At 42.3% G+C, this 72,089-nt stretch overlaps 1 protein-coding gene across 2 annotated transcripts; it reads left to right on the top strand.

Annotated features, from left to right (window-relative positions):
* The first annotated feature begins 17,399 nt into the window (after positions 1-17,399).
* ube2e3 (ubiquitin-conjugating enzyme E2E 3 (UBC4/5 homolog, yeast)) lies at positions 17,400-68,967 on the top strand. Of its 2 annotated transcripts, none has more exons than XM_020461846.2 (6): positions 17,400-17,533; positions 18,731-18,950; positions 20,181-20,231; positions 58,070-58,202; positions 66,877-67,024; positions 68,100-68,967. In XM_020461846.2, the coding sequence occupies exons 2-6, from the start codon at positions 18,742-18,744 to the stop codon at positions 68,195-68,197; spliced, it is 639 nt and encodes a 212-aa protein (XP_020317435.1). In that variant the 5' UTR covers positions 17,400-17,533; positions 18,731-18,741; the 3' UTR covers positions 68,198-68,967. The 2 variants fall into 2 exon arrangements, with proteins under 2 accessions (XP_020317435.1, XP_020317437.1); XM_020461848.2 differs by having other exon boundaries at positions 17,407-17,727.
* Positions 68,968-72,089: the final 3,122 nt, after the last annotated feature.

The raw sequence follows: 72,089 nt of genomic DNA, 5'->3' as shown, positions 1-72,089 counted from the left end.
ACTCATGAGAGAGAGGGGTTGAGAGAGAGGTGGTAATGTTTTACTCATGACGCCGAGAGGGAGGGGTTGAGAGAGAGTGTGTAATGTTTACTCATGAGAGAGAGGTTGAGAGAGAGTGTGTAATGTTTATCATGAGGAGAGGGGTTGAGAGAAGTGTGTAATGTTTACTCATGAGAGAGAGGGGTTGAGAGAGAGTGTGTAATGTTTACTCATGAGAGAGAGGGTGTTGAGAGAGAGTGTGTAATGTTTACTCATGAGAGAGAGGGGTGAGAGAGAGTGTGTAAGTTTACTCATGGAGAGAGAGGGGTTGAGAGAGAGTGTGTAATGTTTACTCATGAGAGAGAGGGGTTGAGAGAGAGTGTGTAATGTTTACTCATGAGAGAGAGGGGTTGAGAGAGAGTGTGTAATGTTTACTCATGAGAGAGAGGGGTTGAGCGAGAGTGTGTAATGTTTACTCATGAGAGAGAGGGGTTGAGAGAGAGTGTGTGTAATGTTTACTCATGAGAGAGAGGGGTTGAGAGAGAGTGTGTAATGTTTACTCATGAGAGAGAGGGGTTGAGAGAGAGTGTTGTAATGTTTACTCTGAGAGAGAGGGGTTGAGAGAGAGTGTGTAATGTTTACTCATGAGAGAGAGGGGTTGAGAGAGAGTGTGTAATGTTTACTCATGAGAGAGAGGGGTTTGAGAGAGAGTGTGTAATGTTACTCATGAGAGAGAGGGGTTGAGAGAGAGTGTGTAATGTTTACTCATGAGAGAGAGGGGTTGAGAGAGAGTGTTGTAATGTTTACTCATGAGAGAGAGGGGTTGAGAGAGAGTGTGTAATGTTTACTCATGAGAGAGAGGGGTTGAGAGAGAGTGTGTAATGTTTACTCATGAGAGAGCGGGGTTGATTTTGAGAGAGAGTTGTGTAATGTTTATCATGAGAGAGAGGGTTGAGAGAGAGTGTGTAATGTTACTCATGAGAGAGGGGGTTGAGAGAGATTGTGTAATGTTTACTCATGAGAGAAGAGGGTGAGTTTGAGAGAGAGTGTGTAATGTTTACTCATGAGAGAGAGGGGTTGAGAGAGAGTGTGTAATGTTTACTCATGAGAGAGGAGGGGTGAGACGAGAGTGTGTAATGTTTACTCATGAGAGAGAGGGGTTGAGAGAGAGTGTGTAATGTTTACTCATGAGAGAGAGGGGTGGTTGAGAGAGAGTGTGTAATGTTTACTCATGAGAGAGAGGGGTTGAGAGGAGAAGTGTGTAATGTTTACTCATGAGAGAGAGGGGGTGAGAGAGAGTGTGTAATGTTTTATCTGAGAGAGAGGGGTTGAGAGAGAGTGTGTAATGTTTACTCATGAGAGAGAGGGGTTGAGAGAGAGTGTGTAATGTTTACTCATGAGAGAGAGGAGGTTGAGAGAGAGTGTGTAATGTTTACTCATGAGAGAGAGGGTTGAGAGAGAGTGTGTAATGTTTACTCATGAGAGAGAGGGGTTGAGAGAGAGTGTGTAATGTTTACTCATGAGAGAGAGGGGTTGAGAGAGAGTGTGTAATGTTTACTCATGAGAGAGAGGGGTTGAGAGAGAGTGTGTAATGTTTACTCATGAGAGAGAGGGGTTGAGAGAGAGTGTGTAATGTTTACTCATGAGAGAGGGTTGAGAGAGAGTGTGTAATGTTTACTCAGAGAGAGAGGGGTTGAGAGAGAGTGTGTAATGTTTACTCATGAGAGAGAGGGGTTGAGAGAGAGTGTGTAATGTTTACTCATGAGAGAGAGGGGTTGAGAGAGAGTGTGTAATGTTTACTCATGAGAGAGAGGGGTGAGAGAGAGTGTGTAATGTTTTACTCATGAGGAGGAGAGGGGTTGAGAGAGAGTGTGTAATGTGTACTCATGAGAGAGAGGGGGTTGAGAGAGGAGTGTGTAATGTTTCCTCATGAGAGAGAGGGGTTGAGAGAGAGGGTTATGTTACGCGATGAGGGTGAGAGGAGGGTTAGAGAAGAGAGTGTGTAAGTGTTACTCATGAGAGAGAGGGTGTGAGTGAGAGAGGTGTGTAATGGTTACTCATGAGAGAGAGGGGTGAGAGAGCGAGTGTGTACTTGTTACTCAGAGAGAGAGGGGTTGAGAGAGAGTGTGTAATGTTTTACTCATGAGAGGAGAGGGGTTGGGCAGAGAGTGTGTGTAATGTTTACTCATGAGAGAGAGAGGGGTTGAGAGAGAGTGTGTAATGTTTACTCACTGAGAGAGAGGGTTGGAGGAGCGCGTGTGTAATGTTTACTCATGAGAGAGAGGGGTTGAGACGAGAGTGTTCTAATGTTTACTCATGAGAGAGGGGGTTGAGAGAGAGTGTGTAATGTTTACTCATGAGAGAGAGTGTGAGAGAGAGTGTGTAATGTTTACTCATGAGAGAGAGGGGTTTGAAGAGAGAGTGTGTAATGTTTACTCATGAGAGAGAGGGGTTTGAGAGAGAGTGTGTAATGTTTACTCATGAGAGAGAGGGGTTGAGAGAGAGTGTGTAATGTTTACTCATGAGAGAGAGGGTTGAGATGAGAGTGTGTAATGTTTACTCATGAGAGAGAGGGGTTGAGAGAGAGTGTGTAATGTTTACTCATGAGAGAGAGGGGTTGAGAGAGAGTGTGTAATGTTTACTCATGAGAGAGAGGGGTTGAGAGAGAGTGTGTAATGTTTACTCATGAGAGAGAGGGGTTGAGAGAGAGTGTGTAATGTTTACTCATGAGAGAGAGGGGTTGAGAGAGAGTGTGTAATGTTTACTCATGAGAGAGAGGGGTTGAGAGAGAGTGTGTAATGTTTACTCATGAGAGAGAGGGGTTGAGAGAGAGTGTGTAATGTTTACTCATGAGAGAGAGGGGTGAGAGAGAGTGTGTAATGTTTACTCATGAGAGAGAGGGGTGAGAGAGAGTGTGTAATGTTTACTCATGAGAGAGAGGGGTTGAGAGAGAGTGTGTCAATGTTTACTCATGAGAGAGAGGGTTGAGAGAGAGTGGTGTAATGTTTACTCATGAGAGAGAGGGGTTGAGAGAGAGTGTGTAATGTTTACTCATGAGAGAGAGGGTTGACGAGAGAGTTGTAATGTTTACTCATGAGAGAGAGGGTGTGAGAGAGAGTTGTGTAATGTTTACTCATGAGAGAGAGGGGTTTTTGAGGAGAGAGTGTGTAATGTTTACTCATGAGGAGAGAGGGGTTGAGAGAGAGTGTGTAATGTTTACTCATGAGAGAGAGGGAGTTGAGAGAGAGTGTGTAATGTTTACTCATGAGAGAGAGGGGTTGAGAGGAGAGAGTGTTGTAATGTTTACTCATGAGAGAGAGGGGTTGAGAGAGAGTGTGTAATGTTTACTCATGAGAGAGAGGGGTTGAGAGAGAGTGTGTAATGTTTACTCATGAGGAGAGAGGGGTTGAGAGAGAGTGTGTAATGTTTACTCATGAGAGAGAGGGGTTGAGAGAGAGTGTGTAATGTTTACTCATGAGAGAGAGGGGTTGAGAGAGAGTGTGTAATGTTTACTCATGAGAGAGAGGGGTTGAGAGAGAGTGTGTAATGTTTACTCATGAGAGAGAGGGGTTTGAGAGAGAGTGTGTAATGTTTACTCATGAGAGAGAGGGGTTGAGAGAGAGTGTGTAATGTTTACTCATGAGAGAGAGGGGTTGAGAGAGAGTGTGTAATGTTTACTCATGAGAGAGAGGGGTTGAGAGAGAGTGTGTAATGTTTACTCATGAGAGAGAGGGGTTGAGAGAGAGTGTGTAATGTTTACTCATGAGAGAGAGTGGTTGAGAGAGAGTGTGTAATGTTACTCATGAGAGAGAGGGTTGAGAGAGAGTGTGTAATGTTTACTCATGAGAGAGAGTGGTTGAGAGAGAGTGTGTAATGTGAATATAATGTTTGCTGTTAATGTTTTATTGTTTATTTCGCTTTTATTTATTATCTATTTCACTTTCTTTGGCAATGTAAACATATGTTCCCCAAGCCAATAAAGCCCCTTAAATGGAATTGAATTGAAATTGAATGGAGAGAGAGAGAGAGAGAGATGGGAAAGAGAGGGAGATGGGAGTGAGTGAAGGTGAAAGGGAGAAAGATGGGGGAGAGAGAAAGAGGGTAAGTCTTGAAAGGAGGTCTTTGTACCGTATATCAGCTTTATACTGTATATTAATCTAGGTCAACAGAGAGCAGATTGGAGCTAAAACACAATCCTGTTTAATAAATCAACAGCGATTAAGACCAGAGTTGTGTTCGCTCGGCTCCAGACTGAAACAGGGAGGGTTTAGATGGCTTTATCCAAAAAAAAAACATATTTTTGTTTTCTAAATAACCCTAATGTGCCCTAATGAACATAATCCTGCCCATAAATGCTGTTTGTTGAACCACCTTCCCCTTGGCACTGTCTCATTCAGTTCCAGAGTCTTTTGGTCTGACTTTGTTTCATGTTTCCTTACCTGCAAGTTGTAATACACCTCAGGTTTCATGAATGAATGAATGATATTAATTGACAGATTCAGTTTGTCCCCCTCCGAGCAGCACTTCTAATCATCACACTGTTGTAACGGAGCACTATCATGTATCTGTAGCCCAGTGTCGTCAAGATCATACTTTACATAGTGGTCCATGGATAGAAAAACACACATACACACGCAGGCACACACACTTACACACACACGATGCGTCAGACAAGCTGTATAGTGCATTACATAGGGAATAGAGTGTCATCTGGAATTGAACCATTGTGATCAAAGAGGGCGTATATCCGCTCTGAGCCCTCCCTTTGGCACGTCTCCAGATATGTTAAATCTACAAACCAATCAGTGAACATACACAGTCAGGAGTTATTCACACAATAACCTCCCCCACAAAAGACAGCATAACTATGAACTTATGACCACTTCTTTTAGACCACCTTTGTGCTATTGGATTACAACAAAGTCAATATTTGTTGTCTTTTGACAAAATCCATTGCAGAGAACAATCTATAAGAAATGTCACGGTGAGCTGTTTGTACACTGCTCAAAAAAATAAAGGGAACACTTAAACAACACAATGTAACTCCAAGTCAATCACACTTCTGTGAAATCAAACTGTCCACTTAGGAAGCAACACTGATTGACAATACATTTCACATGCTGTTGTGCAAATGGAATAGACAGGTGGAAATTATAGGCAATTAGCAAGACACCCCCAATAAAGGAGTGGTTCTGCAGGTGGTGACCACAGACCACTTCTCAGTTCCTATGCTTCCTGGCTGATGTTTTGGTCACTTTTGAATGCTGGCGGTGCGTTCACTCTAGTGGTAGCATGAGACAGAGTCTACAACCCACACAAGTGGCTCAGGTAGTGCAGCTCATCCAGGATGGCACATCAATGCGAGCTGTGGCAAGAAGGTTTGCTGTGTCTGTTAGCGTAGTATCCAGAGCATGGAGGCGCTACAAGGAGACAGGCCAGTACATCAGGAGACGTGGAGGAGGCCGTAGGAGGGCAACAACCCAGCAGCAGGACCGCTACCTCCGCCTTTGTGCAAGGAGGAGCAGGAGGAGCACTGCCAGAGCCCTGCAAATTGACCTCCAGCAGGCCACAAATGTTTATGTGTCTGCTCAAACGGTCAGAAACAGACTCCATGAGGGTGGTATGAGGGCCCAACGTCCACAGGTGGGGTTGTGCTTACAGCCCAACACCGTGCAGGACGTTTGGCATTTGCCAGTGAACACCAAGATTGGCAAATTCGCCACTGGCGCCCTGTGCTCTTCACAGATGAAAGCAGGTTCACACTGAGCACATGTGACAGACGTGACAGAGTCTGGAGACGCCGTGGAGAACTTTCTGCTGCCTGCAACATCCTCCAGCATGACCGGTTTGGCGGTGGGTCAGTCATGGTGTGGGGTGGCATTTCTTTGGGGGGCCGCACAGCCCTCCATGTGCTCACCAGAGGTAGCCTGACTGCCATTAGGTACCGAGATGAGATCCCTAGACCCCTTGTGAGACCATATGCTGGTGCGGTTGACCCTGGGTTCCTCCTAATGCAAGACAATGCTAGACCACATGTGGCTGGAGTGTGTCAGCAGTTCCTGCAAGAGGAAGGCATTGATGCTATGGACTGACCCGCCCGTTCCCCAGACCTGAATCCAATTGAGCACATCTGGGACATCATGTCTCGCTCCATCCACCAATGCCACGGTGCACCACAGACTGTCCAGGAGTTGGCAGATGCTTTAGTCCAGGTCTGGGAGGAGATCCCTCAGGAGACCATCTGCCACCTCATCAGGAGCATGCCCAGGCGTTGTAGGGAGGTCATACAGGCACACTACTGAGCCTCATTTTGACTTGTTTTAAGGACATTACATCAAAGTTGTATCAGCCTGTAGTATGGTTTTCCACTTTAATTTTGAGTGTGACTCCAAATCCAGACCTCCATGGGTTGATACATTTAATTTCCATTGATCATTTTTGTGTGATTTTGTTGTCAGCACATTTAACTATGACAAGAAAAAAGTATTTCATAAGAATATTTCATTCATTCAGATCTAGGATGTGTTATTTTAGTGTTCCCTTTATTTTTTTGAGCAGTGTATATAATTGTGTGAGGCAGGTAGAATTTCAGAAGCCATTCAAACAAAACTAGATGCATGTTATAACTTGTCAATGAGCAAAGAAATGAAGACTACAAAATCTGAATAAAGGAATCAGATCAGTTATCTAACAGCCAGATGCAGCAAAAACACACCAAGCCTTTTCTTTCAAAATACTGCATTTAACTTGATAAGAACCATATGGGAAACATCCACAAAGACATCAGGGGTAACACCTTATAATGAAATAACTGGACCATACTCTTAAGGAAATACTATAATCTTGTCTACCAACTGTTCTTTTCCCACAGAGTAAACCTGATTAAATCTCAGCTACAGTGAAAACAAATAGCTCTACTGCTCTAGCCAGTATGAGAACATTGGGTGGCAGTCCTCTACAATACTGCATTTAATGTCTTTCCCAAATGGCACCCTAGTCCCTATATAGTGCACTACTTTGACCAGAGTGTGGTCAAAAGTAGTGCACTATATAGGGATAGAGTGCCATTTTGGTTGCAACTTTGTCTCTGGATAAGTTACAGCCCATAACTTGGTTAGCGAGGTGCCTGCCTTCCATGTCTCACCGGGAGTTAAATATCAGTGTGAGGAAAATATTACTTCCTCTACAACCACACCAGAGAGAGAAAACAACATCAGATTACACAATGTTCTTCTGCGGGTGTTATCTTTGGCTGCATGGAGCCTCTGACCAATGTGGTGTTTCAGCCTCTAGATCCAGGAGAAGCAGGAGCACTTCCTTGAGGAATGGAGGCTTCTCTCTTCTTTAAAAAATGGACATCAGATTTATAATGCCCTTTCGCTTTTTAATTATTCTTTGAAGTTACATACAGGGAGATAAACAACAGAGAAGCTTAGACAGAGTAGCCAAAATAGGGTCTCAAACTCTGCTGCACCTTCTTCACCACGCTGTCTGTGTGGGTGGACCATTTCAGTTTGTCCTTGATGGGTAGGCCGAGGAACTTGAAGCTTTCCACCCTCTCCACTACTGTCCTGTCGATGTGGATAGGGGGCTGCTCGCTCTGCTGTTTCCTGAAGTCCACGATCATCTCCTTTGTTTTGTTTACATTGAGTGTGAGGTTGTTTTCCTGACACCACACTCCGAGGGCCCTCACCTCCTCCCTGTAGGCCTACCACTGTAGTGTCATCTGAAAACTTGATGATTAGTTGGAGGCGTGCATGGCCACGCAATCGTGGGTGAACATGGAGTACAGGAGAGGGCTCAGAACGCACCCTTGTGGGGCCCCAGTGTTGAGGATCAGCAGGGTGGAGATGTTGTTGCCTACCCTCACCACCTGGGGGCGGCCCGTCAGGAAGTCCAGGACCCAGTTGCACAGGGCGGGGTCGAGACCCATGGTGTTAAATGCTGAGCTGTAGTCGATGAACAGCATTCTTACATAGGTATTTCTCTTGTCGAGATGGGTTAGGGAAGTGTGCAGTGTGATTGCGATTGCGTCGTCTGTGGACCTATTGGGCCGGTAAGCAAATTGGAGTGGGTCTAGGGTGTCAGGTAGGGTGGAGGTGATATGGTCCTTGACTAGTGTCTCAAAGCATTTCATGATGACTGAAGTGAGTGCTACAGGGCGATAGTCATTTAGCTCAGTTACATTAGCTTTCTTGGGAACAGCAACAATGGTGGCCCTCTTGAAGCATGTGGGAACAGCAGACTGGGATAAGGATTGATTGAATATGTCAGTAAACACACCAGGCAGCTGGTCTGCGCATGCTCTGAGGACCAGAGTTGAACAGACCTGAGCGTGGGTGCTTCCTGTTCTAGTTTCTGTCTATAGGCTGGGAGCAACAAAATGGAGTTGTGGTTAGCTTTTCCGAAAGGAGGGCGGGGGAGAGCCTTACATGCGTCGCGGAGGTTAGAATAACAATGATCTAGGGTTTTACCAGCCCGGGTCGCGCAATCGTTATGCTGATAGAATCTGGGAGCCTTGTTTTCAGATTAGCCTTGTTAAAATCCCCAGCTACAATAAATGCAGCCTCAGGATATGTGCTTTCCAGTTTACATAGAGTCGAATAAAGTTCTTTCAGGGCCGTCAATGTGTCTGCTTGGGGGGGAATATACATGACTGTGATTATGATCGAAGAAAATTCTCTTGGTAGATAATGCTGTCGGCATTTGATTGTGAGGAATTCTAAATCAGGTGAACAAAAGGACCTGAGTTCATGTATGTTGTTATGATCACACCACGTCTCATTGATCATAATGTATACACCCCCGGCCTTCTTCTTACCAGAGAGATGCTTGTTTCTGTCGGCGCGATGTCTGAAGAAACCAGGTGTCTGTATCGACTCCGATAGCGTGTCTCGAGTGAGCCATGTTTCCATGAAACAAAGAACGTTACAATCTCTGATGTCTCTCTGGAAGGCAACTCTTGCTCGGATTTCGTCTACCTTGTTGTCAAGAGACTGGATATTGGCGAGTAGTATGCTCGGGAGCGGTGAGCGATGTGCCCGTCAACGGAGCCTGACCAGAAGACCGCTCCGTCTGCCCCTTCTGTGGCGCCGTTGTTTTGGGTCGCCGGCTGGGATCTGATCCATTGTCCTGGGTGGTGGCCAAACAGAGGATCCGCTTCAGGGAAGTCATATTCCTGGTCGTAATGTTGGTGAGTTGACATTGCTCTTATATCCAATAGTTCCTCCCAACTGTATGTAATAAAACCTAAGATTTCCTCGGGTAACAATGTAAGAAATAACACATAAAAAAACGAAATACTGCATAGTTTCCTAGGAACGCGAAGCGAGGCGGCCATCTCTGCCGGCGCCGGAAGTCTGCAGCACTTCCACTATACCAGACTAATGCTCATGGCTCTATCTACACTCGGTACTCGACAGAGGGCACCTTCAAAAAGATGGAAGATACACTTCCTGCTCTCTGAGTGTCTGACTCATATTCTTTATACAAACAGAGGCAGCTCATGCTTGGTTTTCCCTTCCATAACAAAGTTAAAAGAGAGGGGAAAGCTTAAGTGGCTCAATAAACTAAATTCAAATATAGACATCCCCGATACACAAACACTCTTAGTAAATATGATTTTAAAAAACTAACACACACTAGGTCCTACCTTGGGACATACCCCTTCCAACCAAAATACATACAGACAGCACAAGAAGTGGATGTTGGGTTTTGAAGAGCAATGTTCCAGTCCAGATGCAGTCTGTTTGTATGCACTTGAAGTGCTTGTTGTGAATCTCTGCCCTGTCTACTGTAGCTGTTTCCCTGGGATGGATGGATGAAAAGAAAGAGAGAGATCTGTGAGCAAGTGATATGTGTATGTGAGAGAGAGAGAGATGTGTGTGTGAGAGAGAGAACTATGTGTGATTAAATATTAATGTCCATTTCGTCTGCTTCTGTGTGCTGATGGTCTAATTAAGAACTCATTAATATTAAAGCAGGACAATCATTTTAGGGTTCAGGCAATTCCTAAATTTACTCTCATTTAACCTTTTAAAAGCACAAAGTGAGTGCCACAAAGTACGGGACATTTATTTATAGTGGTTTTGGAACTGTGTGTGTATGTGTGTGGGCAAATTAATCACTTTGGCTGTCTTGTAAATGCAAACTAATTGTCTTTAGAGTAGCTCTCAGTTTAGTTATGATGTACTTTATTCTATCTACCTGTCGTGCACACCAAAGGCTTTAAAACACTTGAGTATAGCATTTTATGGTCTGACAAATGCAGTTCGCTGATTATGATCAGAAATATCTGCTCAGTATCTACCAGTAGAGTGGTATCTCTCTGTTATGATAAGGAATTTTTCAGTCGCCAATTAACTGTTATTACACATATCATGGATGAGTGATTAAGGACATCCTGCACCTTTTAGTCAAATGCAGGTGTATAATGTTCCTTTACTTTGCATACCTTTGAAAAGGGAGCTTGAAGGCTTCAGTTAAGCCCTAAAACAGTTACATCCACTGGAAGTTGGATTTAGACAGTACACGGATGATAGCTTTGCAGATAACTATCAGTTGACCTACTGATTCATTCAAAGACATTCCTTACCTCCTGGGTAAATAAATACATGAATAATTAACTTGCACATATTCCCACCCACATATTCCAAGTGCTCAGCATATGTGGAAACTCCTTCAAGACTGTTGGAAAAGCATTCCAGGTGAAGCTGGTTGAGAGAACGCCAAGCGTTTGCAAAGCTGCCATCAAGGAAAAGGGTGGCTACTTTGAAGATTCTGAAATATAAAGTATATTATATTGAACACTTTTTTGGTTACTACATGATTCCATATGTGTTATTTCAAAGTTTTGATGTCTTCACTACTACAATGTGGAAAATAGTAAAAATAAAGGCCCCTTAGTCACAGTGAAGGGAAATCGTAACGCTACAGCATACAATGACATTCTAGATGATTCTGTGCTTCCAACTTTGTGGCAACAGATTGGAGAAAAAACATTCCTGTTTCAGGACGACAATGCCCCGTGCACAAAGTGAGGTCCATACAGAAATGGTTTGTTGAGATTGGTGTTGAAGAGCTTGACTAGCCTGCACAGAGCCCTGACCTCAACCCCATCAAACACCTTTGGGATGAATGGTAACACCGACTGCGAGCCAGGCCTAATCACCCAACATCAGTGTCCGACCTCACTAATGCTCTTGTGGCTGAATGGAAGCAAGTCCCCGCAGTAATGTTCCAACATCTAGAGGAAAGAGTGGAGGCTGTTATAGCAGCAAAGGGGGGACCAACTCCATATTAATGCCCATAATTTTGGAAGGAGGTGTTCAATGAGCAGATGCCCACATAATATTGGTTATGTAGTGTATAATATATATGCTATTTAGCAGACGCTTTTATCCGAAGTGAATTACAGTCATGCGTGTATGCATTTTTACTTATTGGTGGTTCTGGGAATTGAAACCACTATCCTGTTGTTGGACGTGCCATGCTCAAGTTTTAATGTCATGTGTAGTGAAATGCCTTTATGCAAGCTCTAAACCCAACAATGCAGCCATCAATATCAATGTAGTAATCAAAGTAACATAAGGTAGAAAAAAACAAAAAATAAAAATAAGAAATAAGAAGAACACGAGAAGTAAGTAAGCATACTATATACATGGCCAGATTCAATACCATATTTACAATGTGCAGAGATACTGTAGTGATACTCTAGTGATGGAGGTAGATACGTGACTAGGTGACTAGGCATTAGGATATATGATAAACAGAGCAGCAGCAGTGTGTATGATGATTGCTTGTGAGTGTGTGTGAGTGTGTGTAGAGTCAGTATAAATGTGTGTGCATGTTATACAGTATGTGCATGAGCAAATTCAATGTGTGTGTGTGTGTGTGTGTGTGTGTGTGTGTGTGTGTGTGTGTGTGTGTGTGTGTGTGTGTGTGTGTGTGTGTGTGTGTGTGTGTGTGTGTGTGTGTGTGTGTGTGTGTGTGTGTGTGTGTGTGTGTGTGTGTGTGTGTGTGTGTGTGTGTGTGTGTGGAGTCTTGCACAGAGACAGGGCAAAAAAATAAAATGTAGGCATTTTGTTAGCTATTTAGAAGTCTTATGGTTTGGGGATAGAAGCTGTTCAGGAGCCTGTTGGTGTCAGACTTGATGCACCTGTACAGCTTGCCGTGAAGAAGCAGAGCGAACAGTCTATGGCTTGGGTGGCTGAAATTTCTAAAAATGAAATTGGGACTTCCTTTCACACTGTCTGATATAGAAGTCCTGGATGGCAGGGAGCTCGGCCCCAGTGATGTACTGTGCTGTCCGCACCATCTTCTGTAGGGCCATGCGATTGAGGGCAGTTCTGTTACCAAGCATACCAAGCAATGATGCAGCCAGTCAAGATACTCTTAATGGTGCAGCTGTAGGACCTTTTGAGGATTTGGCGGCCCATACTAAATGATTTCAACCTCCTGAGGGGGAAGAGGCGCAGTCGCACCTTCTTCACAACTGTGTGTGTCTGTGTGGACCATTTTAAGTCCTTAATGATTTTGAAACAGAGGAACTTGAAGCTCTTGACCCACTCCACTGCAGCCCTGTTGATGTGGCTGGGGGTGGTGCTCGCCCCCCATTTTCTGTAGTCCATGATCAGCTCCTTTTTTACTGACATTGAGGGAGAGGTTATTGTCCCGGCACCAGACCCACTCCACTGCAGCCCCGTTGATGTGGCTGGGGGGGGTGCTCGCCCCCCATTTTCTGTAGTCCATGATCAGCTCCTTTTTTACTGACGTTGAGGGAGAGGTTATTGTCCCGGCACCACACTGCCAGGTCACTGACCTCCTCCCTGTAGGTCTACCACCATCGTGTCATCAGAAAACTTGATGATGGTATTCGAGTCATGCGTAGCCACGTAGTCATAGGTGTACAGAAGGGGACTATGCATGCACACACACCTGTGGTGCCCCCGTGTTGAGGGTCAGTGTGGGTCACCCTCACCACCTGGGGTCAGCCCGTCATGAAGTCCAGGATCCAATTGCAAAGGGAGGTGTTCAGTCCCAGGGTCCTGAACTTGGTGACAAGTTTGGAGGGGACAATGGTGTTGAACACTGAGCTGTAGTCAATGATCATCATTCTCACATACAGTAACTTTGGAAAGTATTCAGACCTCTTGACTTTTTCCACATTTTGTTACATTACAGCCTTATTATTATTATTATTATTATTAAATAAAACAATTTCCTCAGCAATACCCCATAATGACAAAGCAAAAACTGTTTTTTAAGACATTTTTGCAAATGTATTAAAAACAAAAAACAGAAATACCTTATTTACATAAGTATTCACACCCTTTGCTATGAGACAAGAAATTGAGATCAGGTGCATCCTGTTTGCATTGGTCATCCTTAAAATATTTCTACAACTTGATTGGAGTCCATCTGTGGTAAATTCAATTGAGTGGACATGATATGGAAAGGCACACTCCTGTCTATATAAGGTCCCAAAGTTGACAGTGCTTGTCAGAGCAAAAACCAAGCCATGAAGTCGAAGGAAATCATTTCTGCAGGGATCCTGTAGGGATCCTGGCACCATCCCTACAGTGAATTATGGTGGTGGCAGCAACATGTGTGGGGATGTTTTCAGCGGCAGGGACCGGGAGACTAGTCAGGTTTGAGGGAAAGATGAACAGAGCAAATTACAGAGAGATCCTTGATGAAAACCTGCTCCAGAGGGCTCAGGAGCTCAGACTGGGGTGAAGGTTCACCTTCCAACAGGACAATGAAAATAGCTATGCAGCAACGCTCCCCATCCAACCTGACAGGGCTTGAGAGGATACGCAGAGAAGAATGGAAGGAACTCCCCAAATACAGGTGTGCCAAGCTTGTAGCATCATACCCAAGAAGACTCGAGGCTGTAATTGTTGTCAAGGGTCTGAATACTTACATAAATGTAATATTTCAGTTTTTTTATTTTACATAAATTAGAAAAAAATCTAAAAAGCCTGTTTTTGATTTGTCATTATGGGGTATTATGTGTATATTGATGAGGGAAAAAATCTATTAATACATTTTAGAATAATGCTCTTACGTAACAAAATGTGGAAAAAGTCGAGGGGTCTGAATACCTTCTGAAGGCACTGTATAGATCTGTTGGGACGGTATGGAAATTGGAGTGGGTTCAGGGTGTCTGGGATGATGGAGATGATGATGTGCCATAACAAACCTTTCATAACACTTCATGATTACAGATATGAGTGCTACAGGGTGGTAGTCATTTCGGCATAAAGCCTTAGAGTTCTTGGGAACACGTGATGGTGGTCAGCTTAAGACATGTGGGGATTACAGACTGGGATAAGGAGAGGTTGGAAATGACTGTGAATATGCCTGCCAGCTGTTTTGCGCATGCTCTGAGAATACCGTCCAGCCCGCGGCCTTAAGATCACTCAGTTCTCTGGGTCAGTGGTGGCCCTCACGCATGGCACTGTGTTTTATTGTAGAAGTGTGCATAAAATGCACTGAATTTGTCTGGTAGAGAGGCATCATTGGGCTGATCATGTCTGGGTCTTCCTTTGTTATCCGTAACTGACTGAAGCCCTTGCCACATGTGACGTGCATCGGAGCCTGTGTAATATTATTCCTCTTTATTCCTGTATTGTTCTTTTGCTTGTTTGATGACTCTGTGAAGGTCACAGTGGAACTTCTTGTACTTGTTCCTGTCCTCGGCCATAGCCTCAGGGTGGGGACAACGTCACCTTCACAGTGGGGACAACGTCACCAGTGCATGTCCCAATGAAGCCGGTGACGGAGGTGGTTAGCTCGTTGATGTTATTGTCTGAGTCTCGGAACATATTCCAATCAGAGCAAGCAAAGCAGTCCTTTAGCATAATCTCTGATTCTGATTACCATTTCTCAATGGAGCAAGTCCCGGGTACTTCCTGCTTCTGCTTGTAAACAGGAGTTTGGAGTCATGATCTGATTTGCCGAATGGGGGACAAGGGAGGGCCTTGTATGCTTGCTTGTGGGTGGAGTAACAGTGGTCTAGGACTTTATCGCCCCTAGTGGCGAAGGAGACGTGTTGATGGAAGTTACTTATGTATAGCCGTTTTCAGTTTGTTAAGTGTCAGCTTGTTATTTTTCTTTTCCTGAGGTGGTATGCATACAACCGTTACGAAAAGCTGAAAAAGCTGAGCTGAGAACTCACTCGGGAGGTAGAAGGGTCGGCTTTTTACCATCAGGTATTCCAAGATGGGTGAACAATGGGTCAAGACTTCCACTGCGCTCAAGTCGGCACACCATTTGTTGTTGTTGAAGAGGCAAACCCCTTCCCCTCTCGATTTCCCTGACTCCACTGTCCTGTCCGCTCGGTGAATGGAGAATCCGTAGAGTTGGATAGCCATGGGGGATATCTTGTCCGAAAGCCATGTTTCAGAAAAGCAGAGAATATTGCAGTTACCAGAGTCCCGTTGGTTGCAAATCCGCGATCTGAGGTCATCCTTCTTATTATCAAGTGACTGGCCAGTAGAATGGAAGGAAGAGATGGCAGGTTTTCCCTTCGCCTTAACCTCGGCAGGACTCCTGCCGTTTCCACTTGGAAACCCCCAAAACTGGGTCAAAATGACAGAAAGAATACAGGGCAGATGATTCAAATTCAAAATTGAAGCCAGAATTAAGGTAAGTAACTGCCGAGTTATTGTTAAAGTTATTGTTGGTTATAAGAAATAGCGGATACAGTTTGTGAAAATAAAATAAAAAATAAACGGTAAAGTTGGTTCGGAGCTAACAAAACGGCAGCCGTACAGTGCCATCTCAGAATATTAACTGAGCTACAGAGGACCATGATCTACTCCTAATGCAACCGTCTGTTCATTCTATTCTATGCTCTAGATTTCTCTCCATACTGTACATCTGATTCATATCATGGGTAAGTTGAGCCTTGTATTTAACTTTTATGACATCAATAGGAAAGCAGGAATCCATGCAGCTCTGTTTCCCTTTTCTTTCCCTGTTGTCAGTGCGCTGTAACAGATGATAAGGCCCAGACGTCAGACACTTGCTCTCCTCTCCTCTCTCAGGGGAGAGAGACATGGGGAGCGCTAGCCAGCTCTAGCCACACAGCCAAACCAAACAATCTTTCCATTCTCATTTCCCCTCCAGATTCTGAGAAGGCGCCATCAAAGATTCTGAGAAGGAGACATCAAAGTGTGTTGCAGCTGATACTGAAGTCTACACTGAGCAATTGTATCATTTTTGTCTACTATCTTGTAATTACAATGGCATGACATGTGCTTAGCAAATCATTCACTGATAATGTGTTTTCCCCCTCTAGCAATCAACTATCTGTTTATCTGCCACGTGTCAAGAGTTGCATCTTTTCCTCCTGTTTGCACATGCATCCTATGGGAGCATTTTCTCATTTCACCTCTCTTCCCTGTGAGTGAGAGGCTGACAACTGCACATTCCAGCCTGCCATGACAGTGTGTGACTTATTTCTGACTCCTGCGTTCTTCATGTTGACACCTGACACCCTGGAGCCCCCTTTTATTTGTTTAGTTTAACCAAGCTGTCATCATGGCATTCATTTGAATGTGTGTATGTGTGTAGTGCAGAGAGGTATTCACAAATCAATTCCAATGTTTGAGGTTGTTGGCTATTCTTTCATGCTTCTGCCCTCAACCTTGACATAACTCAACCTACAACTGTGTGACCTGGCCTTAGAGACAGAGCCTGTTCAAGACCCAGCAACAGTTTACTATATCACACCGATAACCATAGGTGCTTCCTTTGTCTCTGAATGAATGGGTCAATGATAAAGTGCTGTAAACAGTCAATAGAACTGTACCTACAGTAGCCTATTCAAATGCCACTTCAAATAAAATCACTTCTCCAATTATGATGAACATTTGAAATGAATTCTATGATGATACTATATTCTATTCATTATTAACATTTCATGTAAAATAGATGCCTGTTCCATGATAGAACACAATTACATTAGGTTTTTGGCCTATATATGTAATAAATTGACAAGTATTTGGCAACTTTCAATTTTTTCCAAAGATATACTATTACAGCCTTGTTTATTTACAATGTATCCATTCTCCCGTTCCATGAATAGCTGCAGTCGAGGCAAAAATCACAGCAAACTTTCACAAGGCAATTATTCAACTGTAGTAAATAATAACATACCAAGCATCGTTCCAACCTGTGTTATGTAATTCCCCTCTGCTGTTTAGAATCTCCAAAACAACAATAGTCCTACATGTGCTCCCTTACTCAAACGAATATCAGAGGACTGCAAGAAGTGACAGCCAGTTGATTTCGTGCCGTTTGCTCCATGACCATCATTTGGAAGCGAGAGTGAAAACGAACCCCTTGACTCAATGGACCCAAAGCAACGATTGACTCACTCGCTATCCAGCGCCACCTGGATTCCAAGCCAGTACTGCAGCATCTCCTTTCCTTCCGATTCTCCAATGTCCACAGCTTGGCCGGAGCTTGTCGTCTTCCCGGCTCCATTTCCACCGGATTTGTAACGCTCCTACCCGTCTCAGATCAAGACGAGACCACGCCAAAGGTAAAGAAGAAGCTCCAATGATCCGGGAGAGTCTAGGTTAGGCGTAGAAAGATCGTCCTTATTTGGTGTTTTCAGCGCTGTCGTGTTAGAGGGAGCTTGCTCGGAACTGACTTCATGCATCAGTTGGTACACCATGCTGATACTGGAGTGTCTCCTACCATAACAAACCTCTCCGTTCTACAAAGGATTCTAAGGTCGGATTCGAACCATTTATCGTTCCTTAGAATGCGTCAAATGACTTATAATCAATATGCTCATATTCGTGGGGTATATACGATTAATGCTCTCCTAAAGTGAGAGAAACATGCTGTGTTTTATTTAGCTCGCCTGCATGCCTTGCGAGCCCCCCTTACTGCAAATAGGTGCAATTATGTTTTCCCTGCAGCTCTTCATTCGCATTCTCCCAACCAATATTCGTGCGCTGGTGACTGTATGCTGTTTGAGTGTTCTGTGTTGTTTTCCCCTATTGCTTGGCTTTTGACAGATACAGCCTTCGGGAATCTCACCACAAAACGAAGGTAGCCTAGTAACGTTAGTCAGTAGTCACAATGACTGAATCCGAGCCTGCTTTTATTAACGACAAGGCTACAAATGAGCTGCGATAATGTAGTCTAACAATATTTGCACTCGTGTTACGGTTCTGTGGGGGGGATTATTCAAAGCCAATTGGACCGAGCTAATGGAATGATTTGGTGCTCCTTATCTAACCATCTAGCTTGCTATAGGCGTGTGGTGTGACCATTATGGAAACATCGTGAACATCGTTTGTCCTTCAAAATGACAGGAATTTTAATTAAGTACTCTAATGGATTTTATTTATAAATAGTCTATAGCTATTGTTTATAAACAACTTTTGATGAATAGACGGTAATGTTCAACATCCAACCATGTAAGTCGACAGCAGGACACAGACTCTGAGAAATGAATACTAATGTAGGCTACGAACCAAAGACCAACCCACAAAGGGGTCTACCAGTCCAGAGAATTATGTAAAGTTGAGGTATGATAACCTACCTGTCTGATGAGCAGCATCTCTCTCTCTGTATGTATGTATCCCATTGATAGATCCAATTAAAAAGTGTCTATCGTTTCTTCTTTATGGGGGGAAATATATGTCCAGTGAAAGGCTATATGTCTATAGATGCTAGCCTATATTGCATTGATCAGTTTGATAACTCTTCTGTCTATCGTTTTTAGGGGGAATCAAAATGTCCAGTGAAAGACAGGGGCGGTCAGATGACGAGAGTCCAAGCACCAGCAGTGGTAGTTCTGATGCGGACCAGAGAGACCCGGCGGTGCCGGAGCCGGAGGAGGCGGAGGAGAGAAAACAGCAGCCCCCCACACCTCCTCAGCAACAGAAGAAACCCACCAAATTATCCAGCAAGACTACCGCCAAGTTGTCCACTAGTGCTAAAAGGTAATGTCTTCATTATCAGAATCACTGTATTCTTACAATCAGGGATACTGTAGTCTACATGATCCTTCTGTTAAACTGAGTAGCCTAATGAATGATTTATGGTTCATTTATAATGCTTTAATCCTTTGAGACACAAAGGAGAGATATTTATTTTTTAATTATTGTTGTTCCTGTGCCAAATAAGATTGTTAAAAACTAAAGCCATGCAAGTACATTATCATAGTAATGCCTTTATTTGGTTATTGTAAAATAGGTGTTTTCACGCTCACAGTTGATGTCTTTCCTGTGTTGCAACCTGTGTTTGTTTGGTTGTAGAAAACTGTTTCTAAGTTTGAGGAGAAAATGGTCAAAAATATTTTTATGACAAATGTCCTATTCCTCTTATTAGGCCTACTGCAACTATATTTAGTGTTGGTAAGAGGAGAATGATCACTTTAACGTCCAACTAATAAATATAAAACAGTTGCATGCAATTTTATCTGAGCTTCAAAAAGAAACTGACTTGTCTACACGATAGTCTTAAAAAAATGTATCAAATACTAACAGTAGATGAGAAAACAAATGTATTGAGTGGCAAGTATGTCAAAATGCTCCCCTTTTCTCCCTTACACACCGTTAATAATGCTTTAGTAACAGCACTCTACTCAGCTCTCTGTTTAAAGGCCCTGTCAAATATACCCAAGGTCCTCCCCCCTCCCTCTCCCTCTCTACCTCATTTGCATATAAGCTTTAAAAGAAAATATTTTGTGCTAAAAGTGACTGGAATGGGTGGATGAGCGGCGGGATGGTAGGTGAGAGGGCTAGCTTTGTGCTGGGGGTGAGAGGGTTGTTTTGGGGTAAACGGACAGGGAGTAACGAAGGAGAGAAAGTTTTGCTGTTCTGGGCTTTGGGTTCTGCCTGGGAGAACAAAGAGGAAGCAGCCATGTTAGCTGTGCTGAGCGGAGAGAGAGAGAGAGAGAGGGGGGGGGGCGTGCAGTTAGAGCATCGCTGGTAGAGGGCAGTGTAAATCTCTAGTCTCGAGCTGTAAACTCTCTTCTCTTCTCACAGCTTCTCTTTTCCTCTCTCATTTCTCTCTCTCTCTGACAGCAAAGACCACGATAGAAACAAGTCTGTTGACTTCAAAGTGTTTTTAGTGTGTGTATTGTTCATCCCTCCAGTGTAGTGCTGTACATTCTCCTTTCACAGCCCTCTTCTCACAGCTTCAGCACATGTCTCATTTCTCTTCCACAGAATCCAGAAGGAGCTCGCTGAGATCACTCTAGATCCACCACCTAACTGCAGGTATGGGAAAGATTTCATATTCATTTATATTCTCAGTTTATGCTCTTTTTGTTGATAAGGCTTAAAGGCGTCAGCATGCTTCAGGTCGGCTGGTGCCTAGCCGAACAGTGCTAGTCGAACTGAAGGAGTGTGCTTGCATCCTCCCTTAAAAGACATTCGCTTGAAAAACAATTCCTCTTCCTCAAAATAGTCATAATTAATCTGAGATAGCACAAGAAATCTGTCATAAATTTTGCAGTTTTTGCCGAAGAGATCTTAGTCGTGCAATTTGACATCTAACTAAGATGTTTGGTGCAGTATTTTTCTATGAAAAAATGTGCATGAAAACAAGTCGTCCCCCGTTGAATGACAACAAAGACTTTATTGAAGAATTTCTACTGTTGACCAATCACCGAAGAAGGGGAGTGGACTTCGTCTCTGAACTTCGACTTGCCTTCAGAAAAAATGTTGTGTACCCGAACAGCCGTAAAAACCCTAGCCGGAGTCCAAATCGAACAAAAACGCCACAAAATGTAGTCATAATATATGCACAAACTCTGCCGAACTGTTTCGGTTGGGAAGCATGCAGACGCATTAATTAAGGCTGCCTCTTATGTGTTCCGCTGTCACACAAAACTGTTGCAGATATATTACTATTATAGTGTCGTAATAGGACATTTATATTATTTCAATGCTAGGCTTCAAAGCAGAGACAGAGAGGAAAGTCTGGTGTGGTGGTTTTTGATGTGTTAAATCATTTATGTTTAGCTATGGTCTTTGCACTGTCATGTTTTTAATAAAGCAACAGATGCTGCATTTACGCAGACTGTCTTATATTCCATCTTTTGTAACGGGGTTGACATAGATTTGTGTTTATAACAGAGTTGACATAGATATGTGTTTATAACGGAGTTGACATAGATATGTGTTTATATCGGAGTTGACATAGATATGTGTTTATATCGGAGTTGACATAGATATGTGTTTATATCGGAGTTGACATAGATATGTGTTTATATCCAGACTGTATCACAACCGGCTGTGATTGGGAGTCCCATAGGGTGGCGCACAATTGGCCCAGCGTCATCAGGGTTTGGCCCTTGTAGGCCGTCATTGTAAATAAGAATTTGTTCTCTTGAGTCTCCTGTAATTGAATAGCTGTCATGCAACCTGATAAACTTTACAATACTTTGCTTACTGGGGTGGGCAATCATTCTTTAATCAAACCAGTGTTGCACAGATACCGGCAGAGGGTATTTTCACTGGTTTTTTTATTGCATTTTAAATGTTTACAACCAAGGAGAAATTACACACAGTGACCAAATGTTTTGGATTGCATTGAGTTTGAGTTATCCCTCCGAATATGTGTTTCATTCATGAAGTCGGTTAGCTCTAATGACTTTGACCCTGGCCCGGGATTTTCCTTCTAGGATTTATTCATGAAGCAGCACTATGACATATGGTCTTTGTTTTGTTCTCTAGACCCAGGGTTTAAAGGGGGGGGGGGGTTGGCATTCTTTAGACTAGCCCCTTCACCCCTCTATTGGGCTGCAAACATGAATTATTTCCTGTTAAACAAACCTCACCGTGCCCACTGACCCTTTGAAAGACCCTCTCTTAAGACGCCGTGTGATATGATTCATGTTGCAACAATATCACACTAAGATTCAACATGAATTCCTTTGACTCCATATTTGTGGTTTTAAAGTGGAAGCAGTTAGTGTGTGGTGTCATAGACGTTGATGTAGTTTCTGCTACCTTTAATCAAGAGCCATTTATCAGAAACTACTTTGCACAAACATTCTGTTGTCTAAAAAGCTGATGTTGCATGTATGCATCGGTTAAGTTAACCTTCGCCATGCAAGACTTCCTTACTAAGATGCAGCTCAGGTCACTGTATCCCTGTGAGGACGTGGATCATGGACCACTGATCAGCAAGATGTGGCTTAATGTCTGTGGGTGAATGTGTGCTCCTCCTCCGCTTCCTGTTGTGGTAATGCGGTATTGGTGAGCTCCAGCCCACACCGTGTGTCTTCTGAATAGAAAATCGGGGGATCGATATCGTGCCGCGGCACGACTAGGGGATTCCTGAGACAACGTTGATAATGGTCATTGACAATGCAGGGATTTGATGGCCTTTCATGGTCTGATCCTCTGCTCTGCGCTGTGCACTCTCAGAGTAGAAGTGCTGATGTAGGATCAGTTTAGCCTTTCAGATCATTATGGCTATCATAAAATGGACAGGGGGGCCCTGATCCTGTGCGTGTTCTCAGCAGAAGGAGATAATAACCCCACAATGCCTATATATCAGCCCATCCCTGGCTCATGATTTCCCTTTCAATTAGTAGGACAGTCAGTCAGTCTGGTTGCATCCCAAATAGCAACCTATTCCTTATATAGTGCACTACATTTGAGGCTCTGGTCAAAAGTTGTTTACTGTATAGGGAATAGGGTGCCATTTGGGATGCAGACTCGGTCTCCGCAGTGCGTTGTTTACCTGGAGGCTGCCTGGGATGTTACATTAATTTCATGATAATGCATCACATTTCAGCAGCACTGCCTGGCCTGGACATATCATGGAAAATAAAAAAGGTACCTGGATCTGGTTTCAGTTGTTTGACCTAGCCTAGTTCACAGTTGTCAGTTCGGTTGCATTATCAACTATCAAGTAACACACATGCACACATGCGCAGGTGCACACATACCCACACACACAAATCTGTCATTGTGCCCTTGAGCAAGGCACTTAACCCCAATCGCTCCATGCGCGCTGGACAATGGTGAACCTGGCCATGACCCCACTCCCAGCAGGTGTCTCAGGGGCAGTTGGGATTTGCAATGAAACACATATCCATTACACTCTTGTACAAGTGTCCACCCACAAGTGTGTAACTGGACAAATATAAGCACCCCCCAAATTAAATTATTATAATGACTAATCTAAGTGCAAGCTCACCTGCAATTTGACACTAAGAAATACAGACTTAATGGACTGAATGCCATTCTTAAACAGATTAATTCAAACATTGCCTGTGTTCTGCTAGTCCACATTGGCCAGTGACTCGTTCCCTCTAGGAAAAATAAACATTTTATATTATATTTTATTAATCATTAACCCAAATACTTATTATACCTGATGGATGAGGGATATCCTGGTCCCTGTTTATGCCGATAATATTGTATAGTAATGCAGACATACCGTATATTACCGTCCAATATCATCCAATATTTCCCCACTGAGAAACACTAATATTGCTTGTCAGACCACACATAAACATACATATTTATGATCAAAGGACATACAGTGAGCTCGAAAAGTATTGACAATTTATTACATTTTTGGGGCTCTGTACTCCAGCAAATGATACAACGACTATGGGATTGAAATGCAGACTGTCAGCTTTAATTGAAGGGTATTTTTATACATATCGGGTGAACTCCAAATCAAATCAAATCAAATTTGATTTGTCACATACACATGGTTAGCAGATGTTAGTGCGAGTGTAGCGAAATGCTTGTGCTTCTAGTTCCGACAATGCAGTAATAACCAACAAGTAATCTAGCTAACAATTCCAAAACTACTACCTTATAGACACAAGTGTAAGGGGATAAAGAATATGTACATAAAGATATATGAATGAGTGATGGTACAGAGCGGCATAGGCAAGATACAGTAGATGGTATTGAGTGCAGTATATACATATGAGATGAGTATGTAAACAAAGTGGCATAGTTAAAGTGGCTAGTGATACATGTATTACATAAGGATGCAGTAGAGGATATAGAGTACAGTATATACGTATACATATGAGATGAATAATGTAGGGTATGTAAACATTATATTAGGTAGCATTGTTTAAAGTGGCTAGTGATATATTTTACATCATTTCCCATCAATTCCCATTATTAAAGTGGCTGGAGTTGAGTCAGTGTGTTGGCAGCAGCCACTCAATGTTAGTGGTGGCTGTTTAACAGTCTGATGGCCTTGAGATAGAAGCTGTTTTTCAGTCTCTCGGTCCCAGCTTTGATGCACCTGTACTGACCTCGCCTTCTGGATGATAGCGGGGTGACCAGGCAGTGGCTTGGGTGGTTGTTGTCCTTGATGATCTTTATGGCCTTCCTTTGACATCGGGTGGTGTAGGTGTCCTGGAGGGCAGGTAGTTTGCCCCCGGTGATGCGTTGTGCAGACCTCACTACCCTCTGGAGAGCCTTACGGTTGTGGGCGGAGCAGTTGCCGTACCAGGCGGTGATACAGCCCGACAGCATGCTCTCGATTGTGCATCTGTAGAAGTTTGTGAGTGCTTTTGGTGACAAGCCGAATTTCTTCAGCCTCCTGAGGTTGAAGAGGCGCTGCTGCGCCTTCTTCGCGATGCTATCTGTGTGGGTGGACCAATTCAGTTTGTCTGTGATGTGTACGCCAAATAGTCCTATAAATTCCTATAATAACTACAACCTAAAACTTCTTAACTGGGAATATTGAAGACTCAAAGGAACCACCAGCTTTCATATGTTCTCATGATCTGAGCAAGGAACTTAAACGTTAGATTTTTTACATGGCATATATTGCACTTTTACTTTCTTCTCCAACACTGTTTTGGCATTATTTAAACCAAATTGAACATGTTTCATTATTTATTTGAGACTAAATTGATTTTATTCATGTATAATATTAAGTTAAAATAAAAGTGTTATTTCAGTATTGTTGTAATTGTCATTATTACAAATATATATAAAATATATAAAAATCGTCCTATAAATCGGTATCAGCTTTTTATGTCCTCCAATAATCGGTATCAGTATCGGAGCTGAAAAAGCATAATCAGTTGACCTCTAGTCCACAATCAGCTCTTTTGGCGTACTGACGTTGAGGGAGAGGTTGTTGTCTTGGTGTTAGAACCATTTTATCTTTGGAGTGTTCTCCCTAGAACCCTCTATGAACAGTTCCATCAGCCTTATTATCATTTAAAATGTAATTACATATAGCATAAGACCTTTCTTTGAGGGACAGGTTATACCCTAACACAGGGGTGTTAGAAATCTCCTGGTTTACAGGTCACACCAGGCCTGCAAGTCACATAATAGTGGCTTGCAAAGTGCTGTGTAATTCCTATTGGAATCCATCCAGTTACGATATCCAACAAATGGAATGTTTTAATCACCCGCAACCTGCATTCAGAAATGCATCCAGTCAATATACATGCACAAATACAGATATTATAGTAAAACAAACAATAGAGAATGCTGGGAAAAATGATATATGGTTCTATGTAGAAGGCTTCTTGTCTTCCAAAGAATCATCAAAGAACCCTTTCTTCCAAAAACTGTTCTTAGGATGTTAAAGGTTCTAGGTAGAACCCGTTGCCTTACAAAGAACCTGTGTCTTCCAAAAAGCAGTTATTCTGATCAAAATGGTTCTTGGTAGAAACCTATCCCTCAGAAAAGAACCCTTTTCTAACCCTTTTTTCTAAGAGTGTAGTTATTACAAACTGGGTCAGGGAGAGCTTGAAAATGTCAGTGAAGACACTTGCCAGCTGGTCAGCGCATGCTCTGAGTACACGTCCTGGTAATCTGTCTGTTAACCTGTTTAAAGGTTTTACTCACATCGGCTACAGAGAGCGTGATTTACATAGTCGTCCGAAACAGCTGGTGCTCTCACACATCGTTCAGTGTTGCTTGCCTCGAAGTGAGTATAGAAGGCATTTAACTCGTCTAGGCTCGTGTCACTATGCAGCTCGTGGCTGGGTTTTCCTTTGCAATCTGTGATAGTTTGCAAGCCCTGCCACACCCGACAAGAGTCAGAGCCGGCGTAGTAGGATTTGATCTTAGTCCTGTATTGATGCTTTGCCTGTTTGATGGTTCATCAGAGGGCGAAGCAGGATTTTTCATAAGTGTCTGGATTAGTGTCCCTTTCCTTGAAAGTGGCAGCTCTAGCCTTTAGCTCAGTGTGGATATTGCCTTTAATCCGTTGCTTCTGGTTGTGATATGTATAACGGTCACTATGGGGATGACGTCGTCAATGCACTTATTAATGAAGCTTGGGATTGACGTGTTGAACTACTCAATGCCATCGGATGAATAGCAAAACAGTCCTGTAGCTTTACATCCGCTTCATTGGACCACTTCCGAATTGAGCGTGTCACTGGTACACAGAACAAAATGTGCTATCTAGAACCTAAATGGGTTCTTTGGCTATCCTCATAGGAGAACCCTTTGAAGAACCCCTTTTGGTTCCAAATAGAACCCCTTTGGTTCCAGGTAGAACCCCTTCCCTAAAGGGTTCTACATTGAACCCCAAATAGTTCTATCTGGAGACAAAAAGGGTTCTACCAGGAACCAAAAAGGGTTATCCTATGGGGATAGCCGAATAACCCTTTGTTCTTAGAGTGTACTTCCTGTTTGAGTTTTTGCTTGTAATCCGGAATCAGGAGGGTATAGTTATGGTCAGTTTTCCCAAATGGAGGGCGAGGGAGAGCTTTGTATGTGTCTCTTTGTGTGGAGTAAAGGTCATCTAGAGTTTGTTTCCCTCAAGTTGCACAGGTGACATGCTGGTAGAAATGAGGTAAAACCGATTTCAATATTCCTGCATTAAAATCACTGGCCACTAGGAGTGCTACCTCTGATGAGCATGTTCTTGTCGGTTTATGGCCCTATTTAGCTTGTTGAGTGCAGTCTTAGTGAAAGTATCGGTTTGTGGTGGTAAGTAAGACAGCTACTAAAAATATAGATGTAAACACTCTTGGTAAATAGTATGGTCTACAGCTTATCATGCAATATTCTAAGTTTTGCATTCAATACCTCGAGACTTCCTTAATATTAGAGATCGTGCACCAGCTGTTGTTAACAAAAATACATACACCCCCGCCCTTGAGTTTACAAGACGCTGCCGCTCTGTCCTCGTTCAGCCACAACTCCGTGAAGCATAATCTCGAACTGCGCTCATCTAGTTTGTTCTCCAATGATTGCACATTCGCCAATAGAACAGAGGGTAGAGGAGGTTTATTTACTCGCCTCCGTAGTTTCATCAGGCTGCCCCCATGTCGGCCTCTATAGCTCCGTTTTTTCATCTTCAGCGTGACGTGGATTAGGTGCTGGTCCCAGATGAGCAGTATGTCCTGCGCGGCCGAGTCATTGAAGTAGAATTCTTCAACTAAATCGCGGTTAGTGATCGCTGTTCTGATGTCCAGAAGCTCTTTTCAGTCATAGGAAACAATGGCGGAAACATTATGTACAATAAAAGATCAGAAACACACACAACAGCCGAATTGGTCAGTAGCCCTTAAATCGTCCGATTTACATGTCAGCGCCACACTACTAATCAATACATTTGCAGAGAAAGAGAGAGAGAGGTGTTAGAGGAAGCGAGCGAGAGAGAGAGAGAAGGATGGAGGGGGAAGGGGAGAGAGAGGGGGGGGCAGCATATTCAATCTCCTTTTTATGCATCGTTATCAGATTCCTCTTTATGAGGGAGGGAAGCCCAGAGTGTGAAAGTAGTGGTTTTGTGACTGTATTATGGTCGGTTGTTAACATTGCAATTTTGAATATAAAGATGTGTAGACAGGTAGGCCTAGATGGAGGTGAAATAGGTTACTACACTACAGGGTTTATAATACAGTATTAAAGACACCTGACTTTAAAAAGCAACCATCAACAGCACTAGAACATGGATTGAACCATCTATGTCTGCCCTGCATATCCAGTCAGGGCTCACTTGAAAAGAGGATGTCAATCTCAATATGATTTCCCTGGTAAAATAAAGGATACATAGTAATTGAAATGATTTTGTTAAAGATACAATTGTGTGGTTCAAATTCCCAACTTTAGGTCCATGTATACGTTGGAGCTGTTCTTGTTGTTTGCTTGTCTTGTGTATTGATTGTTAATTCTGCATGGCGGGGTAGATTTCACCATCTGTCCATCCCTAGCTCTCTTCTTATTAGGAAACAGCAGGTGGAAAACATCAATCCTTTTCATCATCTGGTTTCCAGAGGGATAATGTTGAAGAATAATTTAGGGATATTATCAAAATTATGAAAAAGCCTACTCTTATCTATCCATGTTCCATTTATTTATTCATACAATCTAGTTTGTATGTAATTGGTAAATTAGTTGTGTGATTGGTGATCTGCTTTGCATTTAGCATACTGTAGTTCAGAAAGAGATCAGGGGAAGAAGTATTGTTAGTGTGTATGCTACGAGCTTAAAGAAAAAAAGGTTTCCAATGGGTTTCGCCATAGGACAGACATTTTTGGTTCCAGGTAGAGCCCTTTTTCATTCCAGGTAGAACTATTTTAGGTTCCATGCACCTGGAACTGAAAGGGTTCCACCTGGAACCAAAAACTGTTCTTCAAAGGGTTCTCCTATGGGCACAACCAAAGAACCCTTTTAGATTCTAGATAGCAACTTTTTTTCAAAGTATATAGACCATAGTCAACCAGAGAAACTCATACCCCTCAACATAGACAAGTATTCTATTTCTCTTGTCATTATTACACCTAGATGAAGCAGTGCATTTAGAGTGGACTATGAAGAAAAATGATGCTGCTACCATTGTCCTGTTCATCCAAGATGATCCACCTCCAAGAAATGTTTAAAGAAAGCTCTAGGCTGGAACTTGTCATTAAGGTTTGATGCCCATGTCTGATATGAATAAGAATTAGTTGATAGTCATGCTGCTGGCTGTTATCTGCCCTGTTACTTTCTCAGCTGTAGTGAGCGCCTTGGACATTCTACCCTGCATTACTGACGGGTCAGCCAGTGAAACATTGTTTCCATGTACATGTAAGCCACAGTACATGTAGGCCCCCTCACTCCTTCACTCCACTCTACCCCCTTTCACTCCCCCCTTCACTCTCCTCCCTCCCCAATTCACTCCTAAGACTGCTAAGAAGGTTATTCTGTCCTGTCATAACACTATACCTGTGATCTTGTGTGGTGTCGTGGGTTAAATTCCCGTTGGGATCGTATACACATGCTAAAAATCACATGCACTCGCCGTACTGTAAGTGGCTTTGAATAGAAACTAAGTGCCATGCGTTATTTAAGTTATAATGCCCGAGACGATGTTGAAGGCCGGCAGACCGTGCCAATATATCCTCCAAACACCGGCTTCGAGGGCATTATCACTTTTATACAACAGGTTACCAACATATTCATATAATGATTTACATTCGGAAAGTATTCAGACCCCTTTACTTTTTCCACATTTTGTTAAATTACAGCCTTATTCTAAAATGGATGACATGTTTACATCAATCTACACACAATACCCCATAATGACATATTTTAGCAAAAAATTAAAATTAAAATACATTTACATAAGTATTCAGACCCTTTACTCAGTACTATGTTGAAGCATATTTGGCAGCTATTACAGCCTTGAGTTTTCTTGTTTATGAAGTTTTCTTGGGTATGACACTACAAGCTCACACCTGTATTTGGGGAGTTTCTCCTGTTCTTCTCTGCAGATCCTCTGAAGCTCTGTCAGCACAGCTATTTTCATGTCTCTCCAGAGATGATCTGGCTGGGCCACTTAAGGACATTCAGAGACTTGTCCTTAAGCCACTTCTGTGTCGTCTTTGCTGTGCGCTTAGGGTCGTTGTCCTGTTGGAAGGGGAACCTTTGCCCCAGTCTGAGGTTCTGAGCGCTCTGGAACAGGTTTTCATCAAGGATCTTTCTGTACTTTGCTCTGTTCATCTTTCCCTCTATCCTGACTAGTCTCCCAGTCCCTGCTGCTGAAAAACATTGCCACATCATAATGCTGCCACCACCACGCTTCACCGTTGGGATGTTGCCAAGTTTCCTCCAGACGTGTCACTTGGCATTCAGATCAAAGAGTTCAATCTTGGTTTCATCAGACCAGAGAATCTTATTCCTCATGGTCTGAGAGTCTTTTGGTGCCTTTTGGCAAACTCTAAGCTCCCGAGTGGCGCAGCGTTCTTAGGCACTGCATCTCAGTGCAAGAGGCTTCACTACAGTCCCTGGATCAAATCCGGCTGTGATTGGGAGTCCCATAGGGTGGCGCACAGTTGGCCCAGCGTCATCTGGGGTAGGCCATCATTGTAAATAAGAATTTGTTCTTTTAACTGACTTGCGTATTTAAATATAGGTTAAAAAAATATATAATTCAAAGCGGGCTGTTATGTTCCTTATACTGACGAGTGGCTTCCATCTGGCCACTATACCATAAAGGCCTGGTTGGTGGAGTGCTGCAGAGATGGTTATTCTTCTGGAAGGTTCTCCCATCTCCACAGAGGAACTCTGGAGCTCTGTCAAGAGTGACCATCGGGTTCTTAGTCAACTCCCTGACCAAATCAAATCAAATGTATTTATTTATATAGCCCTTCTTTCATCAGCTGATATTTCAAAGTGCTGTACAGAAACCCAGCCTAAAACCCCAAACAGCAAGCAATGCAGGTGTAGAAGCACCAAGGCTCTTCCACCAAGATGTATCAGTTTGACCGTGCGGCCAGCTCTAGGAAGAGTCTTGGGGGTTCCAAACTTCTTCCATTTAAGAATGATGGAGGCCACAGTGTTCTTGGGAACCTTCAATGCTGCAGAGATTTTTTGGTACCATTCCGATCTGTGCCTCAACACAATCCTGTTTCGGAGCTCTACTTACAATTCCTTCGACCTCATGGCTTGGTTTCATGCACTGTCAACTTTGGGAACTTATATAGACAGGAGTGTGCCTTTCCAAATTATGTCCAATCAATTGAACTTACCACAGGTGGACACCTATCAAGTTGTAGAAACATCTAAAGGATGATCAATGGAAACAGGATGCACCTGAGCTCAATGTCGAGTCTCATAGCAAAGGGTGTGAATAGTTATGTAAATAAGGTATTTCAGTTTTGCAAAAAAAATCTGTTCTCGCTTTGTCATTATGGGGTATTTTGTGTAGATTAATGAGGAAAATTGTTTATTTAATCCTTTTTTGGAAAAGGCTGTAACGTAACAAAATGTGGAAAAAGTCTAGGGGTCTGAATACTTTCTGAATGCACTGTATTTTAATTAAAATACAGATTTAAAGTATGAATTTATTCATCCTTCTACAATATATAGTCCAGACAGAAATCTAGGGTTGCTACCCAAGCTGGCTGGTCGTTCGTTCTATCGGTTCGTTTGCCAGAGACGCGACCCAGTCATTCAGTCTTTTTGTTCTGTATCTATAGACGAGACCCAGTTGTTTGTTGTAAATGTTTCATTGCCATACTGGCTTGTAACGTTTTTATCTCTTGCTTGCTAGTTTGCCAACTACGGCTAACTTAGTCATGTCAAACAGCCAGAATAACAGCAAAGTAGCTGCATTTGCGTTTGTTTAAGCTGTTTTCTAGTGACGTTTATTTGGACACAGCTAACACAATCACTTCAAACTGAAGCTGGAAAGATTGCAAACTAGCTGCATTTTGTTTTGTTTTGCCTGTTTTCTATTGATAGTTCTTTGTTTATATCCCAACTCCCGACACATGCATTACTATGGGAAAGCAGGAGATCGAATTTGAATATTGAAACAATGTTGCAAATGTCGGAGAGACAGACAGCAAGTTAATACAAATCTCCGTTGTTGAAAACTAAATGTTAGTCTAAAATAAATGTGAGATAATGTCTAGATGCTTTTTATAGTGGAGATCAAGTGTATAAATTGCCTGGCTGGGTTGACGAGACAGTGGATTGCGCAGTCAGATGGAACATAGTAAATAGACATTTTATCGTCATAGATTGGAATAGAGTGGAATAGACACCGGCTGGAATGCGGATTTAACTAATCAGCATTCAGGATTAGATCCACCCGTTGTATAAAAGTGTATTATTATCTGACCGTACCTGCAGTCTTTTCCTAAGGTAAAACCGCTGTCCACTCCAGTCCTGGCTCTTCCTCTCTGTAGTCTTTCTAACTTCCTTCTGTGCTGGCTGCCTTTCAAACACACATTTACTCCTGAGATGACATACAAGTATTTGTCTGGCTGAGCCTACCCTGTCAGAGTCCCACTGGGGTTTGGTTTGGCAGAAAATGACCCAACAGACACCACCCTACACGCACATACAGTTCACACACGCTCCCTGTCCCCTGTGCCCCATCAGTCTGCCCCTTCCCACACCTCTATATAGGAAACAACAGGCGCCAAACCGCTATTGATCTGTTATCAGTCGGAGATGCATGAACAGTTTCCCAGTTTCCCCACCTCCCACATCCATTCTCACACACTTGATGTGTTATTGAAATGTGCTGTGTTGTGTTTGTTGCCTCTGTTCTGAGTGATTCATTCAGTGTATTAAGATCACCTGTGTGGAGCCTTGCCATGCTTCTGATTAATGCATTCGGTCGTTTGTGAATTAATTACACTTAGCTTGTCTCACAGGGGGACGAGGGTGTTTTAGATTACAGTCTGACCTTCTGGTCCTAGTCTTTCAAAAGTGGTCTATTTATCCAGATTTCGGCTATCGGATAGGATTAAATGCATAGAAATAGAATGAATTGAACGGGAGTCCCCATTCAAGTCAATGATTCGTCCATTCTATTAATTCTATTTATATGCATTTAATCCTATTCAAAAGACGACGCCTGAATAACCTGAAAAACTGAGCCCCGGAGAATGTCCTGTAATCTGGGCCTGACTAAAAGCTGCATCCTGCGGATCCACTTGCACACTCCCTCTCATGGATTTATCAACAGTGGAAACCCATTATAATTAAGTCATTTAGCAGATGCTCTTATCCAGAGAAACTAGGACTAAGTGCCTTGGTCAAGGGCACATCAGCAGCTTTTTCAACTTGTCAGCTCAGGGATTCAAACCAGCAACCTTTCAGTTACTGGCCCAATGCTCTGAACCACTAGGCTACACCAATCCACATTATTTAGCTCACCACTTAGTGCAGCAACCTCTCCTCTCTTGTTAATGTTACTGCATTACAACAACTTGTTTTATATGCTTACAAAAAGACTAGAGTGTCTAACCTGTGAATAATATGAAAGAATGATTCCTGATTGCTGTTTGGGGAATGGAATATGAAAGCCTGGGTTTTTATAAAAGGCAGCCAAGAGAGATTCTAACTACTTAGAGAGGGTTCTCTGCCTTGGATGTTATGTGAAGCCAGTCCTGCTTCAATTCTTCCAGATATGGTAAATGTAGATAATGATTCTTTATCTCTGTGTCATGCTTGTCCTCCCCCGCCCTTAAATCCGGTTTCCACTAGATTCCACAGCCACAAAGTCAAAATTGGCTAAATCGTAAATCAGAAATTCGCTTTTTGGTTTTAATTTAAGGTTTATGGTGGGCATAGGGTTAGCAGTGTTGTTAAGGTTAGAGTTAAGGTTAGGGTTAGGTTTATTGTAGAAATAAAAGGGGTTTAGACATAATTTTGACTTGGTGTCTGTGGCCTTAGGGCCTCTTTACACTACACTACAAACTAGGTCCAGGAGAGATACGTGTGTAGTGTAAAGGCTGCATTCTTCGGTTTGGCTGGCTAGGTGAACCGAATGAGTGTGCTCGCATACTCCCTTAAAAGACCTTCGCTTGAAAAACAAGAAAAGGTGCCAATAGTGTGTCCGTTTTGAGACACCGTAGCCAGTATACACTTCCTCAAAGTAGTCAGATTAAATCTAAGATTACTCAAGAAATTTGTCCTTCATTTTGACGGTTTTGCTTGGGAGATCTTAGTCACACAATTTTACATCTAAGTTTGGTGTAATATTTCTCAAGTAAAACAATGTGCATGAAAACGAGCCGTCTCTTGTTGAATGACAACAAACACAAGAATCCCTACTGTTGACCAATGACTGTTATTTGTGTGCGCGAACCGATGAAAAATAGTTGCCTAAAACAAAAAAAAAAATCTCTAATTGTCGTCATAATATATGCACGAAGCATGCGGCCATCTTAAAGAGACCGATCTAGATTTAAATCTAGATTTAAGAGATATCTCCCCGCCTAACTCCGGAGGTAGTGTGGGAGACATCTACAACACATACCCCCCTCTGAGTGGTACAATGTAAAGACAGTGGCTCTCCCACACCACATGTCCCTGCAAGAATGACCTTAATTAACTTAACTTAATACCAGTAATTTGCCAAATTTAAAATGAAAGGCTTAAAAAATATATCAACATATTTCCTTGTCCCATAGTTTTCTAAAATCAAATAACATTTTATTGGTCACATACACATATTTAACAGATATTATTGCGGGTGTAGCGAAATGCTTGTGTTCCTAGCTCCAAAAGTGCAGTAGTGTCAAAAAATGATTCACAACAATACACACACATCTAAAAGTAAAATAATGGAATTCAGAAATATATAAATATTAGATTGAGCGGTGTCGGAGTGGCATTGACTAAAATACAATAGAATAGAATACAGTATATACATATGAGATGAGTAAAGCAGTATGTAAACATTATTAAAGTGACTATTGTTCCATTATTAAAGTGGCCAGTGATTCGAAGTCTATGTATATGGGGCAGCAGCCTCTTAAGGTGCAGGGTTGCGTAACCGGGTGGAAGCCGGCTAGTGATCTTCTCAGTCTAGCGACTCCTTGTGGCAAGCCGGGCGCCTGCAAGCTGACGGTGGTCGCTAGCTGAACGGTGTTTCCATTGGTAAGGCTGGCTTCCGGGTTAAGCGAGCAGTGTGTCAAGAAGCAGTGCGGCTTGGCGGGGTTGTGTTTCAGAGTACTCATAGCTCTCGACTCTCCTGAGTCCGTAGGGGAGTTGCAGCGATGGAACAAGACTGTAACTACCAATTGGATATCACAAAATTGGAGAGAAAAAGGGTTCAAAGTTAATCAAACAAAAAAATTTATAAGATAAGAAGCTCCTGTATAGCTGGAATTGCTATCTTATTTTGTTTTTCTATATACTATGGTATTTACGGTATTCCAATAGCTGCACTCAAACATGAAGCAGGAATGTGGCTTTAGCTACACCATGTCCAAGCCTAGTGTAAATAGAAAGTTGCAAATCTGACTTTGAAGAGATAGATCTCACTACACATATTTTACTAATGTAAATCCAACTTTAAATCCCAGGTATGTCATAATGTCATAATGTAATGGGCTAGGCTGCTGGCTCCTTGCTCTGTCTAAATCCAATGTCTCAGGAGTGGGCTCTGGGCTGGCTGTTCCTCACCCTTCCCCCTCTACAGTGTCTCCTGAGTGGGCTGGCTGTCCCAGTATGATCCCCTCCCCCCTTCTATGCTAGGGGCCCATCACTCAGGCCTGATAACACAGAGAACAGAAACCTTTTCATGCCACGGCCGTTTGGCCTAGACCTCTGATAACACACACACAAACAAACGAATGCACACATGTAGCATGAGATAACAATATGTAGCATGAGATAACAACATGTAGCATGAGATAACAACATGTAGCATGAGATAACAACATGTAGCATGAGATAACAATATGTAGCATGAGATAACAACATGTAGCATGAGATAACAACATGTAGCATGAGATAACAACATGTAGCATGAGATAACAACATGTAGCATGAGATAACAATATGTAGCATGAGATAACAACATGTAGCATGAGATAACAACATGTAGCATGAGATAACAATATGTAGCATGAGATAACAACATGTAGCATGAGATAACAACATTTAGCATGAGATAACAATATGTAGCATGAGATAACAACATGTAGCATGAGATAACAATATGTAGCATGAGATAACAACAGTACCCCCTCATGTTACAATGCTACTAGGTGAGGGATCAGAAGAATAAAGGTCTCATTTCTTTGTGATCGCTGTTATTTTTCCCCGCCTCCAGCTATTTGTGGCTTTGTCTCTTTTTCATTCAAGGACAAGCCAGGATTCTTGTCCAGCAAGATATTGTTTTCCTTTTGCAATCGCTCTCCTCCTTCTCTGCTGATTTCATGGAGACCTAACCTCGTTAGTCTATTCGTTTTGGGTTAAAGGCCAGGCCACTCAGCATACAACTGTTCTGTTGCTGAGTTGTGGGTGGTTCACTTTTCCACTTTTGAGTGTTTTTCCTTTGCAATCATGGTCCGTATTCACACAGAGTGCTAGCTAGGAATGCTGATCCAGGATACAGTTTTTCATTTTAGATCATAATGAATAAGATTATATAGACGGGTAGAACCTGATCCCAGATCAGTATTCCTACTCTGAGACGCTTTATAGGGAATAAGGTGACATTTAGAACGCAGATCTAGCTCCTTACTGTAACACTGAGAGCACAAGGCCACACCACTGAGTTTCACACCAGCCGCGGCCCGGGTAGTGGTGACAATAGAAAGCCAAGGGTCCCAGAGAGGGAGTCTCATCTCATTACATCTCCGGGACAAAAGAGACCAGACCCTACAGACCCATAGGCCAGCTGCCCTTCTCCTCGACACACACACATACACACACACAAAGGGAAGGCCAGCTACACAACACGCTAGTCCAATTGGGCTAACCGTTTTTTTTTACTGCCTGGCTCCCTTTGAATCAGACAAAAGAGCTCATCCTGTTTTCAAAGTGGCCTATCAACGAGCCGCTCTCCACATCAGGCACTTGTTGTTGTCAGTGAAGCCTGCCCGTTTCCTACATTAGCATTTCTCTTTTCCTCCTCCAAGCCTCCATGGCGGAGTCCCAAATAGCACCCTATTCCCTATGTAGTGCACTACTTTTGACCAGGACCCATAGGTTGTGTGATGATTCACTATATAGGGACTAGGGTGCCATTTGGAACGTAGTCTCCTCTCTGCCCCTGGCCCGGCTGATGCTGAGCTAGCTGAATCTAATCACGGAGCCCCAGTAGGGAAGCTGGCCTGTGGGCCGCGTCTGTCTCATCACTGTGTACCTGTCAATAGACCTGGGATGTGGTGGTGTTGTTGTGCATCATCACCAGTATTTTGTCTTGTATGACATGCTCACTGTGCACTATGCTCATCCAACCTAGAGACATTCTGTTTATCTGTAATTCCTATTGTTTGACAACGCTGGTTTGGATACTCGCTCCCTCTCCTTGTTTTCATGATGTGTATTTTCTGTGTGCTGTTTCCCTGTGAAGAATTCATGGCACATATGATTCTACCAATATCTTATGAGTCAGAAGACTGTCTCACAGAACAGCATCACAGGGACACGACAGATACAGTACCTTGTCCAGACTATTCCGTTCATGTTTTTGTGTCTATTTTCTATGAAGAATATAACCAGGTTTGAATCATGTTTAAAATTACTTAGCATCTGTCAGAAACAGCAATGTTATGGCATGTTTACTGATTAAAAACGTGTTCATGGAGGTGTAACAAGTTCAAATGACTAGGTATCTTCTTAGATGTTCATGAACTTGATGAGGTCGAGAGGAGAGCAGAGCTGTTACAGGATACACAAGTGTGGGTTGTCCTCCACATTCATTGTTGAATGTGGATTTGAATTACGACTTTATAAACACAACACCACAAGAAACGTTTCATTCGTGTCAACATCCGTGTCAGGCCTCAAACAGAACACTGTTTTGAAGTGCCCCTCTCTCTCTCGCTCTCTCTCTTTCTCTCTCTCTTTTTGTATCATAGCAGGATGAAGTGAATAGGGCTGCTCTCTTTCATGGCTGTCTGCCTTGTCATAATCCACAATTAAAAGTCTTGGCAGATCTCTTAGCAACAAGTCTTAGCAAAGATAGTTCTTACACGCACACAAACACACACACACAAGCACGCACGAGTGCATACACACACACACTTGGGAAAACACAGTCAGGCACACACACACACACACACACACACACACACACACACACACACACACACACACACACACACACACACACACACACACACACACACACACACACACAAAGGCAATAACTCATCAGTAGTGATTCATCTCTCAGTCAGTCTCTGCTCCTCCTCAGATCCCACCTCCTCAGTCCTCTCTTGGGACATACATTATAGAAGGGTTTCCTCCCACTCTGCCCAGAGTGGGTGAAAACACACTTTGGCGATGAAAATTCACTTCCTTATGTTATAAAATACATTTCACCAAGACAAATACGATCCTTCATGTTCTGAATCATTCAGAGAGGTCTTTCTCAAACATACAATTGACATTATATCCAAAAAGGCAGATTTTGTAGTCTAAAGCACTGAGCTCTGTTGACAGAGTGGTGCCGCTTCTCACAGCGAGTTTTGTGGATTTTACTTGTTGTGGTGGTCTCCTCCAAAGTTGTTTCCGCGGGATCGCACAAAGGTAAATTAAATGACAAGTTCAGCTCAGGGCTCCTTTGACATTTCACAGAGGTACGCTTGTTTTTCGGATACATTTTAGAAAAATATCAGGAATTTCGCGTTAATATGGAAAGCGTATGCTAAACTATGAAAATACATGTCATGTCTCAAAATCGATATCCATCCTACCTCTTTATTGCCAAGACAATGCAGGAGTGGCTTCGGGACAAGTCTCGGATTCGAGAAGAAAGATGACGAGTTCAACGGTGAGCCTGTCAGGTAACCTTAATTATCACACAGCATCCAGCCTAGATGACGCAATGCTATTTTCCTTGACCACTTTTTTTCTCTGGCCTCCATTGATTTAGTAACCCTAATCTTGGCCATCCTACAAGGGTAAATACTCCAGTCAATTTTGAATGGATTGTTATTGTACTGCTGCTCTTTAATTATTTGTTACTTTTATTTCTTATTTTTATTTACGTATTTTTCTTAATTAAAACTGCATTGTTGGTTAAGGGGTTGTAAGTAAGCATTTCACTGTAACATTTAATATGATTTGATTTGATCGAGACATGATGTTTGGACCATTGTTTTTCTTAGAGGTGTGTCTACACAAATTGGTCAAAATATGTATTTTTGATTGGACACCCTAATTATAGAGGCACTGCTTTTCTACTATTGGTCGACCTGGTTGTTATGGATTGTATTGTAGTGGTCTGATTTGATTGTGTGTTGCTTGGTTGGTCTATCTATTGTAGTAGGGGTGGTATGACAAATCTGAAATTGTGAATGGATTACTACCTCAGGGCTTTTCAAAAGGGGGGTTCATGCTTGCTAAAAAGTATATCTACTGTATACAGTGCATTCAGAAAGTATTCAGACCCCTTTTCCACATTTTGTTACGCTACAGCCTTATTCTAAAATGTATTAAATAAATAAAAATGCTCATCAATCTACACACAATACCCCATAATGACAAAGTGAAAATAGGTTTTTAGAATATTAGCAAATGTATAAAACACAAAAATATCTTATTTAAATAAATATCTTATTTACATAAATATTCAGACCCTTTGATATGACACTCAAAATGTATGGTAGAGTGGCCAGACGGTAGCCAATCCTCAGTAAAAGGCACAGCCCGCTTGGAGTTTGCCAAAAGGCACCTACAGGTCTCTCAGACTTTGAGAAACAAGATTCTCTGGTCTGATGAAAACAAGATTAAACTATTTGGCCTGAATGCCAAGTGTCACATCTGGAGGAAACCTGGCACCATCCCTATAGTGAAGCTTGAGGGTGGCAGCATCATGCTGTGGGGATGTTTTTCAGCGGCAGGGACTGGGAGACTAGTCAGGATCTAAGGAAAAATGAACGGAGCAAAGTACAGCAACATCCTCAGACTTTGGCGAAGGTTCACCTTCCAAAAGGACAACGACCCTAAGAACACAGCCAAGACAATGCAGGAGTGGCTTCGGGACAAGTCTCTGAATGTCCTTGAGTGGCCCAGCCAGAGCCCAGAAAATATCTGTGCTGCGACGCTTCCCATCCAACCTGACAGAGCTTGAGAGGATCTGCAGAGAAGAATGGGAGCAACTCCCCAAATACAGGTGTGCCAAGCTTGTAGCGTCATACCCAAGAAAAATCGAGGCTGTAATCACTGCCAAAGGTGCATCAGCAAAGTACTGAGTAAAGGGTCTGAATACTTATGTAAATGTCATATATAAAAAAAATGTAAACACATTTTGCTTTGACATTATGGGGTATTGTGATGTCATTATGGGGTATTGTGATGTCATTATGGGGTATTGTGATGTCATTATGGGGTATTGTGATGTCATTATGGGGTATTGTGTGTAGATTGATGAGGGGGAAAAAACAATTGAATCCATTTTAGAATAAGGCTGTAACATAACAAAATGTGTAAAAAGTCAAGGGGTCTGAATACTATCCGAATGCACTGTATATGAAACCATGTTGTGCTTGTTGACCAGTGAGTGTATCTTTGTTTTTCTGGGCTGGCATGATGTTCTCAGCATAACTAGAACAGGACTAGAAGAGAATCTCTACTGTCATACATCACATGCATTGCTTTCGCTTTATGCACTCAATACTCTCTGCCATTGCAGAGACCACATCCTGTTGTGTGTTTCGGAATAGCACCAGACAGTGTTGCTCGTTCACCATCTTTGAAGCTGGAAAGATCTGGGTTGTAGAGCACCTTCTGCTCTCACTGTAAGGTATTAGTGGTAATAGCAGAGACATATATTACACCATGTTTTGCAAGAATGACTATGCTTGAGGAATTCCAGGGCAAGGATCCCCAAATGATGGCCCGTGGGTGATTTTATTTGTCCCCCCAAGTTTTCTGATCTGTTTGGGCTTCTTGCGAAATGATTTGTAATTATGTTCCAGCCCGCCGACCATTCCAAGGGCATATGGAATCCCCACTCTAGACAGCTGGGTAAGAGGTGGGTAATTGAATAAACTATGGGCCCTGGTCAAAAGTAGTGCATGATGTAGGGAATAGAGTGTCATTTGGGACGCAGGCCTAGTCTTTCAGACCAGAAGCTTTGCTATATATCTGGATTTTTGCCGAACTGGCTGCTTTTTAAAAGGACTATCATGCAAATCTAAACAGTTGCAGATCCTGTCACACTGAACCACTGAACACATTTCATTCAAAGGCTTTAAGATTGATGAAAGTTGATGGATTTAAAATCAATAATTAATTAGAAAAGTGCCAGAAGTGAAAGTGTCCCAGTTTGATAAGTAAATAAGCACATGCAGCTGCAGAGCAGTTGAGTTCACTTCAGCAGTCAGGACTAGTAGTTTATCAAATCAAATCAAGCTTTATTTATACAGCACATTTCAGACATGGAACGCACCGCAAGGTGTTTTACAGGGAAAAATGAATAAAAAACTATGAAAATAAGAGCTTAAATTAAAAAGCTGAGAAGTTTAGTTTTAGTTTATGAGGATCCCCTTTAGCTACTTCACATGCAGCAGCTACTCTTCCTGGGGTCCACATAAAATGTACAAATACACGATTAAGTACAGAACAACTATAGACAAGGACATTAAGTAAATAAAATATGTAATACGAAGAAATATATAAAAAATACGAGTTATATATTAGAAAGACAAAAAAAGACAAAAAACACTATTTACAAATTATTCATATATACTGGACATATTAATATTCTTAGTCACAGTTAAATTAGATCTTTAGATAGAGAGGCTCTGTGATACAAGATGTTTTTTTCATCTGTTTTTTAATGCTCATCTTGCCTTTTGTCTGACTTACCTTTGGTGGCAAAGCATTCCATGATGACATGGCTCTATACGAAACAGAGCGATGCATTACATCTGTTTTTGGTTTGGGCACAGTGAAGAAACGCATAGGGGGAGGGGGGGGTATGTATGTCTGTTTGAAGTGCATGCAAATAGATTATACAAGTGGTTAGACATTTTCAACATGACACATATTTCATAAAAAGACTTGAAGAGAAGTAGTCAATTTCTCCTCAACCCTCAGCCATGAAAGACTATCATGCATGTTGTGGATGTTAGTTGTGTGTGCAGTTAAGGGCAGGGAGTGCTGTTTTGTTTTGAGCCCGCTGCAGCTTTACTACGTCTTCTCTGCTGCACCTGGCCATATTACCGCACAGTAATCAAGATGAGACAAGATTAGAGCTTGAACAACTAGTACAGTTTATCTTTATGTCAAAAACGCACTTTCTTGGGACTTGAGTTTTCCCTGTTACTCTCTGTATTGAGCAGGAGCATCAGGACATCAGCAGGGCTTGTCTGAAATGTCGCTCCAGATCACAAACTTTACGTCATGATCATTTTGCAGGCAGCTGGGGTGAAGTGCACTCAGTGCAGTGGTGGGACTCGCTTCTCCAAGCGCTATGCATCCGTCATGCTCTTCCTTCAGAGCTCTGTCAGGTTTCTGCATGCACTGCTCCCTTCCTCCCAGGTGTGTGCTGAACAGAACAACTCAGTATGCTTAGTTAAGTACTGTATCAATGATGCAGTGAGATCCCACTGCCTACTGCGGCAAATACTTCAGCTATTTAGATACAGACGGTTGAAAGAACAACCCATTTTCCCCTCTGTGGATCGATAAAGTTTATTCAATCAATCAGGCCCTTAGATGATCCCCAAATTCATTTTCAGATTATTGATTAATCTTTCCGGAAGCTGCTTCAGGCCCCCAGCTGATTGTCAGCCATGTTTGTGCTCTATGACATACAGCACCAATTCAGATAAGGGAACTCCTGTTGAAGAACATCCCCTCTGTCGGATTCTGTCGTTTCACCGATTGTTTGCTTTTATAGACGATTTTGTTATTTTTAAGATGCTGGATACTTTACTGTGATAGCTTTAGCTTGCCGTGGTGATAAATTGTAGTCGTTTTGTGGTGGAGATAAAACCCTTTTTTAAAAGTTTTTACCCACAAATGATTCACAAATATTTCACAAATACTTCACAAATAATGCACAAATGTCTCATAAATTATTCCCAAACATGTTTTTATAAAGGGCAGTATCTGATTAATGGCATATAAATATCTGTTTATTTTCTCTGGAAGCCGTTTCATCTCACTCTGCCTGTGATGTAATGGCTCGTGATAAAGCTGACAGTTTATATAGCATATCAGGTTCAGATGCAGTCTTGCTTAGCATACGGATATCTATTTGTGTCAGATGTACAACAACAACACGTCTAAAGGAAAATGATGATTCTTGAAAAGAGCTATAAAATCCATCTTTATTAACCCTTGAGGAGAGCACTATAGACCAATGTCTCGGAGAATGTACTGAAGTCAGGATGATCACAAAAAGGGGGTGATGAATTATTGTAGTGGTCTAGCAAAAGAGTTACGTGTTCCTTTCTCCACTCCCAACTAGCTAGTTTACCTCCGTCTTTTACCATTATGATTGAGGATAAATGCTAAATGCATCCTAAAGATATAAACTATGTGAAGTGAAACATAAATTGAAATAGTGTGTGGTAATGATGCGTGTGGCTGTTATATTCAACTTTAGCAAAGCTGAGGTGTGGTGTATTGATTGTTTCAGCATTTGTTCGGTGTAAAGTGTTGGGTGGGAGGCATAGCTAGACACTTTCATTTGATTGCGCTCCGCTCTTCTCCAGGCAGATGTAGCATCATTGTTCTGCAGTATTACCTACACTTCTCATGTCTCTTTGTGTCGTAATAAAGTGCTCTGTATTTGACACTAAGAGCTGTGGATTATGGTTATTTATATAATAACATCATAATTACAGAGAGCTGACTGGCCACTGACTTTACACACTCTCTCTCTCTCTCTCACACACACACACACACACACACACACACACACGCACGCACGCACGCACGCACGCACGCACGCACGCACGCACGCACACACACATACACACAGATAGATAGATAACAGTCTAAGTCATATCCTGTAACATGATTATAGCTTCTGGTGCCAGCAGGAGGGAGAGGGAGGAGGGGGAGTGCGGGAGAGGGGGGAAAGCGGGAGAGAGGAAGAGAGAGGGGTGGCCTAGGGAGGGGGAGAAAGGAGCCCTATTGGCCCTGGTAAAAAGTAGTGCACTACATAGAGAATCAGGTGTAATTTGGGACACAGACCATAGCTCTGGATCGATGTGGGACCACAAACAGGAAACACCATCAGTCAGTATTGTTTTGGATGTTTTCTAAATTTTTTCTAGCTATTTATTCTGGATTTCCTATTTTGCCTCTGGTTTGGAAGGACTGCCCTGGAAAAGGCTTTTATACTGCAGTGCTTGCTTCTGTATAGTGAGTGTGAAAGAATCAGAACCTAAGTCTTGTTAATAGCAAGAGTTTTCTGTGGAGCGTCAGGTTAAAGGGGCAATCAGCAGTTGCTATACCCACTTCTTGTGATTTCTTGTATAAATGAATTATGTGTTCCCATTGATATGAATATAACTTGTAAATGCCTCATGAGCTTAGTTCAACTGTTGTTCCCCATCAGAACCCAAAATATAAGCTTGTTTTACTCCAATGTTTGTAAACTAATACAATTTTAAACAAACACTGTATAGCATCCTAACATGGTTAAAACTATAATTTTGATATCATGGATGGTCAGTGCTTGCATCCATAGCTCTGTCTATGAATTTGAGAGTGATTAAACTTCTCCAGCCCCGCCCATAGCTTTTTACCGAACCAGGGGTGATTGCTGCTTTAAAGGGTAACAAGTCCTTACATGGTTTCTAAACTGAACTCTGCAGTGTGGGGTGACTGAATGTAGTACATACGAGGAGCAGGAAGGAGGTTCTCTGCAAACACACGGGAGGTGATTTGTGTGCACACTTGCATGTAACCTGAGGAAAACCTGTATTACACCATACTACCAGCCCTGGGGCTGCAGGGAGAGAGCGGGAACCAACGACAAACCCACCACTCCACAAACACACATTACTGAGGTCAAGCCATTTTTTAGCAGGAATATTACCAGACATTCACCACTAACTAGCAGGCCTTAACTTGGCTTGGATCCTATTTCCTATTATGTAACACAAGCAGCATATTGATGTAATTGCATCATAAATGAATGTGTTGTATATATTTTGTCTCCAGTGGGGTTTGGAACTAGTCAGTGTGGCTATACATGAATGTGTTGTATATATTTTGTCTCCAGTGGGGTTTGGAACTAGTCAGTGTGGCTATACATGAATGTGTTGTATATATTTTGTCTCCAGTGGGGTTTGGAACTAGTCAGTGTGGCTATACATGAATGTGTTGTATATATTTTGTCTCCAGTGGGGTTTGGAACTAGTCAGTGTGGCTATATATGAATGTGTTGTATATATTTTGTCTCCAGTGGGGTTTGGAACTAGTCAGTGTGGCTATACATGAATGTGTTGTATTTTCTCCAGATGGGTTAGTTAGTATACATGTAGCTAACCTGTGGACGAAAATGCATGCACTCATGACTGTAAGCCTCTTTGGATAAAAGTGTCTGCTAAATTGAATATATATTATACTAATATAAATTCATGTGTTATATGTTCTTCTGCGGGATTAGTATAGCCTGGTCCCAGATCTGTCTTTGATGTCATGCCAACTGCTGAAAGATGTGGGACCAGGCTAGGTTAGCATGGTGGTGGTGCTTCTTTCTGTCTACCACACCAGGAAGGCTTTCTGTCTTGGCCAGCAGACAGATACTATACCTGGGAGGATTTCTGATCTCTGTATGTCAGCTGTGTTCATGCCACTGCCCCAGAGATTAGTGGTGTTCCAACACTTAAACGTTAAAACATTTAAATTAAATTGACATTTTTAATAACGTGAAGAAAAATCCCATAACGTTAAGATTGCAGTGCAGTTATCACAAAACATTATTTTCTGTGTTATAGCCTAAAGAGACAATAGGCTATAAAGGCCTGGGGAATGTTGTGTCATTTAAACAAATCCAGAGAGAAAGAGGCAAACTTTAGGTTACTTTGGTGAATTTGCGAAGAATGCAAGACAGATTACCAAGACATATGCACACCAAATATTTTTCTGCCAACCCCCTCCTCTCTCTACATTGCGCTGGCTTGCCCGGGGTGTATTCATTACGCCAATTCTGTTGCAAAACATTTCTTAAACGGAAGCAAACGGAATGACACGGAAAGGGATCTACCTGTATTTGTCCAATAGAAACTCTTGTTTTAGATGCAAAATGTTCAGTTTTGGACTAATGATTTCACCCCTGCTCTTTCTCTTGGCTTATGATGTAAGTGTGTGTTCAGTCTTCCTACCCTATTCATTGATGATAGGCCCTGCTTTACTGAAGTTGCGAGACATTGCAAACCAAGAAATCGATAATTAAATTATTTTGTAGTCGACTCTCCACCACTTCATCGTTAACAGCTAGAAAAATGGCGAACTCCTGTATGGCAATACTTTGAGAAGTTAAATGAAAAGGAAAGCAAACTTTGTGAGGTGAAATTGAGGTACAGTAATGGAAGTACTTGTGCAATGCTTAACCATCTGAAAGGGACTCACTGTGAGACCGAAACCGTTGCTGGCGGCAGCACAGTTGAATTGTGAATTTCTGTGGGGGAAAAGAAAAAAAGTCAACCGAAAACGGATTTAAAAAATGCAGTTTAAACGTAAAAAACAATTGTCCATTTGTCACATCCCTACCAGAGATTTTAGAGTAGTCTGTAATTCTGCCAGATGAGTTTAGGAGTAGTAGCCCTTGTAGTATGACTGACTGAATACGGTGTGGCTGCTGAGGTGTTGCTGGCTTGGCTTGGTGATTTTTACATTTTTATTTAACCATTATTTAACCAGGTAGGCCAGTTGAGAACAAGTTCTCATTTACAACTGCGACCTGGCCAAGATAAAGCAGTTCGACACATACAACAACACAGAGTTACACATGGAATAAACAAACGGACAGTCAATAACACAATAGAAAAAAAATCTATATAAAGTGTGTGCAAATGGCGTGAGGAGGTAAGGCAATAAATTGGCCATAGTAGCGAAGTAATTACAATTTAGCAAATAACACTGGAGTGATAGATGTGCAGATGATGATGTGCAAGTAGAAATACTGGTGTGCAAAAAGTTCATATTAACAATATGTGGATGAGGTAGGTAGATTGGATGGACTATTTACAGATGCTGTAAGCATCATTGCTCAGAGAGCAGTAATGCTATATGGTTTAGTAGTAGTAGCTAGGGTTGAATAGCAGGAAACGGGTTACCGAGATTTACTGAGATCTCCTGCTCAAACCCACTCTCTTTTCCCGCAATCAATAACTGTGAGAAACCTGTAAATTATAATAAATTATTTTTATGAACAGGATTATGTGAAATGGAACTGTTACATTTCTAAATCTGGCTTCTCTATGGCCTACTCTCAGTTATCTGCATGATCAATCATCAACGCTCAGGGTGGGGACAGACAGCACATCTCGGTATGGAGTGCAGTTTACAATGCATGTATCATCTCATCATGGTAACTTTTTTCTTGTGACAGGTATATATTTGCTGCAGATGAGCAGATACAATAGTAATATAAAAACTGAGTGCATGTCTAATTTATACATATCCATCTCGCTTTCAGGGTTACCTTCATTTTTTTTGGAAAGATATTTTTTTAAATTGCAGATGCAAAGTTTTAAAACAGGCTATCACTCGAATATTTGTTGCTTTAAATAATTGTGCATGTGAGCACTCTCTCATAGTATTTTTCTCTCTCCATCAATTCCATTCAAATTGCATCCAAAATAAATAATCATGTTCAAGATTGAACAAAAATATAAATGCAACTTGTAAAGTGTTGGTCCCATGTTTCATGAGCTGAAATAAAAGAGCCCTGAAATGTTCCATATGCATAAAAAGCTTATTTCTCTCAAATGTTTACATCCCTGTTAGTGAGCATTTCTACTTTGCCAAGATAATCCATCCACCTGACCTGTGTGGCATAACAAGAAGTTGATAAACGGCATGATCATTACATAGGTGCACCTTGTGCTGGGGACAATAAAATGACACCAACATGTGCAGTTTTGTCACACAACACAATGCCACAGATGTCTCAAGCTTTGCGGGAGTGTGCAGTTGGCATGATGACTGCAGGAATGTCCACCAGAGCTGTTACCAGATCATTTAATGTTGTTTTAGATAATTTGGCAGTACAGTGGCTTGCGAAAGTAGTCACCCCTCTTGGCATTTTTCCTATTTTGTTGCCTTACAACCTGGAATTAAAATAGATTTTTGGGGGGGTTGTATCATTTAATTTACACAATATGCCTACCACTTTGAAGATGCAAAATATTTTTGTTGTTGTGAAACAAACAAGAAGTAAGACAAAAAAACAGAAAACTTGAGCATGCATAAATGTTCACCCCCCCCCCCCCCAAGTCAATAATTTGTAGTGCCACCTTTTGCAGCAATTATAGCTGCAGTCTCTTGGGGTATGTCTCTATAAGCTTGGCACATCTTGCCACTGGGATTTTTGCCCATTCTTCAAGGCAAAACTGTTCCAGCTCCTTCAATTTGGATGGGTTCCGCTGGTGTACAGCAATCTTTAAGTCATACCGCAGATTCTCAACTGGATTGAGGTCTGGGCTTTGACTAGGCCATTCCAAGACATTTAAATGATCCCCCTTAAACCACTTGTGTTGATTTAGCGGTATGCTTAGGGTCATTGTCCTGCTGGAAGGTGAACCTCCATCCCAGTCTCCAATCTCTGGAAGACTGAAACAGGTTTCCCTCAAAGATTTCCCTGTATTTAGCGCCATCCATCATTCCTTCAATTCTGACCAGTTTCCCAGTCCCTGCCGATGAAAAACATCCCCACAGCATGGGGATGGGGATGGTGTTCTCAGGGTGATGTGGAAATTGTTGGGTTTGCGCCAGACATAGTGTTTTCCTTGATGGCCAAAAAGCTCCGTTTTAGTCTCATCTGACCAGAGTACCTTCTTCCATATGTTTGGGGAGTCTCCCACATACCTTTTGGCGAAAGTCATGTGGGAGCAATGGCTTTTTCTCTGGCCACTTCCGTAAAGCCCAGCTCTGTGGAGTGTACGGCTTAAAGTGGTCCTATGGACGCATACTCCAATCTCCGCTGTGGAGCTCTGCAGCTCCTTCAGGGTTATCTTTGGTCTCTTTGTTGCCTCTCTGATTAATGCCCTCCTTGCCTGGTCCGTGAGTTTTGGTGGGCGGCCCTCTCTTGGCAGGTTTGTTGTGGTGCCATATTCTTTTAATTTTTTAATAATGGTGCTCCGTGGGATGTTCAAAGTTTTTGATTTTTTTATAACCCAACCCTGATCTGTACTTTTCCACAACTTTGTCCCTGACCTGTTTGGAGAGCTCCTTGGTGGTGCCCCTTGCTTAGTGGTGTTGCAGACTCTGGGGCCTTTCAGAACAGGTGTATATATACTGAGATCACGTGACAAATCATGTGACACTTAGATTGCACACAGGTGGACTTTATTTAAGTAATTATTTGACTTCTGAAGGTAATTGGTTGCACCAGATCTTATTTAAGGGCTTCATAACAAATCGGGTGAATACATATGCACGCACCACTTTTCAGGTTTTTGTTTTGTAGTAATTATTTTCATTTCACTTCACCAATTTGGACTATTTTGTCCATTACATGAAATATCTATTTAAATTACAGGTTGTAATGCAACAAAATGGGAAAAACACCAAGGGGTGAATACTTTTGCAAGGCCCTGTACGTCCCACCGGCCTCACAACCGCAGACCATGTGTAACCACGGCAGCCCAGGACCTCCACATCTGGCTTCTTCACCTGTGTGATCATCTGAGAACCAGCCACCCGGACAGCTGATGAAACTGTGGGTTCAGACAACCAAAGAATATCTTCACAAATGGTCAGAAACCGTCTCAAGTTCACTCATTTGCGTGCTTGTTGTCCTCACCAGGGTCTTGACCTGACTGCATTTTGCCGTCGTAACCGAAGTCAGTGGGCAAATGCTCTCCTTCGATGGCCACTGGCATTGTGGAGAAGTGTGCTCTCCACGGAGGCATCCCAGTTTCAACTGTAGCGAGCAGATGTCATGGTGAGTGCGAGCGTTTTGCTGATATCAGCGTTGTGAACAGAGTGATCTATGGTGGCAGTGGGGTTATGGTATGGGCAGGCAGAAGCTACAGACAATGAACACAATTGCATTTTATCAATGGCAATTTGAATGCACAGAGATATCGTGACGAGATCCTGAGGCCCATTGTCACGCCATCACCTCATGTTTCAGCATGACAATGCACGGCCCCATGTCGCAAGGATCTGCACACAATTCCTGGAAGCTGAAAATGTCCCAGTTCTTCCATGGCCTGCCTACTCATCAGATATGTCACCCATTTGAACATGTTTGGGATGCTCTAGATGGACTTGTACGTCAGCGTGTTCCAGTTCCCGCCAATATCCAGCAACTTCACACTGCCATTGAAGAGGACTGGGACAGCATTGCACAGGCCACAATAAACAGCCTGATCCACTCTATGTGAAGGAGATGTGTCGCACAGCATGAGGCAAATGGTGGCCACACCAGATACTGACTGGTTTTCTGATCCACACCCATACTTTTTTAAGTATCAGTGACCAACAGATGCATATCTGTATTCCCAGTGATGTCAAATCCATAGATTAGGGCCTAATGAAGTTATTTCAATTGACTGATTTCTTTATGTGAACTGTATTTCAGTAAAATCTTTGAAAATGTTGTATGTTCCTTTTATATTTAGTTCAGTATATATATACAGTACCAGTAAAAAGTTTGGACACACCTATTCATTCAAATACATTTTAGATTTTAGATTCTTCAAAGTAGCCACCCTTTGCCTTGATGACAGCTTTGCACACTCTTGGCATTCTCTCAACCAGCTTCATGAGATAGTCACCTGGAATGCATTTAAATTAGCAGGTGTACCTTGTTAAAAGTTAATTTGTGGAATTTCTTTCCTTCTTAATGCGTTTAAGCCAATCAGTTGTGTCAAGGTAGGTGTGGTGTTCAGAAGATAGCCCTAATTGGTAAAAGATCAAGTCCATGTTATGCCAAGAACAGCTCAAATAAGTGAAGAGAAACAACAGTCTATCATTACTTTAAGACATTTGAAAGTTTCTTCAAGTGCAGTCGCAAAAATCATCAAGCACTATATTGAAACTGGCTCTCATGTGGACCGCCACAGGAAAGGAAGACCCAGAGTTAGCTCTGCTGCAGAGGATAAGTTCATTAGAGTTAATTGCATCTCAGATTGCAGCCCAAATAAATGCTTCACTGAGTTCAAGTAACAGACATATCTCAACATCAACTGTTCAGAGGAGACTGTGTGAATCAGGCCTTCATGGTTGAATTGCTGCAAAGAAACTATTACTAAAGGACACCAATAATAAGAAGAGACTTGCTTGGGCCAAGAAACACGAGCAATGGACATTAGACTAGTGGAAATCTGTCCTTTGGTCTGATGAGTCCAAATTTGAAATGTTTTGCTCCAACCGCCATGTCTTTGTGAGACACGTAGTTGGTGAATGGATGATCTCTGCATTGTGGTTCCCACTGTGAAACATGGAGGAGGAGGTGTGGGGGTGCTTTGCTGCTGACACTGTCGGTGACTTATTTAGAATTCAAGGCTTAACCAACACGGCTACCACCCCATTCTGCAGCGATATGCCATCCCACCTGGTTTGCGCTTAGTGGGACTATAATTTGTTTTTCAACAGGACAATGACCCAACACACTTCCAGGCTGTGTAAGGCCTATTTGACCAAGAAGGAGAGTGATGGAGTGCTGCATCAGATGTCCTGGCCTCCACAATCATCCGACCTCAGCCCAATTCCCAGTGGGAAGGAAAAGCAGCCAACAAGTGCTCAGCATATGTGGGAACTCATTTCAAGTGAAGCTGGTTGAGAGAATGCCAAGAGTGTGCAAAGCTGTCATCAAGGCAAAGGGTGGTTACTTTGAAGAATATAAAATATGTTTTGATTTGTTTAACACTTTTGTGGGTACTACATGATTTCATATGTGTTATTTCATAGTCAATGAGAATGGTAAATGACTGGAATAATCATTTATTGAATGCATTAACAGAAATGACTGTAAACAAACAAACATTGTAGATTAGAAATGAATGGTCAATTTACTAGCGGTGATATATTTAATGGGGAATTGATAGACACTAACAATCATACACAAACAATTCAAACAATGAAGTTATGAAACAATGAATGTGCACAAATTGGTGGCAGGGAACGCATTCTGGATAGAGATGTGCATTGTGCATCTTAGCCACATTCTCTTTCTTCTTGGCCTGTGCCATCCCTGCGGCCCCCGCAATGTATCAGTTCACTGAGATGGGCGTGAAGCGTGAATAAGACAGGCGTCTCGTGCACCTTAAAATATATATATATATATTTGCTACTGCTCGACAAAAGAAAATCTCGGTCAACCAACAGCCTATCGACCAAACAATTGGGGTTAGCCCTACATTCTACACACTCACACTCACACTGACACTCCAATACACACACACACTTAATTTGCTCACACACACACATAACACATACTGAATCTACACACACACGCACACACACTCACATACAATCATATTAAACGCGGCTGCTACTCTGTTTATCACATATCCTAGTCACCTTACCCCTGTACATATCTAACCCAAACACTCCATTATCGGTGCACATTTGCTCATGACTGCACGGCCAGGCACAACTCCAACACCATCATTACGTTTGCTGATGACACAACAGTGGTAGGCCTGATCACCGACAACAATGAGCCTAAAGGGAGGAGGTCAGAGACCTGATAGTGTGGTGCAAGGACAATAACCTCTCTCTCAACGTGATCAAGACAAAGTAGAGGATTGTGGACTATAGGAAAAGGAGGACCGAGCACGGCCCTATTCTCATCGACGGGGCTGTAGTGGAGCAGGTTGAGAGCTTCAAGTTCCTTGGCGTCCACATCACCAACAAACTAACATGGTCCAAGCACACCAAGACAGTCGTGAAGAGGGCACAACAAAACCTATTCCCCCTCATGAGACTGAAAAGATTTGGCATGAGTCCTCATATCCTCAAAAGGTTTTACAGCTGCACCATCTTACTGATTCCGATATATCTGCTAAAATACTGTTTTACATCGGGGAAATTAAAAAGTTAAAACATTTCACACTGAACTCTCATAAATTGCAATCCAAAAGACAAATTGTCCAATAACTATGCTTCAAATGTTAATTTCATACATTGTGATAATAATGGCACATCTTGACAATGGCCACACGTGTTCTGATAAGCACGAGATTCCCTTTTCATCCTATTTATTGAATATCGGTATCGGTGGAGTTATCGGCCCATACCGTTATATATAGCGTTAAAAGGCCAATATTGGCTGATATATGAGTTGTAATTATACTATAATACAATATTTTTTATTTATTTAACCAGGCAAGCCAGTTAAGAACAAATTCTTATTTTACAATGACGGCCTACCCTGGCCAAACCTTCCCCTAACCCGGATGACGCTGTGCCAATTGTGTGCTGCCCTATGGGACTCCCGATCACGGCCGGTTGTGATGCAACCCAGGATCAAACCAGGGCCTGTAGTAATGCCTCTAGCACTGAGATGCAGTGCTTTAGACCGCTCTGCCACTCGGGAGCAATTACTATGGGCTTAAAAAATATTAGCCTACTGGAGCTTGTTTCATTTATTTACCCAATTGCTACACTGTAACACTATGAAACGTGGCACGTTTATAACCTAAACGTCAGTGTTGAAAACTTACACATTAGGCATTTAGATTTGCCAATAGGTGTTCTCATCTTCAACACAGGTGTTTAGAATGCAAGATTAAACATGACAGTCAGCTTTTTCCAGTCAGTTTCCAACCAGGAAAACACCTATATCTTCTTAGTGTTCAGATTTGAAACACTTTTCCTATCATCCTGTTTAGAATTACTTTTAGTCATTGATGTGGTTTTCCATGCATTTTAATCAGATCAGTGTTAGGAATGTCTGTGACCTTACCTACATTTCAGCAAAACAGAACAGGACATTTGATTCAAGAAATAGTTTCAGTCATGTGGTGTTGTTTCTCGATCGTGTTAATTTCCGTGAACTCTCTGAGTGGAACGATCGGCTACATGACTCGAGCAGGGGAAGCAGTTTGAGTTTGAAGTGGAGGGAGTACAGGGCTTAGCATGTCTCGAGGAGGCTAAAAAGAGATTTTGGCTTAAAAATATTTTCAGAAGGTGTAGGGTAATTGGTGAAGGGAGGAGGATGGGATTGAATCTGTAAAATTCAAATCAAACTATTTGTCACATGTGCCGAGTACAACATGTGTAGACCTTACTGTGAAATGCTTACTTACAAGCCCTTAAGAGTTAAGAACATATTTACCAAAAAAATCAAAAGTAACACAACAAAATAACAACAACAAGGCTGTATCAAAGGTGTCCCGGAAACTGAGTTCATGTGCAGGGGTACAGGTTAGTCAAGGTCATTTGTACATGTAGGTTGGGGCTAGTGATGATGGGGAAGAAGGTATGTTGAGGAAGATTGGTGTCAAGTTCAAACAGGGTGAGCCGGACGCCAGTTTGAGTTCTGGAGGTGAAATGGAAGGAGTAGAAGGTGATGTGAGGAGCTCGAAGCCCGAGCCTTGCATTGATAGACATTAGTTAGGATAAAGATACATTTGTTCCAGTGGGAGGGAGATTTTTGAAGAGGGTTTAACCAGTCCTTTTTGCTGATCCATGGGTGGTTTCAGGTTGGGTGGAAAAGATGGTAGGTGCTGTTGAGTCGGTGAAGGTAACCCGAAGTGGACTTGTGATGTTTGTTTGTATTACCTTAGCTCGGAGGGCACAGGCGCTCCATGCGATGCAACTTGGGGAAAGCCCTGTATCTTGCTTTGCACCAATGAAGGGAGTGATTTCTGGGGTAGTGTTAAATGTAGAGGTGGAGCAATTTAAGTTGAAGATTCCTGGTGTTTGTGACACCCACCGTTCGTTGCGACGCAGATTCGGTGGGGAGCATGGTGAAACAGAGGTGACACGGTCTGTTATTTTGAGCTTTGATTCAGAGTCTTTACCTGACAAAGTAATGTTATGATATATGAGTTATGCTGTTAGAGCTGTTGTGCCAAATACACTGCGGTGTTATAGGTGTCACGTTTATGGGCATGTTGCAGCAGTGTGTAGGAGGGAGACTCCAGGATGTGGGAAGTGTGCAGGAGCACATGGGACAGAGGAATTTGTAGTTTTTGTGGGAAAAGTTGTGTGTGTCAACTGTAGTGGTGCCCATGTTACTGGGGATCAGAGGTGTCTGGTGTGAGAGAGGCAGGTTGACGTGGCCAGGGTCAGAGTAGTGCAGAAGGTGTCGTATTCTGAGGCAGTGAAGAAAGTAGTGGAGGGTGGATGAAGGGTGAGGGACTCTGAGAGGATCCCTGGGAATAGTAGATATGTGCCAGAACAGAGGAATAGGCCAATGAGTGATATACAGAGTGGACAAAACAACTTCTGTTGAACGATGGTATATCCTCTTCAATCAGTGTAGATGAAGGGGAGGAGGCGGGTTAATGAAGGATTGTTAAGCCTTGAGACAAATGAGACATGGATTGTGTATGTGTACCGTTCAGAGTGAGAATGGGCAAGACAAAATATTTAAGTGCTGGTTTGTGTCAACAACTGCAACAGTGCTGAATTTTTCACGCTCAACAGTGTCCTGTGTGTATCAAGAATGGTCCTCCACCCAAAGGACATCCAGCCAACTTGACACAGCTGTGGGAAGCATTGGAGTCAACATGATTCTGAAATAGTAGATATACCACCGTTCAAAGGTTTGGGGCCACTTAGAAAGAAAGGCACATTTTATGTCCATTAAAATAACATCAAATTAATCAAAAATACAGTGTAGACATGGTTAATGTTGTATATTACTATTGTAGCTGGAAAGGTCAGATTTTTAATGGAATATCTACATAGGTGTACAGAGGCCCATTATCAGCAACCATCACTCCTGTTTTCTAATGGCACGTTGTGTTAGCTAATCCGAGTTTATAATTTTAAAAGGCTAGTTGATCATTATAAAACCCTTTTGCAATTATGTTAGCACAGCTGAAAACTGTTGTTTTGATTAAAGAAGCAATAAAACTGTCCTTCTTTAGAGTATCTGGAGCATCAGCATTTGTGGGTTCGATTACAGGCTCAAAATGGCCAGAAACAAATAACTTTCTTCTGAAACTCATCAGTCTATTCTTGTTCTGAGAAATGAAGACTATTCCATGCGAGAAATTGCCAAGAAACTGAAGATCTCGTACAGCGCTGTGTACTACTCCCTTCACAGAACAGTGCAAACGGGCTCTAACCAGAATAGAAAGAGGAGTGGGGGCCCCAGTGCACAACTGAGCAAGAGGACAAGTACATTAGAGTGTATAGTTTGAGAAACAGGCGCCTCACAAGTCCTCAACTGGCAGCTTCATTAAATAGTACCCGCAAAACACCAGTCTCAACGTCAACAGTGAAGAGGTGACTCCGGGATGTCTGGCCTGAACAGGTTGTAGGCTGTGGATCTCTGCACGTAACATATTCTAGTTTCCTTGAGATATGTACAGTAAGGGACAGGTTTACATAAGCCTGGTCCCAGATCTGTTTGTGCTGTATAGCCGACTCCTATGGTCATAGTTGGGTCACGCTTTTTTTGGATAGTCCTGCTCTTCCATCTGTAGATTGTCATACTATCAACAAACTCTCTGTTGATAAGCAACTGCTTGCTAAGGTTACGGTTAGGGTAAGGTTTAGAATAAGGGTTAGGGTTAGAGCTAGGGTCTGGCTTAATAGATAGTTTACATGTTACTGCTAGTCTGTAGATTGTCTGTAGAACATCTTCAGATAGACTATCCAAATAAAGTGTTACAGTTGAAATGTTACTGATAGTCTGTGCATAGTCTGTAGAGCATCTTCAGATAGCCTATCCAAAGTTAACTATAATACAGGGCAATCCGATCTAGCACCAGGCTAGATGTACCGTTATTCCTAAATGAAAGTCTCCTGTATAGTAAGTAACAGTGAGATCAGGTAACAAGGTGAGGGAGTGTCTCTCAGACAGCCAGGCAGGCAGCTTAAAGAAGGGCTTCTCATGCCTCTGCTGAAGGCTTGTCAGATTGATGTGTGGAGGGAAGAGGTGAAAAGATTGATCTGTCTCTACCACCAGATATCTCCAGTGAAGGACAGATGGCTATAGTTAAAGCATCATCACCTGTTTTGGCATTCTGTCTCTTTGTCTTCTAGCTCAGAGTTCTTTGTCTAGATCTTATGGGTAAAACAAACTGTTTTATTTTGCTCCAAAACCAGGATTATAATAATGATCAGCCTGTGTTTGATTTAACTTCTCTCACTGACATTGTATACAATATTGGACAAGGCTAGTGATCATACATTTGTACAGTCGTATTGATTTTATTTATACCCGTATTATTGACAGTGCTGTAATCAGGGTGTATTTTTATCAATTGTCCTATTGACAATGGGTCGAGTACTTTACTGAGAGACGGGTGAGTGGTGAGTGGCCTCTCTGTCTCTCTCTCTCTCTCTCTCTCTCTCTCTCTTTCTCAAGGCAACTGACAGACGTGTGTGTGTGTGTGTGTGTGTGTGTGTGTGTGTGTGTGTGTGTGTGTGTGTGTGTGTGTTTGCGCGCGTGCGTGCGTGCGTGTGATGTCTTTTCATCACATGGTAATAGAGCCGAGGGTGAATAGTGAGGACAGTGTAGATAAGTGTCTGTCTGCTCAAGGCAGCTTCCACCCCCTCATTCACCTGCTTGTCTGAGTGCTACATTAACACATAGCTAGCTATCTCTCCTGTTAAGATATTATTCTACAGCCTATTCAGGCAGAGCCCTGACTGTGTGACTTTCCCCTGTGATAGCTTGTCCATTTACATCCATTTAAAAGGGTCTGGAGGAGTGATGCTGGTCTCTAACTGAGGAACTGAGGTGTAATAGGTAGCAGCAGGGTACAAAAATCAAGTCATGAAATAAAGACCCTCACATTATTCAATGTTTCCACAGTTTTATTGAGTGCAACGTTTTGACCTGTAAGTCTTTGTCAGGCTTAACAATAAAGGCAGAAAGGGTTTCACTTACTCTGGCTGTTGTCTTTGTGTATTTGCAGTGCGGGACCCAAGGGAGACAACATCTATGAATGGAGATCCACCATCCTGGGACCACCAGGCTCTGTGTACGAGGGAGGGGTCTTCTTCCTAGATATCACCTTCTCATCCGACTACCCCTTCAAGCCACCAAAGGTACTGTATGCTTTATTCACTTGCTTTATAGGTTTAGAGGTGGTTGGTTAAACAGTTCAGTAACATGGGAGCCTCTGCTTGCGTCCCAAATGTCACTTTGTTCCCTATGTAGGGAATAGGGTGCCGTTTAGGACGCAGACTCTGTCTGCAGTTAGTCCTCTATTGTTCTACATGGAGGTCAGGGCTGACAGGAGTTTGCTGAGGTCATCAGTTGAAACCTTGAGGCTGATTAACATGATGTCTTGTCTTGTGTTTTTGACTAACTGGCGCTGCACAGCCATCATCTCCTTGAGGCTACTACACAGCAGCAGTTACACTACAGCACTACTGTCACATGACTGTGGAGACCAGGGGACCAAAATAACCCTGAGCCATTTAACACAATGCTGTTATTATTGAGAAAGAGAGGCAGCAGCAGCAGCCACTAAGAGAGAAGCCCAGCAGAGTCTCTCTGTGTGTCCCAAATGCCCACTATTCACTACATAGTGCACTACTTTTGACCCAGGCCCTTAGGGCTCTGTAGTGCACTACAGTGCCTTCAGAAAGTATACACACAATACCACATAATGTCAAAGTGGAATTGTGTTTTTAGAAATGTTTACAAATGAATAAAAAAGGAAAAGTGGAAATGTCTAGGATCAATAAGTATTCAACCCCTTTGTATGGCAAGCAGGAGTAAAAATGTGCTTATCAAGTCCCATAATACGCTGCATGGATTCACTCTCTGTGCAATAGTGTTTAACATGATTTATGAATGACAACCTCATCTCTGTCCTCCACACATACAATTATCTGTAAGGTCAAGCAGTGAATTTCACACACAGATTCAACCACAAAGGCAAGGGAGGGAGGTTTTCCAATGCCTCGCAAAGAAGGGCACCTATTGGTAGGTGGGTAAAACATTGAAATATCCCTTTGAGCATGGTGAAGCTATTAATTACACTTTGGATGGTGTATCAATACACCTAGTCACTACAAAAATACAGGCGTCCTTCCTAACCGGAGAGGAAGGAAACCGCTCAGGGATTTCACCATGAGGCCAATGGTGACTTTAAAACGGTTACATAGTTTAATGGATGTGATAGAAGAAAACTGAGGATGGATCAACAACATTGCAGTTACTCCACAATACTAACCTAAGTGACAGAGTGAAAAGAAGGAAAACATGCATCCTGTTTGCAACAAGGCACCAAAGTAATACTGCAAAAAAAATTCCACTGCAATTTACTTTTTGTCCTGAATACAAAGTGTTATGTTTGGGGCAAATCCAATACATTACTGAATAACACTCTCCATATTGTTATTTTACCCACTTTTTTCAATCTTGGCTCATCGCTGCAACTCCCCAATGGGCTCTGGAGAGGCGAAGGTATGCAGACTAGCTGGCTGGTATGTTTACGGACATCGCGCTCCCAGTCTGCTGTCCCCACATGCTTCAAGATGGCCACCATTGTTCCTGTACCCAATCGTCATAACACTGCACACTACCCTATCCCATCTGGACAAGAGAAATACCTATGTAATACCTATGTTCATTGACTATAGCTCAGCATTCAACACCATAGTACCCTCCAAGCTCATCATTAAGCTTGAGGCCCTGGATCTCAACCCTGCCCTGTGCAACTGGGTCCTGGACTTTCTGACGGGCCGCCCCCAGGTGGTGAAGGTAGGAAACAACATCTCCACTGGGGTCCCACAAGGGAGCGTGCTCAGCCCCCTCCTGTAATCCCTGTTCACCCATGACTGCGCGGCCATGCACGCCTCCAACTCAATCATCAAGTTTGCAGACAACACAACAGTAGTGGGCTTAAATGACCAACAACGACGAGACAGCCTACAGGGAGGAGGTGAGGGCACTCGGAGTGTGGTGTCAGGAAAACAACCTTTCACTCAATGTCAACAAAACAAAGGAGATGAGATAGTGGATTTCAGGAAACAGCAGAGGGAGCACCCCCCTATCCACATCGACGGGACAGCAGTGGGGAAGGTGAAAAGTTTTAAGTTCCTCGGCGTACACATCACAGACAAATTGAAATGGTCCACCCACAGAGACAGTGTGGGGAAGAAGGTGCGATATTTGGCTCGTCACCTAAAACCCTCACAAACTTTTACAGATGCACAATTGAGAGCATCCTGTTGGGCTGTATCATCGCCTGGTATGGCAACTGCACCGCCTTCAACTGCAAGGCTCTCCAGAGGGTGGTTTGGTCTGCACAAAGCATCACCGGGGGCAAACTACCTGCCCTCCAGGACACCTTCAGCACCCGATGTCACAGGAAGGCCAACAAGATCATCGAAGACTACAACCACCCGAGTCACTGCCTGTTCACCCCGCTACCATCCAGAAGACGAGGTCAGTACAGGTGCATCAAAGCTGGGACCAAGAGACTGAAAAACAACTTCTATCTCAAGGCCATCAGACTGTTAAACAGCCATCGCTAACACAGAGAGACTGCTGCCTACATACTGACTCAAATCTCTAGCCACTTTTATAAATGGATCACTTGTCACTTAAAAAAAATGCCACTTTAATAATGTTTACATATGAGATGAGTAATGTTTACATTACTCATCTCATATGTATATACTGTATTTTATACCATCTGTTGCATGTTGCCTATGCCACTCGGCCATCGCTCATCCATATATTTATATTTACATATTCTTATTCCATCCCTTTACATTTTTATTTATTTATTTTTATTTATTTCACCTTTATTTAACCAGGTAGGCAAGTAGTTAGTTAGGTAGTTGTGAAATTGTTAGAATACTTGTTAGATATTAACAAGAACTAGAAGCAAAAGCATTTTGCATTAACATCTGCTAACCATGTGTATGTGACCAATACAATTTGATTTGAAGTCATGTGTCCGCCAGAAACATGACCCACTTAACAGCGTCCTTAAGACCCACCAGCCAGCCGCACCAATGTTTCAGAGGATACACCGTTCATCTGGCGTCAGCCTGCCCACCACAATGAGTCATTAGAGCACAATGAGCCAAGTAAAGCCCCATCTGCCAAACCCTCCCCTAACCCAGATGACGCTGGGCCAATTGTGCGCCATCCTATGGGACTCACGACCATGGCTGGTTGTGGCACAGCCCAGGATATGAACCCAACACTGTAGTAATAGCACTGCTGCATGCAATGTAGTGCCTTAGACCGCTGCGCCACTCGGGAGCCCCATAGTTTCAAGTATAGTGGTGGCTGCATTATGTTATGGGTATACTTGTAATCGTTAAGGACTGGGGAGCTTTTCAGGATAAAAAATTAACGGAATGCAGCTAAAACACAAGGCCAAATCTACACTGTAGTTGCTTACCAAGAAGACAGTGAATGTTCCTGAGTGGCCGAGTTACAGTTTTGACTTAAATCTACTTGAAAATCTATGGCAAGACCTGAACATGGTTGTCTAGCAATGATCAATAACCAATTTGACAGAGCTTGAAGAAATTTCAAAAGAATAATGGACAAATGTTGTGCAATCCAGGTGTGGAAGCTTAGAGACTTACCCAGAAAGACTCACAGCTATAATCCCTGCCAAATGTGCTTCTACAAAGGATTGACCCAGGGGTGTGAATACTTATGTAAATGAGACATTTCTGTTTTTAATTTTCAATAAATGTGAAAAAATTACAATAAACATGTTTTCCCTTTGTCATTAGGGGGTATTGTGTGTAAAAAAATATATTTAATCAATTTTGAAATCAGGTTGTAACAACAAAATGTGGAATAATTCAAGGGGTATGAATACTTTCTGAAGGCAGGGAGTAGGGTGCCTTTTGGGATGCAGCTTCTTGTCTGTTATAGGCACTGCAGGGGCTCCTCTTTTTTAGAAGCGTATATTCACAGTAATAGGCTACAACAGGCTACACTGCCTATTATGTTTCTGAGAAAACTGTACGGGAGGTGGATATAATCAGGATCATAATAGCTTTCTGCTAGTGGACGGGAGCAATAGGGTTATTTCATAGAAAGCAATCCCATTTCACATAAAACTAACATAATCTATTTAGGAGAAATCACCCTCAGAACTAAAAGCTGTACCACTCTATACTCTATACTGGTCTGAGGGGGTGTCATGATATGTTTGCTCTGTCTAACAGTTTTATTATTCAACACAAATCCGCTGTTTACAGTGATGGGATTAGCCTTTACAGTGGTTATGGTAATACAAGACTGAGTCTGGCTCGTCTGGTTTCTATTAACATGTCATAAAGATGGCATATACAGTTTGACTGGAGAGGGAGAGGGAGTCAGACCCCAGGGTAATTGGTAGCATGGAGGGGAACCACACCGCCTCTGAACAAGTCTGCTCTCGCTCTACTCTCTCTCTCCTCTCTTTCTCTCTCGCTCTCTGTCTCTTTCTCTCTCTCTCTTATCTCTCTCTCCCTCTAATGTCAAAGCCATAAACAGCTAGTGGAATCATTAAGATCATTGGCTGTGCGTGGCCCTAATTGGTTTCCCCTGCAAAAAGGGCTGCTCAGAGAGAGAAGGCCTCAATGGGATGGATGTTAAAAGACTTCCCTTATGTAAACACCACATAATTTCACATGTGGAAAATCACATGATTTCACATGTGACATTTCCACATGTTTTGCACATGTGAAACCATGTATTTTTGGAATAATTCACATGTGGTGATGTGAATTTTCACATGTGAAACCATGTGTTAATGAAACATTTCACGTGAAACTATGTGTTTTTGGAACACTTCACATGATGATATTTCACATGTGGATTTTCACGTGATCGCATTACCTTTCACTTATGGACTCGAGTTTTCACACGAGATTTCACAGGTGATGCCCTGCAAACAAAAATGCATCTTCATGATACACACACAGTGTTTTCAACTTACATATTGGACACATAACTACATTGTGTATGTTTATTTATATAGTAATTATTATTCAACCTGACTTTACAACCTCTTGGTTCACTGCATTCCAATCGTCCTGCTACGCCACCATGTCTGTGTCATTAACTCATTTCACCTGTATTCCTAGACTTTGGAATTCAAAGTACATCTCAGATTTGCTAAAAAATACTCTCACCTGATTCAGTATATTTTTTTTGCAAATCTGAGATTCAGGTGTAACATTAAAGTAAAATAATATGCCCACCAACATTAGACAACGTCACAGAAAACCCTCAAATTGCTGAAATAAGTAAATGTAATCAATGATGAGAGATAGTCAGAATAACTGCTAACTAAAATAGCATTGCAGATGTCACTCTTTTGCTAAGTGCAGAGATGTATTATAGTTGTTGAATGTGTATGAGAATGTTACAGACTTTGTTGTGCAGCAGTAAGGGCAGCATACCTCAAATCCAGAGGTTGTGTGTTCAAATCCCAGGTGGGGTCATACTTTAGTGGAACAGTGACTTCACATGTGAAAAACATGTGACATATGTGAAAAACATATGTGAAGTTTCAAAACCAAATTTGTAAACTGTTCCAAAAACACATTTTCACAAGTGAAATGTCACATGTGAAGTGTTCCAAAATCACATTTTCACGTAAAATATCACACACAATTGTTCCAAAAACACATTTTTACATTATTTCATATGCTAAATGTCACGTGAAGTGTTCCAAAAACATGTTTTCACATGTGAAGTTTTCACAGAATTTCACATGTGAAATGTCAAATCATGTGATTTTCCACATGTGAAATAATGTGGTCCAACATGTTAGCCATTGCTGTAATAGAATACTGTATTCGTGTTTTGATACATGTTTACTGTCAATTGCGATGCAGACTACTTTTTGTCCGTCATGCAAATTAACATGATACACTGATTATTTTATAGTAAGTTACCAGCTACTTTTTATGTATTTCCACAGCTGAACTGTATTTTGTCATTAAATTTACAACAACGTTGTAAACAACTGTTTATGCTAGACTGTTGCAAAATAGGAAGTCGATTCAAGATTTAATTTTGGATTGGAGATGCTTAATGTGAGTCTGGAAGGAGAGTTTACAGTCTAAACAGACACCTAGATATTTGTAGTTGTCCACATATTCTAAGTCAGAACCATCCAGAGTAGTGATGCTAGTCGGGCGGTTGGGTGCGGGAAGAAATCGGTTGAAGAGCATGCACTTAGTTTTACTAGCATTTAAAAGCAGTTGGAGGCCACGGTAGGAGTGTTGTATGGCGTTGAAGCTCGTTTGGAGGTTAGTTAACACAGCGGGGCCAGATGTATACAGAATGGAGTTGTCTGCATAGAGGTGGATCAAATAATCACCAGCATCAAGAGCGACATCAGTATAATGTTTCTTGATATAAATAACGCCTACAAGTTGTTGTGTATATATTTACTTTATTTTCACTGCAACTTTAGGCGAAGTGCACAAGTGTGTTCTTGGCAATAAATATATAGCTGATCTCCTTTATGGCTACAGACCTGGTGACAGAGCAGGAATTTCAGACAGCTAGCAACCAAGCGGTTCTCAGGTTGGTTACCAAGTGATTCAAATAATAGGGCTCCTGAGTGTTACAGCAGTCTAAGTCACTGCATCCCGGTGCAAGAGGTGTTCCTACAGTCCTTGTTTCAATTCCAGGCTGTATCACATCCGGCCCGTGATCGGGAATCCCATAAGGCGGCGCACAATTGGCCCAGTGTCGTACGGGTTTGGCTGGGGTAGGCTGTCATTGTAAATAAGAATTTGTTTTTAACTGACTTGCCTGGTTAAATAAAAAAGAAAGTGGACTGTTTTTTAAATAAATCATCATACTGTCCATTAACACCATAATTTAGCAATAAAAATACAGTGTCATATTCATGGGATCACATGTAGAAATTTTGCCTCCCCATGTCACATTTATTTCACGAGATTGTTTTTTTACATGCTGTCACTTGTAGTTTCATGTTCATGTTCAACATGTTCATCACATGTTGAGATTTTGCATCCTCTTTTTGTCACATTTATTTCACGTTAATTTCACGACATCACGTTCTCACATCTGCTAACATGTTGTCATGTGTATTTTTATGTTATCACATGTTGCTTCACATTACCTTTACATTAAATCACGTGATCATATGAGATTTGCAATTCATGTGTTTTTTCCTTAAGAGTTAGCTCAACACATGTCACCGACTGGCCTAGCTACCAGATATAGCAGGGAAATGCTAATAGATATTCACACACCATTTGCTGGTACCTGAGGTCTCCCGGTCTTATCTACTGTATGGTGGCTTAATTATGGGATGTGTTAAGTTGCCATACACATTTATGCCAATTGCCTGTCTTTATGCTGTTTTATAAAGGCAAATGTGAAGGATGTGTGATTTAGCTTTGTGAGGTTTAGATGACGACAGTATCTGCAGACTTAACAGCCAGGGAGCTGTGGATGGTTGGGAATGTTCTTGTTCCACAGTAAATGTTCTCACTCCTCCTCAGGCGGCAGGTAGCCTAGCAATTAAGAGCTTTGGGACAGTAACCGAGAGGTTTGGTTTCAAATCCCCGAGCCGACTAAGTGAAAAATATGACGATGTGCCCTTGACCAAGACACTTAAACATAATTGCTACTGCAAGTCGCTCTGGATAAGAGCGTCTGCTAAATGACTAAAATGTAAACGTCAGTAAATGTTCTTTGTCCTCTGTAAATGTTCTAGCTCCTCAGTAAATGTTCTAGCTCGTGACCCTTGCATTCTTTATTGTTGACCCAATTGTTAACACTGTAGCTTATCTTATCTGGCTGGCAGATAAAGCCTGAATGTGTTTCATGCCTTCCTCCTCTTCCACAGGTCAGTTTTCATTTGAGGAAAGTGGGCCTTACAAAAAGGGCATACTGATCTGTATGTATGTGTTGTTTCCTAGCCAGTGTACAGTTGAAGTCGGAAGTTTACATACACTAGGTTGGAATCAATTAAACTCGTTTTTCAACCACTCCACAAATGTCTTGTTAAACTTGTTAGGGCTAGGGGTTCCGCTAGCGGAATTCCATTTTTTTATTTTTTATATTTAACTTTCATACATTCACAGGTGCAATACACCAAATTAAAGCTTAACTTCATGTTAATCGACCCATTGTGTCCGATTTAACAGCAAAAGCACACCATATGATTATGTTAGGTCAGAGCCTAGTCACAAAAACACATACAGCCATTTTCCAGCCAAAGATATGAGTCACAAAAAGCAGAAATAGAGATAAAATTAATCACTAACCTTTGATGAGCTTCATCAGATGGCACTCATAGGACTTCATGTTACACAATATATGTATGTTTTGGCTACCCAAAACATTTGACCCAAGTTAAATAATTTAAAGGCAATCCTACCAAATACTAATTGAGTGTATGTAAACTTCTGACACATTGGGAATGTGACGAAAGAAAAAAAGCTGAAATAAATAATTCTCTACTATTATTCTGACATTTCACATTCTTAAACTAAAGTGGTGATCCTAACTGACCTAAGCCAGGGAATTTTTACTCTGGTTAAATGTCAGGAATTGTGAAAAACTGAGTTTAAATGTATTTGTCTAAGGTGTATGTAAACTTCCGACTTCAACTGTATATATTTACTTTATGTTGTCTCCTAGGTGACATTCTGCACCTGGAACTACCACTGTATCATCGACAGTCAGGGTTTGATCCATCTGCATCTACTTTATGTTATTTCTTAGGTGATGTTAGATCTGCTTTATTTCATTCCCTAGGTGACATTCCGCACCAGGATCTACCACTGTAACATCAACAGTCAGGGTGTGATCTGCCTGGATATCCTGAAGGACAACTGGAGCCCCGCCCTCACCATCTCCAAGGTGCTGCTGTCCATCTGTTCCCTGCTCACAGACTGTAACCCTGGTGAGTGACACAGTGGTCAACCAATCAGACATATAGTATATATACTGTACACATGCAACAGACTGCAACCTTGGTGAGTGACACAGCGGTCAACCAATCAGACGTACACTGAGTGTATAAAACATTAAGAAAACCTTCCTAATAGTAAGTTGCACCCCCTCCCTCTCAGAACAGCCTGTATTCATCGGCACATGGACTCCACAATGTGTCAAAAGTGTTCCACAGTGATGCTGGCCCATGTTGACTCCAATGCTTCCCACAGTTGTGTCAAGTTGGCTGGATGTCCTATGGGTTGTGGACCATTTTTGAAACACACGGGAAACTGTTGAGCGTGAAAAACCCCAGTAGCGTTGCAGTTCTTGACGCAGAACGGGGTGCCTGGCACCTACTACCACTTAAAAAAAGGCACTAGAATCTTTTGTTTTGCCCATTCACCCTCTAAATGACACACATACACAATCCATGTCTCAATTGTCTCAAGGCTTAAAAATCCTTCTTTAACCTGTCTCCTACCCTTCATCTACACTGATTTGAAGTGTTTAACAAGTAACATCAATAAGGGATCATCGCTTTCACATAGATTCACCTGGTCGGCCTGTCGTGGAAAGAGCAGGTAATAATGTTTTGTACACTCAGTGTATAGTAGATACAGACTGCAACCCTGGTGAGTGTCACAGCGGTCAACCAATCAGACATACAGTAAATATACTGTACACCAGTAACAGACTGTAACCCCAAAGCAAGCCTCAAAACCAAAGAGATTACACTGCACTTGACTTGTGGAATGTTTGCGCTGTGTCAGGGATGGGACAACGGGACAGCCATAAATGTAGAAATCCTACTCAATCTTTCTTCTACCTTGATGCATGCTTCAATTTCTACTTGAATGAAGTCATTTATAGAAAAACGCAGTCCTGTATGCCTGGCTTGAGACTTGATCTAAGTTCGTCCTCTTACCAATGACTAAGGCCTCTTACTCATGACTGTCTCATCCCTTTCCTCTTCAGTCATTTTAGACTTCCGCAACTAAAGCGTTGCTCATCTCTTTCCTGTCTTCTCCCTTTCCTCTCCTCAGCTGACCCTCTGGTTGGTAGCATTGCCACTCAGTACCTGACCAACAGAGCCGAGCATGACAGGATAGCCCGACAGTGGACCAAGAGATACGCCACTTAGAGGTCACGACCCCTAACCCCGTCCTGTCTGATCCCCTGTCCACCCAGTCCCCCTGCCTGCAGTGTGAAGGTCCCGGAGGCGACGTCACATCGTGCAACAAATCTTTATAGCCTTTACAATACGGACTTCTGTGTATATGTCTGATTACTGATTCTACTCCTCCACATTTTTTCCCTGCTATGAGGACTGGGTCTGAAGAGAGACAGAGAGAAAGATCCAAGCAGGCATTGTCTCACGTCAGATAGCGAAGTGTCGCCTCTGTCTGCACTGATAGTTCATGGCAACACAGAGCGTTAGAATGACGCCATCTGTCGGAAGACAATGCCCAACAAAAGGTAAATGTATATTGGAGTAGAATTCTGTCGCTGTAGATTTTAGTTATGTTTAAATGCCTCTACTTGCAAGTCTTGCTTCTTTGGGATATTAAAAAATAAAATGTATTTTGTGATGTAATAAAGGAAACTATTCCTAAAGTCTCAACCAAATATTATGGTGCATTTTAGCCTTCTCCATTATCTGTATGAATTTAAAGAAGAAAAAACAACTAGCTGATGTAGATTATTAGAGATGATGATGTCATTTATATGAAAGCCAGACACCCATTTCCAGTTATGTAGTTACATTATACTGTTGTGATGACTCTGTTTTACCTTGTCAATTTGTAATGAAAACGAGATTTCATTGAAACCTTTTTGTAGCTCAACAAAAGATGAGCCACCACTGTAACATCCCCAAAACACAATAAACTTGTCCCCAAGGGTTGAATTGTACAGTGTACACTCATGGATGATTGACATTGGCAGCTAGCATTCAATAACCAGGGTTGCATCCCAAATGACACCCTATTCTGACTTGTAACCAGAGCCCATGCGAAGAAGGGCACTACATAGAAGATAGGTTGCCATTTGGGACATAGAGAAAGGCTCAATTTGTTCAGGGCCAATGAGAGGAATGAGAGAACCCCGGGAAATGACCAAGACAATGTCATTATGTTACATAAAGTTGGACACTCAGAACTGCTGCTCTGCAAACTGCTGTACTGTTATCTCTTGAGATGTATAATTTCATACTGATTCTACACCTGCTATTACCATATGAGGACTGATGTCTGTAGGAAAAGACGGTGCTCAAATCGACCTAGACTTGAAGTACACATAAAAGGGGAAACAGACGCAGCTCTCCATCTCTTGAAGTTAAATCCTATGAGAATAAAACAAAACGTTGAAGGCTGGAAAGAGAGAAACTGGGAAATGTTATTCAAGTAGAATTTTGTAACTGTAGTAGATTTAGTAGACATAGTGTTCTCTATTTTTGCTAGCGGCCTCTGTACTCTATAAACATAGATACAGGTTTTTGTTTTTATTGACGTGGGTTTTTTCATTATTCTCTATCGATCTCGGACTTGTTTGATGTGTGGTTCAAGAGTTGGTCTCTGAAGAGTAGCTGCTGTCTGTGTTCGGGCTAATTTTTCTATTTTCACTGTCTAGCCTCAACAGTGGAGTGAGAGATAGATATTCTCTGGAACGTATCATAACCCTGGAGATGGATAGAAGAATTCCTGGTAGTGGTGCTTTAGGATTAAGGCATAGGTACCACTACATACTGGTCTGTGTTTTGTCGCAATTGCTGAGGTTAGGCTGTTGCAAGCTGATCCTAGATCTGTTTCTAGGGGCAATTTCACCCTTAAAATCACCTTCTCATAGTTAGACCACCCCCTTGTGGTTGAATCTTTGAACTACACACACCTGGAAGAGGCTATTGTTCTAGTACTCATGGTCTTGTTCTACATTGAGTTATGCTCTTTGACCATAGATAGATAGCATGTTGCTGGTTTAATGAAGCAATATTCATATGATGCGTTGAGAAACCACAGTAAGTAAATGATTACTTGCGGTGTATCTGATGATTCCAACTTTTTTAAGACTAGATGGGAAGAGATGCTTATAAGATAAATGGCTAGTTGAAATTCTAAACTACACTGAACAAAAATATGAAAGGTACATGCAACAATTTCAAAGATTTTACTCAGCTACAGTTCATATAATGAAATCAGAACTGAAATAAATAAATTAGGCCCAAATCTATGGATTTCACATGACTGGGTAGAAATGCAGCGATGGGAGCCAGACCCAGCCAATCGTAATGAGTTTTTCCTCACAAAAGGGCTTTATTACAGATAGAAATACCTCTCAGCACCCCCCAATCCCCCCTCAGATGATCCCGTAGGTGAAGAAGCCGGATGTGGAAGTCCTGGGCTGGCGTGGCTACATGTGGTCTGTAGTCTCTAAAACAGTGTTGGAGGCAGCTTATGGTAAAGACATTTACATTCAAATCTCTGGCATCAGCTCTGGTGGACATCATTCCAGTCAGCATACCAATTGCATGCTCCCTCAAAACTTGAGACATCTGTGACATTGTGTTGTGTGACAAAACCGCACATTTTAAAGTGGCATTGTATTGTTCCCAGCACAAGGTGCACCTGTGTAATGATCATGCTGTTTAATCAGCTTCTTGATATGCCACACCTGTAAGGGGGATCAATTATCTTGGTAAAGGAGACATTTTCAGCAACAGGGATGTAAAATAAGCTTTTTGTGTTCATGGACAATTTCTGGGATTTTATATTCCAGCTCATGAAACATGGAACACTTTACATGTTGCGTTTATATTTTTGTTCAGTGTAGTTATCACATTGTGTATAACATGAATTACGCTGCGTATATCAGGAATTCTGACTGGAATTATCACAGTAGGGAGACAGAGGAAGAGAAATTGAAGCATAAGGAGAGAGTAATTAATTATCTTTTCAAAGATTGAAAGGGTGGAGATCATAAAGGTACACATCACAGACACACACATAGATTGAGAGAATCCCTATGGCTGGTAGGGCAAGCTGTAATGCTTTCCCTACCATGGGCCAAGTGGGGCCTCACTCTCCACTGAATTTCTCTCAGACAGCAGGACTGCTGTCATGAGACAAGGTAGAGTATAGCCCACAAACCCCTGAGTTTGAAGCCCCACTTGACCCATGACTGACAGCAGTCCTGCTGTCTCTGAGAGAAATTCAGTGGAGAGTGAGGCCTTTCCCACCACCGTGTGTATGAGTCTACACAGCAAGACCGGACTAAGATAACATGACTGGTGAACAGGTCAGGGTTCCATAGCCACAAGCAGAACATCAGAAACTGAATCAGTAGCACAACCAGGTGGACTGCGGACGGGGACAGTCAGGAGTCGTCAGGCCATGTAGTCCTGAGGCATGGTCCTAGGGCTCAGGTCCTCCAGGAGAGAGAGAGATGGGAGAATTAGAGGGAACATACCTAATATCACACAGGACACCAGATAATACAGGAGAATTACACAAGGTTTGACAGACTAACCCTAGCCCCCCGGCGCATAGACTATTGCAGCATAGATCCTGGAGACTGAGAAATGGGGGGGGGGGGGTCGGGGGACACTGTGTCCCCGTCCAAAATTACCCTAGGACAGGGCCAACCAGGCAGGATATGACCCCACCCACTTTGCTAAAGCACTGCCCCTACACCACCAAAGGGATATCAACAGACCACTAACTTACTACCCTGAGAAAAGGTAGAGTATAGCCCACAAAGATCTCCCCCACCGCACAAGCCCGAGGACAGAAAGGATGGGAGAGCGAGAGCAAGCCAGTGACTTAGCCCCCGTAATAGGGTCAGAGGCTGAGAATCCCAGAGGAGAGTGGGGAGCAGGCCAGGAAGAGACAGCAAGGGTGGTTCGTCGATCCAGGACATTGACATTCACCTTTGCACCCCTGGGCTAGACTACACTCAATCATAGGACCTATTGAAGATATGAGTCTTTAGTAAAGACTAAAAGGATGAGACAGAGTCTGCGTCTCTCACATGGATCGGCA

The sequence above is a fragment of the Oncorhynchus kisutch genome, linkage group LG26, assembly GCF_002021735.2.
Source record: "Oncorhynchus kisutch isolate 150728-3 linkage group LG26, Okis_V2, whole genome shotgun sequence".
Classification (NCBI taxonomy): Eukaryota; Metazoa; Chordata; class Actinopteri; order Salmoniformes; family Salmonidae; genus Oncorhynchus; species Oncorhynchus kisutch.
The sequence above is the reverse complement of the archived record's forward strand: the minus strand, read 5'-3'. Positions and strand labels throughout refer to the sequence as shown.

Excerpts from the sequence above, each read along its gene's own strand:
- ube2e3 (XM_020461846.2), top strand. The coding sequence starts at position 18,742 with ATGTCCAGTGAAAGACAGGGGCGGTCAGATGACGAGAGTCCAAGCACC. Across the intron at positions 18,951-20,180 it reads TTGTCCACTAGTGCTAAAAG|AATCCAGAAGGAGCTCGCTG; the intron begins GTAATGTCTTCA and ends TCTCTTCCACAG. Across the intron at positions 20,232-58,069 it reads GATCCACCACCTAACTGCAG|TGCGGGACCCAAGGGAGACA; the intron begins GTATGGGAAAGA and ends GTGTATTTGCAG.